The sequence below is a fragment of the Telopea speciosissima genome, chromosome 9 (assembly GCF_018873765.1).
Source record: "Telopea speciosissima isolate NSW1024214 ecotype Mountain lineage chromosome 9, Tspe_v1, whole genome shotgun sequence".
Lineage (NCBI taxonomy): Eukaryota > Viridiplantae > Streptophyta > Magnoliopsida > Proteales > Proteaceae > Telopea > Telopea speciosissima.
Genome location: NC_057924.1, coordinates 40,356,380 through 40,417,327, shown reverse-complemented (window position 1 = coordinate 40,417,327; position 60,948 = coordinate 40,356,380). Strand labels below are relative to the sequence as shown.

Here is a 60,948-nt window from a genome sequence, read left to right as displayed (position 1 = left end):
ACTCTCGTAACCTGACTATTTACCCTGAATCTCTGATCAGACCATATGGAATCACGTAACCCTTTCCGCTTATCCCAGATGGGGCTACACCCATTGGGTCCTAGGCCTTAATCCTAGGTGGCGACTCTATTTCTTTATGAAGTATGATCCCAATCTCTATGATGATATGTCGGAACGATATGTCGTTATTCATCAAAGCCAATCCTTGTCAACATAAGGTTGAGGAACCCTCGTCCTGAGGACCACGGTACTTACAACCCCCATTCATGCATATGCACCATACAACGAGTATCCAATGTGTAGTCAGTCATGTCGGTAGACATCAACTATTGGATCACAATGATTGCATGAAATATAAAAGCAATAGTAAGTGCCTCTTAGATATAGGAAAAAGTAATTACTGAAATCACCTTGCGAATACAGTGGCAGTAAACCAAATCGGGAATCCAATGGATCATTGTTCAACACAATTAAGTGCCCACATTTATATTTTCATACTAATCTCTATTATGGAAATACACAATGCGAAAACCCTAGAATAGAGTGCTCAAAACTGTCCATAGTTGTTAACATGTAATGGTAAAAGTAGGAAATTGCACATTATCGAAATAATTACAACAAGCACATGAATATGAAAATGTATTAATTAATTTAATAAAATTAAATTGGGTTGTATGAACATACATCAAATGCAAATAATCCAACAACAAAATCAAGAATAAATCCTAAGAAGTTTGTGCACATGTGAAAATACCAAAATACCTTAGGTATAAGAATGACCTATGGAAGGAAAAACATGAAATGAAAGGGGAAAAGCCCCACACTAGAAAAACAACAATGAAAATTTATGAAACATGATAGAACATGGCAAAAATCGTCCATGAAACATCATGAAGGTTTTTAGAGAATCAAACCGAAGATAAAAGTCGAAGCTTGAAAGTGAAGTACACATATGCTAAAATTTGTCGACTGAACAAAAAATTAAAAAGGTTGCAAAAAGGGTCAGAAAAATCCCAAGAAATCACTATAGAAAGGTAAGACGTAGATCTAAGATTGACTTCAAGAGATCTGAAGAAAACTACAAGGAATATACTGAATCATGCTTTCAACCATGGCACAACGCCACTGTCTTATTGGGCAACAATGAGGTACTCTCACTTATCAAAAGATATCTGATTGTGTAAATGAAATTAAATGAAATCGAAGGCAAAAGAAAAAAGACTCACCTCTCTTCAAATCGTGAAGGAGGTAAGAGGGTTGAAGCAGACTAAGTTCAGGTTAGAAACGTTCAACTCGGGACACTGCAACAGACTTGCAGAAAACTCTCTCTCTCTCTCTCTCTCTCTCTTTTGGGCTCTAATTAAGAACTTATGAGAACTCTGAAAAACTCAACAAAGATCCCCTTACAACATGTAAGGAGATTTTTATTTATAGCCTCGTGTATTACCTACAGCCAAGGCAAGTATTCATTATCCCAACTCTTAGAGAACTCCTTCGTTCTAAGGGGATTGGCGGGTTTTGAGCTTTAGATGGATAAAACTACATCAATCAACTTATCAAGGGTTTGGGATGAAACCGAACATTTATAGCAACCTCCATCATGTCCTCTATGGTTTCTAAAAGAGTCTAAGTGAGTTTTAAGGTCGGCAAAGACAAGATAAGGTACCTGCAAATCAAAACTCGAAGAGCCCATAATTTTGAAAATATCCAGAATGGATAAAAAATGTATTATGCCCGCTCAAAATGAGATTTTTCCGGCATCGGCTAGGGGCAAGATGGTGCCGGCCTCAACTACTCTGGTGTTGGCTTCAGTCAATTCACTCACTAGTTGAGACTGGGCCCCATTCAAGTATGAAACTGAACTAGAAGGGGTCTTAGTTCTTAAGGGTTTTGGGCTTGGTCTTTTCTGTGCATGGCAATTCAATTTCCATGATTTTTAAAACACATTGTTAGACAATTTTAAAGAAATCCTGAACGTGGGGATTTGGAATGCTACTTGGGGCCTGGGAACCTCCCGAGCTATAAATAATAAGTCCCACGCTCTTTCTGGACATATTTTTGAGGGGAGGAAATGAGGTCTCAATAGTAAGTAGGAAAGAGAACCATTTGGCACTTTTTTTTAATCCTGTGAACTCTCTAAAAGAATTTGGGCCGTGGGGAACCCTGGATTGAGGACTAAGCACCTTGTTGAGTTATGCCAATCCATTCTTAATAATAGTAAGCTTCATATCTTGACTTGCCATTTTTTTGTGTGGTATGCAGTATTCATGTCTTTTATCTGGTGGCAATTTATTAGGTTCTTTTCCTTAGGATTACACCAAATCCAATAGGCATTTTGAATAGGGATGTAAATGAATAGTCGAAAATCCAAATTTGATTTGCATCCGTACACATTTAGGGTTATCCATATCCAAATTAATATCACCTGGAAAAAAATTCTATTTGATTCGAATAGATAACTCTAAATATTAAAAAATAAATAACTAATGATCTTGAGGGTTCTTGAAGATTCGATAGGTCCTAGAGAATGAGGAAAAGAGCTCAGACAATTGAGAGACATGGATTGAGTGTGAATCATATTTGCCAGGGAGAGGAAGATCCGGGTTATACAAATTAGGGAGGTAAACGAATAGTCAAAAATCTGAATTAGGTTCGCATCCGTATCCGTTTAGGGATGGAAAATTATCACCTCCAGTCCCTGTTCAGCCCAGTTCCCCAGTGCCTCTAATAAGGGGGGTGGACCCCACCCGGGCAGGGGTAGGATGGTCATTGCCCCCTTATTAGAGGCACTAGGGGAATTGGAGGGGATAAAGATCCGTTTAGGGATATCTGTATCTAGTCAAGGAATATCCAGATCCGACCTGTTTACATTTCTAACTGAAAATAGAAATAGCAGTTTTCAAGACATCACCCTCCATAAACAATATGGAATCACTTTCTATAATACACTCTGATTGGCTTGGCTTCCAGACACATGTAAGTGATGTTGGATCCGATCAGCTTCCAATGGAATTTATCTGAATTAATTCGTCAATATTCAGTTGAGTATCATCCATTTCTATGACATACCTTTTCCATAGACAATATGTAGTCACTCTATATAATACACCTTGAATCTATTTTGAAATTTTTTTTTTTTTTAAGAAGCCACGTTGCAATTGAATATAGGATTTATTAAATCAATATTTTTAACCTTTAGATATTACTGCAATCTCAATAATTAAGCTTAGTCTCCTTCCAAGAGAAGATAAGCAAGTTTGGGGGGCTTTATGGAATGGTATTTTTACTATCAAGTTGGCTTACTATCTTTTTGGTGAGCATTAATGATGAAAAGACTCTCATGGGTCCATCCACTTCTCACTTACATCAATGGGACCAAATTCCTGCGATTGTTTGGAAGTGCATTTGGACACTACAAACTTGGCCAAAGATAAAATCATCCATGTGGAAAGCTTGTAACAATGGTTTAGCATCGGGTGAATGCCTTTCTTCTCGCCGTGTTCCAATAGATCCTTCTTTTCATGGATGTGGTGTGGCCAAAGAATCGATAGATCATCTCTTGTTCGAATGCCCTTTCGCCAAAGTAGTATGGTACGATAGTCCTCTATCCTATATTCCTCTATCAGATAGAACACCGAAATTGTCGGAATGACTGAATAGTTGGGATCTATTGATATGCCAAGACAAGAAGGTTGCTCGAGAATCTCTCTCCAATGCTTCTTTTATATGTTGGTATTTGTAGCGTGCTAGAAATGATGAAATATTCAAAACAAAGGAGTGGACACCAATTGAGGTGATATCTGCAGTTGAGAGAGCGTTCCATGAATTCCAATAAGTTATTATCTCTCCAAACCGTTCTTAAAGTAATTTGGGTGCCAATTCAAGCCATGATAATGACCGGTGGAAGGCCCCACCTTTGGGTGTTATAAAGGTGAACTGTGATGCTACAAATCCACAAGGAGATGCTGCTGGTGGCCTAAGCATTATCTTTAGGGATCACATTGGTCACCCTCTTAAGGCGCTCTCTATTTCCTAGTTCTTATCCTCTGCAATCCAAGGAGAAGCTCTAGCAATTAGAGCAGCACTTATGCAAGCTTGTGACCTAGGAATCACAAATCTCCTTGTTTTTGATGATGTTCGTAAGTTATGTTTTGATTTTGTATTTGTTTTTTTTTTTTTTTTTGTTCCACGGGCTATGAATGTAATTGTAGATGCCCTGGCAAGGAAGTCCCTATCTATCATGACAGATTGACCGATCTCCACTCCGTAGTTTGATTTTGTTTGTCTGAAGCCACTGGCTATACACATGGTTCTTATCATAAAGAACTTAGAAGTAGGATCACAACATATTTTTTTTTTTGGGGAAGGAGGGTTCTCTGCTCGGCAGCGTGACAAGCGTGAAAGCAGCATTTATGGGGGTAGGTTGTCATTTCGCCTTCCTTTGTCTCTGGGTGCAGGTACCACGGTGCCAGACAGGGTTCTTTTTCCTATTTGTTTTTTAAAGAAACCATGATGCAATTGAAAATTAAGTCTATGGATGTTATTTTCAGAAATATGGGATGTCGGGTGTTATTATGGGAAAAGTGAGGGACCTGTAACACAATTTGTTCTTTTTCAGTTCCCGCTAGAATTGCGTGTGTTATATATAGGATTGACTGTTCAAACACTCGACGTCAAAATACTCTCCTCAACCGAAACAGAGGCTCGCTGTCAATTATGGCGCTATCATCTGCTTTCCAAGAGAGGCTTCTGCAGATGGAGGAAACCAGAAACCAAAGGCTCTCTCTCCTTCAGGTTTGAAAAAAATTTGCCGAACCTCAATTTTCTTCTCCTTTCGAGAGAAAAAGAACCCTAAATTTTGTGATCAAATTCAGGCGGAGAAAGAACTTCAAAGCAAGAAATCTCTGCTGCTGGAATCGAAGTTTTCGAACATCAGATACATGGAACAGCGTTGCCTTATACTTGAGCAGAAGAACGCGGCATTGAACTTCAAGATACTAGGTCACAGGTCGGAGATCTCGCGTCTGGAGGCCAAAGTACCAGTCGACGTTTCAACAATTGAGGGATCTGAAGAGTGAGGTGGAGGAGCTCGAGGATTGTGAGAAGGAGAAGGACAGGTTTTATGTAATGAAGAGATGTGACATGGAGGATTTCAAGGGACAAGTGAAGAGATTCGTTTTGGAATCACGCCAACAAGTGCAAGATCGGAGGCGCAGACTTGATGAGGTGAGGTTACGATTGAATCTCCTAGTTCTGATACCGTTCATATGAGTTGTCTGATTGTTGTGGCAATGTAAAAAGTAAATATTTGCTGTGGTAATCTGTTCGTATTCTGTTTTTCTCTTATTCAAGAGGTATGTCTAATGGCCGATAATGACTGATCAGTTAGGTAGTCTGTTCGATACTCCTTCCAGATCCCAATGCTTCTCTAGGCATTGTGCCGGTTTACATTTAATCTAACAGAAGAATGACTGAAAATGATTGTGTCAATATTATTTAGAGAAATAAAAAGGACACTTGGATGAACTTTAATTGAGCAATGCTAATTCCACTTATGGTAGTAGAAAAAGAAACCTACCTCATGCATCTCTAAAATACAGAATTCAAAATTATGTCGCGGCAGATTTCATTTACTGAAGTAGGAACTGAGTGTTTGTATGTCTTTAGTTGCAACATCTCCACCTTCCAATTCTATCCATCTTAGTTATTTTTGCTGCCATTTTTGCTAATATCCACTTGGCCTATTTCTCAATGCTCCTAGTACCCAGTCAGATGGACAGAAATTCAGGCTTCTCCATTAATATTTAGGATATGATCTGTGAACTGTCATGTGTGAATGCGATATAATTGGTGCATCAGACGATGGGAGGAAAGTTGAAATGTACAAATGAGTTAATTCAAGGAAGAGAACAAGAAGCCAGAGCTGAGTGAGGAAGAAGAAGAAAAGAAGAGAAGAGAAGAGAGGAGAAATGAGAGAGTCGATTGTGTGTGTTGAGTGATTCTCAACACACATATTAGCTTCATTAATTAACTTCTATAAATTACACAGGCCTCCCTAGGGAAGTAAATGAAAATAAGAAAAAGAAAGAAGAAATACAACTTAGTCATGTCTTATAACAAGACAGCGACAGAACTACCTTTATACAATAAATATTCTAAGAACTCTAACAAGGAAGTGATATTCAAGGTGAAAGCGATGCTAGCAATTTTTGTTAATAGAGAGGGAGGATTAGATTCTTTGTGGAGAATGAGGAATAGCTGCTGCTTTTTTAAGACCTATGTAGAGGTATCTGAAAGAATTCTTTGTACTAGAAATACAAATTTGACATTTGTCGCAAAAGGTGTTAAGATTGCAAATTACAAGTTCTTTTGTTTTATAGGTTTGACATTTTTCCTGTGACTTTAGTCATTGGCTTGGATTCAGATACTGGGATCTTATATCCTGTCTTGAATATTGAATCATGTCTCTATTTCTAATTACCTGTCTATTGAAAGGAGACAATGAAGAAGTACTTGTTTCATTTCTTTGTCTCCTTATAGGCTAGAAAATTAGGCTCAGTAGCTTCCTCTAAAGTGTGAATGCTAACTGTTAGCTTGTCTGTAGACAAATGCCTGTCTCCTGATCAAGATCAGTGTTTAACATCTTCTTGGTTTGATCATATCTCCATGCTTCTTGCAAAGGTGATCTCCCAGACGGGGGGAGGGAGAGCTGTGCATGTGTATGTTCCATTTCTTGTGGTTCTATAAGGTGCTAAGAAGTTTATATGGGAATAGAAAAAAGGCTTCAGACAGAAAGACAACAAATGTTCTCTTATTAGGAAATAGTGGCATTTCTAGGGGGGCATTCACTGTAGTGGCATACCCTACAATGTAATCCCTTTTAGTTTCTAGATCACAAAGTTCAAGTCTGCTTTCTCCGTACTTCAACAATATAATGTTTTTGCTATTGCATTATAATTGTCAGCTCCTATTTAATGAAACAATGAGTATGGCTTCAGTTCATTCAACTGGTTACCCGAGTACAGAGGAAAAAGATGTTGGAGATGAGGTTTTCCTTTCCCTATTGATTGTCTTTATCATCCTATATACATCTACTTGACCAAAGCTTATCCCAAGTCCCAACTAGTTGAGGTTGGCTGCACATATTCCTCTCTATCAGGTCCATATCTTTTGTAAATTGGAGGTTGTGAAGGTTGTTGTTGTCATTCTTGTAGTTTTCGTCATTTTCTCTTTTCCATATTTAAATTTTAAGAAAACGAAAAGAAAGAGAAGAACACGCACATAAGACAAGATTTACATGGTTCACCCCCAAGAAGGAAGGCTACATCCATGGCCGAGTGATAGAACGATTCCACGTGAAAGCAAATACAAACCCTCACTCTCACATCTCTCAAAAAGATAACAATATATAGGAAAACCTTTACCCAGAAAATACAAAACTACCCCTAGAGATCCACCCAGTCTGGTTCGGACCGTAATAACATAGGGTGAAATACATATCAAATTAATTTCAATCCAACCATTAGATTGTTCTGGCATTTTGGAGATTGGATTAGATTGCTGAAACAGAGTTTCGATCCAATTTTTAGATTGTTTTGTTGGTTTGATTTGAATTAATTTGAGTTTCCCTATTTTCTGGATCTCAGATTCAGAAATCACAGTTTTTCAAATTACCTTAAATCTAGCCGTTGGATCAATCCCATCTTTTAAAAAGTTCTTATTCTCTATATTTGTGATTGTTTCATAGAGTTTGGCTCTCATCTGAGAGGGTTGAATTTTCTCTGTTATTGGGTTGAATATCTCAGTTGGGTTAGTTTGGGATCTTGTCCGAGTTGTTAAATCTTTCAACCTCCATCAAATTAGTATCAGAGCTATGGCTACTCTGAATACTAACCTTGTAGGTGACCAGGGATCTATACAACAATTAATTGATATGGTCAAGAGTCTGATTGACAAAGTGAATTCGATGGAGCAACAGTTGAATAGTGTGACACATGGTGGAGGGTTGAAAGAAAACTTCCCAGAAGAGATTCCAAGATAAACTCCACTTGGGAAACCCCAATTCTGACTGAAAATCAAAACCTCTTAGAATATCAACAAACTTTAGGAAACAATAGCCAATAGAAAGAATAGGAGCTTTTCAAAAGATGGGAACAATCTGATTAGTGTTTTGGGAGTAATTTAGAAAACAATGATCTCACGGGCGGAGATCTCAGAAACAATGAAACTTAAATTAAATCTAATCGACCAGTAGATTGATCTGAAATTTAGATCAGACCTCATTCTTGGTAGTTTAACTCAAATGTCAAAGTCTTATAGCAATCTATAGCAATCTAACAACTGAATTGAAGTTAATTTAGAAAACTCTAAATCTGAAATACGAGAAACAACAGAATATGGTGAATTTTAAGTAACCTCAGAACCAGGGCTTAGAACAGCCCAATACCCAGGTCGAGTTCAAGTTCTGGGACCTCCTTTAAATCCCCAAAAGTAGGGCCAGGTCTGATTAACAGATTAACCAGAAGTTACAAATCTTTATAAGCTGAAATAAGAACAGAAACAAGGGATCCACAGAGGTTAAAATCAGAGAATATAGAGGAGATTAACAGTTAGGATTTCAAGTTCTGGGACCCCCTTTAAATCCCCAAAAGTAGGGCCAGGTCTGATAACAGATTAACCAGAAGTTACAAATCTTTATAAGCTGAAATAAGAACAGAAACAAGGGATCCACAGAGGTTAAAATCAGAGAATAGAGAGGAGAATAACAGTTGGGATTTAACACTGATACTATCTAAGAAATCAGAGATTCCCACTCAGTTAAAATCAAACCTGAAACAACCAGTAACAACACTCGATTAATGAGGAAACAATACCTATTTTGTGTAGAAAACAGAGAATGAAGAATAGTGTAAATTACATATGGTTTCCCACTGTCCATGGCTTCTCACCAAGGCTTCCCACCTGAGATGGAATCGCGCAGCTCCATTGCTTAAGCAACTTTATTAATTCCAACGTATCTAGCCAAAGGGCTATTACAATCAATTTAAAGAGAAACCTAAATCATAATCCTAACTTGAATAGGAAAGTAATTCCTAGCACTAAGTAACCGTAAATAGTCGTAATAAAGATAGGTATCTAACCCTAAAAGAATGCTCACACGCAAGTGAGTATTTTTTTTAAATAAAAAAAATACTTAAATAAATAAAAGCCTATTAACTAACTGAGCCCCTAACTAGGCCTAAACTAAGTCCAAAAATTGGGCCTGCTTAAACACCATCGGGCTGGGCCTAGTTCCCCTTGAACTAGGCCTAGTTCTCTTCTTTGTTCCTGCATCAACTCTCCCCTACTTAAAAGGAACTCGTCCATGAGTTTTGTTAAGTCGGGAGCTAATCTTCATATGATGCACATCCGTCTTCAACCTGTAGCAAAACTCTGGCAATTCATTGAAGATACAAATGTAGTCATTTAAGCAAGGGGTCCGTCCTTCGAGGTACTTCGGGGGAATAACAAACTCAACGTGCTCAATCTTAACATCTTCAGACTTGTCCATGGGGTCATCCATGAATGAATCTTCATCCGTTTCAGCTTCAGATTCAAGCTCTTGGTGTTTTTCCGTATCAGTCTCAAGCTCCTCACTGGTTTGGGCCAAATATAGGACATGAATGCCCAAAACACCTTTGTCATCTTCATCTTGTTAGAAACCAGAATCTGAATAAACAAGTCAAGAGGAGAAGAAGAAGAGATTTGTTTCATGTTTTATCTTTGAAGGAAATACATCTATTTATAGATGGTCCATAATAACCATCTACAAGCAAAGTCACCCAACACCCACCTACATTTGACAATGGAGGAGGCTAAATATTACCCCTAACATCCTAAATATCCTGGAATTACAAGTAAGGACGGCAAAAGAAGAAAGTTGCATAAAAACCCAAAAAACCCAAAATGTAAGACAAAAATACCCCTAGGCTTTCAACACATCTGATGGCTGATATTCAGGATCATAATCGAGGAAAATTCAATCATTGTACTCAATATCTTCCTCAACATCTTTGGCAGCAACGAAAACATTTGCAGTCCGTGTCTTTTGTGGACAGAATTTGGCAAAGTGCCCACATCTTGTTGCAATGATAGCACTTTGTTTCATTGTTCGCGTTCATTGGAGCTTTCCCTTTGTCATCATATGAAAAAGTATCTCCCGGTTGACATCTGAATGGTGGTGGTCTCCTATACTTCTCGGTTTGATTGCCATAAGGTATGTCGAGAATAGTCAATATATCTTTTACTTCTAGTGCTTGGTCATAACAATCATGAAGATCATAAACAACAGTCATTCCCATTGCCTTCCTGATCTCTGGACGTAGCCCAAGTTTATACCAAGAAATCAGCTGCATGTCATCTTCTTCAATTCCCAGATGTGACAACATACCATCGAACTTGTATGTGTAGTTAGATACAGACATTGCACCCTGGTGTAGTGTATTCAACTGATTAAGTAGATGAAGCACAAAAGATTGTGGAAGATACTTGCTCTTGAGATCAGTCTTCATGTCATCCCAAGTAGTAACAAGTGTGCCTCGTTCTCGGTTCCGATTCTCTTGTATTGTCACCACTCTCTGGCTAGTCCTACAAGCCTTGTCTTGATCAACTTGATTTCCATTGATCAAACCAGTCAAAGTAATCATCTGCTGCATTCACCCAATCAAGAAATAACTATGGATCAAGATTTCGGTTGTATTCCTTTACCAACTTCACCTTCACATTCTGGTTGTCAAGTGGATGCGTCTGGTTCATACCACTATCATATGGTCCTGTATTATAATCCTCTTGGTAGGTGGGATTATTGAAAGTTTCTGTGTCGTAGCCTTCCCTGGTTTTGATTTGTATTATGATATGTAGCCGGTGTAGGATAATGCTTGCCCCTGTGATCTTCTGGAGTAGGTAGTTGGGGTGGTGTTGCATTATGTTGTAATATGGGTTTTAATCCCACATTGCTTAGATGTATTCTCTTCATATGATTTCAGTATTATAAATAAATCTGGGCTGTGATCACTTAGATCAAGCCAGTATTCACGGAATTGCACATGGCATCAGAGCCAACAGTATTCCGGGGATATGGGAATTAAATTTTTTTTTTTCTTTTTTTCTTTTTTCTCTCTCTCCTCTCCTTCGTGTTTCTGCCCTAAGGCCAGCCACCACCGCTAGCCTCCTCCACCTCTGCCAGCCCTCCGCTACTACCGGCAGCCTTCCGCCAGCCCTCGCCACCTCCGCCGGCCCTTCCTTTTTCCCACCAGGCCTTCCCACCCCTTCCGCCACCACCGCCAGCCTTCCCTAGGCCACCCCCTTCTTCCGCCTCCACCGCCAGCCCCCCCTCTCGCCTTCCTTTCTTTTTCGCGAGAGGGTCTCCCTCACCTTGCCGTTATTTTTTTTTCCACCCTTGGTGGTGAGTTGACTCCCGCTAAGGGTCCTTTTTTTTCCTCCGTATGATTTAATTATTTTTGGAGGCCTTGTTTCTTGAGTTCTGCGATTTTTCCCTGCCACCATGCCTGACGCTTCGGAGATCACCTCTGCTTCTTCTGGATCTGATGGTTCGTCGCAACGTGATTTTATTCCGTTTCCTGTGAACACCATCAAGTTAAATGGAAGCAATTATCTTATGTGGTCTCGCTTCTGTTTATTTGCGATTGGTTCCCGTGGCTTGTCTGGCTACATCACGGGCACCACGGTCAGGCCTACAACGGCTGGTTCTGCACAGGATCGCTGGATGAATTTTAATTTCTTGGTCATGTCATATTTGGTTAATTCCATGGACCAAGACATTGCTAGACGGTACCTTCTTCTTGACTCGACTGCGAAAATATGGAAGCCAGCCCAAGATACTTATTCTCAAGTTGGGAATGTTGCCCAATGCTATGAACTCCGTAAAAAAATTCATTCTACCAAACAGATGGAGTTGGCACTTTCTCAGTATTACAATACTATGTGTACGATGAGGCAAACAGTTGGATTTTCTAGGCACCTTCACTGCTACCATTGATGTTGATGCCACGGCCTATCGTAAGTGGGAAGATGGTTTACGAGTCTTTGATTTCTTGGTAGGGCTGAATATTGAGTTTGATCATATCCGGTCAAATATTTTGAATCGGGAACCTCTCCCCACTCTTGAACAGGCCTATGCGATCCTTTCGGCTGAAGACAGTCGACGAACAGCCATGGTTCACCTAGTTACTCAGGTGAGATCAGCTCTTATTTTTGGGTCACAGTCTGCCCGTGGGGGCTCTTCCCGTTCTGCTAGCATTGATCGGTCATCTGGTGATCGACCTCCCATTAAATGCGATTAATGTGGGAAGGAATGGTATACGAAGGACCGCTGTTGGAAACTTCATGGTCGCCCTGCAGATACTCGCGGCCGTGGTAGGGGTGGTTCCAGTCAGTCCAATAATTCCCATGCTCATCAGGCAACTACTGAGGATCAGCCTGATCATTCTCTGTCACAGGTTATAGAGGATTTGCAAAATTTGCGTGATATGGTGACTCGTTTGGATTCATCTTCGACATCTGTATCTCCTTCCATGGCTGCCTCGACTCTATCTCTGCCTACTAATCCCACTACACCTTCTTCCATAGGTATTTCATTTGGTGGGAATTGTACCTCGGTTATGCCCGATTCTTGGGTAATTGACTCAGGGGCAACCGACCATATGACCGGTTCTTCCTCCTGTTATTCCACTTATTTTCCTTTATCTGGTCATAGTAAGGTTCGAGTTGCTGATGGGTCTCTTTCTCCTATCTCGGGAAAGGGATCCTTACAGTGTTCTTCATCTCTTACCCTTTCCTCTGTGTTACATGTTCCGAATTTTACTACTAATTTGCTTTCCATTAGTAGCATAACTAAGGATTTAAACTACAAAGTAACTTTTTTTCCAACCCATTGTTTATGTCAGGACTTGGAAACGGACAGTACGATTGCACGTGGTAAGGTGGTTGGTGGTCTGTACGTGCTTGACGGTTCCCGGGCAGCTTTGACATCTCAGCCTGCATCTTCTGATTTTGATTCTGCACTCTTTGAATTGAATAACTGGCATCGTCGTTTGGGCCATCCACCGTTTAGTGTTTTGTCCACTTTATTTCCTAGTTTGGTGAAGAGATATAATAAACATAATTTTTCTTGTGATGCTTGCACTTTGGCAAAGCAAACTCGCAACATTTTTCCCATTTCTGACAATAGAAGCTTGCATCCTTTTGGATTGATACATTTTGATGTATGGGGCCCTGCCCGTTGTGTGTCTAGCTCTGGATTTCGGTGGTTTGTAACTTTTATTGATTGTTTCAGTCGGACAACTTGGGTATATTTGATGCATAGTAAGAGTGACGTCTTTACCTGTTTCACTTTATTTCATAAGATGGTCGAGACACAGTTCGATGCCAAGGTCAAGATTCTCAGGTCCGATAATGGAAAGGAGTACATGGACGGTGCCTTTCGGTCTTATTTGGACAGCCATGGGATCATTCACCAAACCTCTTGTGTTGAGTCTCCCGCTCAAAATGGGGTGGCTGAACGCAAGAATCGCCATCTTTTGGAGGTTGCTCGTTCTCTTATGTTTACTATGGCTGTTCCTCCTCGTTTTTGGGGTGATGCTGTTCTTACAGCCACATATCTTAACAATCGCCTTCCCTCCCGTGTTTTGGATGGTCGTTGCCCCTTGGATGTGCTCTATGGAAAATCAACCTTTGTTGTGTCTCCCAAAGTCTTTGGTTGTGTCGTGTTTGCTAGGAATCATTATGTACACGGCAAATTTGATCCCAATGGACTGCGATGCATATTTCTTGGTTATTCTGCTACCCAAAAAGGGTATAAATGCTATCATCCTCCTACCAGGAAAGTGTTTGTCACTATGGATGTAGTATTTCGGGAGTCTGAAGCTTACTTTAAACAGCCGGAACCTCTGCAGGGGGAGATTATAAGCGGTGAAGAGGTCCCGCTGATTGCTCTGCTAGACATTGAAATACCTACTATAGAGGATACCTCTGTTGAATTCGAAGAAGGGGTTACTAGTCAAGAACAGGAAGTGGGACAGCTACAACAAGAAAAAATTGTGTACACTCGGGGAATTGATTTTCCTCTGGACGGCCCTCTATACAAAGAGACCACCACCATTGATCATACTCAATCGGCATTTACTCCTGCTCCAAGTCTTGCTCCTAGTCAGATTTCTGGTAAGCCCCCTATTGATCCCAGTCTTGATTTACCCATTGCTGTTCAGAAATCAAAGAGAAGTTGTACATTGCACTCTATTTCCAACTTTGTGTCATATAACTCACTAACTCCTGCTTTCCATACCTTCATAGCTTCTTTATCCTCTGTTTCCGTCCCTAACAACTGGCAGGAGGCTATAGCCGAACAGAAATGGAAGGATGCGATGAATGAAGAGATGCATGCCCTTGAAAAAAATCAGACCTGGGATTTGGTGAGTCCTCCACCTGGAAAAAGACCTGTTGGTTGCAAATGGGTCTTTGTAGTGAAGCACAAGGCTGATGGCTCAGTGGAGAGATACAAGACAAGGCTTGTTGCCAAAGGGTTTACTCAAACCCAAGGTATTGACTACCAAGCGACCTTTGTTCCTGTAGCAAAGATGAATACTGTACGGGTTATTATCTCTTGTGCTGCGAATCGAGGATGGGAACTTCAGCAACTTGATGTGAAGAATGCCTTCTTGCATGGAGATTTAGAAGAAGATGTCTACATGGAGATACCTCCTGGTTTTACTTCTTCAAAAACTCAGGGAAAGGTATGTAAACTGAAGAAGGCCCTGTATGGTCTGAAACAGTCACCTAGGGCTTGGTTTGGCCGGTTCCATAAGGCTATGATTGCTTATGGGTTCAAGCAGAGCAATGCTGATCATACGTTGTTTGTGAAGAAGGTAGGACAGCAAGTGACAATGCTGATTGTCTATGTTGATGATATAGTGATCATAGGCAGTGATGCACAAGAAATACAGAAGTTGAAGGCTTATTTGAGCACCGAGTTTGAAGTCAAGGAATTGGGTAGATTAAGGTATTTCTTAGGGATTGAGGTTGCCTATTCAGCTAAAGGCATATCTCTCTCTCAAAGGAAATATACCTTAGATTTGTTACAAGAGACAGGGATGCTTGGGTGTAAACCAGCAGATACCCCCCTTGAGCCCAACACACATTTGAAGAGTAAGGACGATGACCTGGTGGACAAGGGCAGTTATCAGAGGTTAGTTGGCCGATTGATCTACCTCTCACATACTCGGCCGGATATCACATTTGCTGTAAGCCTTGTCAGTCAATACATGCATGATCCTCACTCTTCTCACTTGGAAGCAGCCTATAAAATTCAGTTACCTCAAGTCATCTCCTGGAAAAGGAATCTTGTTTTCTCCTCATAGCCACCTCCGGATAGAAGCATACATTGATGCAGATTGGGCTGGTAGTCCTGATGATAGGAAATCCACATCCGGGTATTGCACATTTGTTGGAGGAAACCTAACTACTTGGAGAAGCAAAAAACAAGCTATTGTAGCTCGATCTAGTGCTGAAGCTAAGTTCCGAGCTATGGCCCAGGGTATTTGTGAACTTCTTTGGCTCAAGGGGCTGCTTCAAGATTTGGGGATGGTTACTGATCTTCCAATGCGACTCTACTGTGATAGCAAGTGCGCAATCAGCATTGCACACAATCCGGTTCAACATGATCGTACCAAACATGTTGAGATTGACCGGCATTTTATCAAAGAAAAGTTGGAACAAGGGATAATCTGTATCCCATTTATTCAGTCTAGTGATTAGTTGGCTGATATCCTCACCAAAGGAATCAGTCCTAAGTTATTTTTTCCTATAATTAGCAAGTTGGGCATGTTTGATATGTATGCACCAACTTGAGGGGGAGTGTTGTAATATGGGTTTTAGTCCCACATTGCTTAGATGTATTCTCTTCATATGATTTCAGTATTATAAATAAAGCTGGGCTGTGATCACTTAGATCAAGCCAGTATTCACGGAATTGCACATTAACTTGTTGTGATACCGTGTTCAGCTGTTGCTCCATCGAATTCACCTTATCAGACACTCTTGATCATCTCAATCATTTCTTGCATTGATCCTTGATCTCATGTAGGGTTATTGCTTGGAGTAGCCATAGCTCTGATACCAATTTGGTGGAGGGTAGAAAGAAAACCTCCCAAGACTAACCCCACTTAGATAAAAAACCCTAAATCTGACTGAAAATCAAAACCTCTCAGAATATAACCAAACTTTAGGAAACAATACCCTATAGGAAGAATAGGAATTCCTCAAAAGATGAGAACAATCTAATTAGCAGTTCGGGAGTAATTTAGAAAACAGTGATCTCAAGGGCGGAGATCTCAGAAACAGTGAAACTGAAATTAAATCTAATTCGACTCATATATTGGTCTGAAACTTGGATCAGACCTCACTCTTGATAGTTTAGCTAAAATCCCAAAGTCTTGTAGCTATGTACGGGCTGGACCTCACTCTCAATAGTCGAACTCAAATCCCAAAGTCTTTTAGCAATCTACCGACTGGATTGAAGTTCATTTGAAAACTCTAAATTGGAAATATGAAAAACAGCCGAATATGGTGAATTTTAAGTAACATCAGAACCAGGGCTCAGAACAGCCCAATACCCAGGTCAAGTTCAAGTTCTGGGACCTCCTTTAAAATCCCCAAAAGTAGGGTCAGGTCTGATTAACAGATTAACCAGAAGTTACAAATCTTTATAAGCTGAAATAAGAACAGAAACAGGGGACCCACAGAGGTTAAAATCAGAGAATATAGAGGAGATTAACAGTTGGGATTTAACACCAATGCTATCTAGGAAATCAGAGATTCCTACTAGTTAAAATCAGACCTCAAACAACCAGTAACAACACTCAATTAATGAGGAAACAGTACATATTTTGTGCAGAAAACAGAGTAATGCAAAAGTCGACCTTGAACCAGGGAAACCAGCGGGAGATCGTTGCAGCCAGGATCAACACAACAAGGGTGAACAAATTGAATAACTGAAACTTTCTTGCTTTTTGTTTTCTGTTTACATATGAATAAGAAGAAAAAGAAGGGGATATATAAGGGGGATAAGGAGATTCGGCTCTCTCAGCCCTGGGCCTCTCACCCTCAACTTTCTCAGTTGATGAACTACACCTGTCTCAGGCTGAATGGTTGCAAACAAGCAAAACTTTTCATTAATGAATGTCTCCCATTACAATCGATTGTGGCTGTATATATAGCCTTACAATTGATGACAACAAAGGAAATATCTAAAATAGGAAACTAACTAATTGAAATAAAACTCCTAAACTTGCTGGCTAAGAAACTAACAAATAACTTCTTTGTCCAATAAAAGTAACAAAAAAGAAAACTAAGATCTACTAACAATAAACCTAACGAAGTAAACAACTTGCTGCCTAAGAAAACAAGTAAATAGAAACTAACTAAACTAAACTAAATAAGAAACTAAAATAGGAGAATATGCACCCAAATTACTGTTCTCGTGAACAGTGTCACGTGAACAGTAATTCGTGAATAGTATTTTCTTACTTTTATTTTTGTCCTCTTCTTCAAGCTCTAATTTGCATCAACTCGCCCCCTCTTAGGAAAAATTCGTCCTCGAATTTTGTAGATTGTTAGGGTGATTTTAATATGGTGCACATCCATCTTCAATCCATAGAAAAATTTGGGTGATTCCTCGGATGTACGAATGTAGTCATTGAGGCAAGGACGTTGCTCTTCAAGGTATTTCAAGGGGATGACAAACTCCATGTGTGCCACTTCAACGTGTTTGGATGTGTCCACGGGGTCGTCTTCTACCATTGTGTTCTTGACCTCCACATCAATTTGATGGCTGAGCTTCTCAACTACGATCTCAACCACTGGTGCAGCTTGGTCTACTTGAATTTTGTTAGCTATATGTTCTTGAATTTCTTCAACATTGACCGTCTTAATAGAATCTTCTGTTGGTGCATCAGCCGTTGGCGAAACTTCAATCACAGTCGCTGCCACTTGCTTTTGAGTTGATATGTTCGGCGTTCCCTGTGGTTGTACCATCGATGTTGTCACCTTTGGTTGTAACCCTTTTAGAATAAAACAATGGTGTAGATGGTGTCGATCAGGTAGAACACGTGTTGTTTTTAGGTTCAATCCAACCTTGTTGCTCGTCCAACCAATCACAACCTACTGCAATAAAGCTCTTTGGAGATGGTACCGGCTGACACCAAGCACTGTCATAATATGAGGAACACTCAAATTCAACAAAGACTTGACCTGTAGGCATGATGGAAATCTCTCCTGTTTGAGACAACATATCCACCACGGATTGTAAAATAATATTGTCACGTTGCCTCTCATCAACACATAATATGGCTGTGCTCCCATTGGGTAGACGAACTCGGGTCTTGAAAACGAAGGGAGGTGGATCTATCGAGGCTTGGTTGGAGCTTCCCTCCGCCATAGCTCTGATACCAAATAATGTAAAAGTCGACCTCGAACCAGGGAAACTAGCGGGAGATCGATTGCAGCTAGGATCAACACAACAAGGATGAACAAATTGAATAATTGAAACTTTATTGCTTTTGTTTTTTGTTTACATATGAAAGAACATAGAAAAGGATAAGAATAAGAAGAAAAAGAAGGTTATATAGAAGGGGGATAAGGAGATTTGGATCTCTCAGACTTGGGTCTCTCACCCTCAACTTTCTCAGTTGATGAACTACACCTGTCTCTGGCTGAATGGTTGCAAACAAGCAAAACTTTTCATTAATCAATGTCTCCCGTTACAATCGATTGTTGCTGTATATATAGCCTTACAACTGATTACAACAGAGGAAATATCTAAAATAGGAAACTAACTAATTGAAATAAAACTCCTAAACTTGCTGGCTAAGAAACTGACAAATAATTTCTTTGACCAATAAAAGTAACCAAAAAGAAAACTAAGATCTATTGACAATAAACCTAATGAAGTAAACAACTTGTTGCCTAAGAAAACAAGTAAATAGAAACTATCTAAACTAAACTAAACTAAGATCTACTAACAATAAACCTAATGAAGTAAACAACTTGTTGCCTAAAGTAAATAGAAACTATCTAAACTAAACTAAATAAGAAACTAAAATAGGAGAATATGCACCCAAATTACTGTTCTCGTGGACAATGTCACATAAACAGTAATTTGTGAATAGTATTTTCTGACTTTTATTTTTGTCCTCTTCTTCAAGCTCTTATCTGCATCACAGAGTATGAGGAATAGAGTAAATTACATATGGTTGCCTTCCAACTTGGATCAGCTTCCCATTGTCCCTGGCTTCTGACCAAGACTTCCCACCTGAGACTGAATCTCACAACTCCATTCCTCAAGCAGCTTTATTAATTCCAACTTATCTAGCCAAAGGGCTGTTACAATCAATTTAAAGAGAAACTGAAGGCATAATCCTAACTTGAATAAGAAAGTAATTCCTAGTACTAAGTAACCGTAAAGAGTCATAATAAAGATAGGTATCTAACTTTAAAGAATGCACACACTTAAGTGAGTGTTTATTTTAAATAAAAAAATACTTAAATAAATAAAATTCTATTAACTAACTAAGCCCCTAACTAGGCCCGAACTAAGCCCACGAATTAGGCCTACTTAAACACCATTGGACTGGGCCTGGTTCTCTTCTTTGTTCCTGCATCAACACAACAAGCTAATACAACATCAACACAATAGCCCATTCTAGGGGATCACAAAGGCGAGCATCATCCTACATTGGCTACATCTCAGAACCATGGAACAAGCCAACGAGGTCTTGTCGAGATCTCGGAGATATCTTGGTTTTTTGAAGGTCCGAGATGAGACAGAGGACGAGTTAAGGAAACAACATCGACTTGAGATCTCGGTATTTTACATTAATTGTATGCTTTCTACTACTAGATTATGTGTAGTATAGGGCATATTAGTACGTCGTAGCCTACCAACCTAGCGTCCGAAGTTAAACGCCTATTTAGACTTTGATATTTCAAAATCTGATAGTGCCATTGTGTTTAAATGGCCCAAAATAGGTTGTATACCAAGTTTCATGACCTAACTAGGTCAAAAACCCACCGAAACTTGGGTTCAAGTTAAAAAATAATATGTACCAACTCGCTGAGATCTCGGCCCAACTTGGTTTTCTGCCTGGCCGAAACCAGGTCTGAAACTGAGACCTTGGACCATGCTCAGAACACCAACAGATACCAGGGAAGACTGCAACATTGGACTTTTACACCACAGGCTCCACCGGATCCATATGAGGCTCATACCAGACCATAAGGTGGTCACAACAACGGCTATCCACCTAGGCCTCCTGATGATAACCAGAAGGTGAACCTAGAGTTGAAGGAATACAATGGGAAGCTTGATCCACAACTGTTCCTTGACTGAGTGAATGCAACAAATGACTACTTCGACTGGTTTGACATGTCAGAAGATAGAAAGATCAAGTTAATCAAGACCAAGCTTATTGGACCAGCCAGAGAGTGGTGGAGAAAACAGAAGAACTGAAACCGAGAAAGAGGCACAACTACTACTACTTGGGAGGACATGAAAACTGATCTCAAGAGCAAGTATCTTCCAGTCTTTTGTGCTTCGTTCCCATAATCAGCTGAAGACACTACACCAGGGTGCATTGTCTGTGTCTGAATACACAAATAAATTTTATGGTATGTTGTCACGATTGGGAATTGAAGATGATGATGTGAAGCTGATATCTTGGTACAAGCTTGGTCTGCGTCCAGAGGTCAGGAAGGCAATGGGAACAACTGTTGTGTATGATCTTCATGATTGTTATGAAAGGGTACTAGAGGCAGAAGATATAAATGAAAAATCTCGACAAACCTTATGACAGTCAAACTGAGGAGTACAGGAGACCACCAACAGCTGCACGACCACCTCCATTCACAGGAAGACTAAGTAACACTTCTTCATATGATGACAAAGGAAAAGCTCGAATGAACGCGAACAGTGAAATGAAGTGCTATCATTGCTACAAGTATGGGCACTTTGCCAAATTCTGTCCACAAAGGCACGGACTACAAATGTTGTTATTGTTCCAAGATGCTAAGGAAGATGTGAATGATGGAATTCGCGTCGAGTATGATCCTGAATATCAGCCATCGGATGAAGATGACAGGGGCGTTTTGGGCATCCATGTCCTATTTGTTGCCTCAGCCATTGAGGAGACTGAGGATAACAAGGAAAACTTCAAGAGCTCGAGTCTGAAGTTGAAGTGGTTGAAGATACATTTGTGGAAGACCCCATGGACACAACTAAAGATGTTGAGGCTGAGCACATGGAATTTGTTATTCCCCCATAGTACCTTGAAGGACAGACCCCTTGCTTAGACGACTACATTCATACTTTCAAGGAACTGCCATAATTTTGCTACGGGTTGAAGAGGGACGTGCACCATATGAAGATTAGTTCCCGACTTAACAAAACTCATGGATGAGTTACTTTTAAGTGGGGGAGAGTTGATGCAGGAATAAGGAAGAGAACCAGGCTCAACTCAATGGTGGTTAAGTATACCCAATTTGTGGGCTTAGTCCAGGTCTAGTTATGGCTTAGTTATCTAATAGTCTTTATTAATTTAAGTATTTTACTACTGGTTTAGGTAACTATTTCATGCGTTCTCCAGGTCATTTTTTGATTTGAGGAGAAAGAATGTGCTTTTCAAAAATGGTCGGAAGAAATGCACCGGGTTTAAATTTAATTTCTGTCTGGCTGGTTTTGATGCAAAAAAGACAAAATGGGATTGGATTTCATCTCATAAGGAAGGAAGGTTAGATACCTTTGACAGGGTTGTAACTTTGGTTGAAATGGGATGGTGTTCAAACTACCGAGATGCAGTCTAGACCTTTTAAGTGAACTCTCATCTGTGTGTGAGCTTCCTCTTAGGATTAGGATTCCTTCTTTTATTATGACTCTTTACGTTACTTAGCGGCAAGAATAACTTTCTTAGTCAGATTAAGATTAGTTTTAGGTTTATCTTTAAATAGAATGTAATAGCCATTGGCTACACATGATGGAAGATTAATACAGTTGACTTATTCAATGGAGCTGTGTGATTCAGTCTCAGGTGAGAAGCTGATCCTAGTTGGTGGAAAACCATATGTATCTTATGTCTATTCTTTTACTCTTTTTCAAATCGATTCAGGTATTGACCCTCCCCTTCATCGATTAGACTTCTGGTCTCAAATTTAGTTCTATGATTTGTCGGGTATTAAATTTCAGATGTGTTTACCATTATTATTGATCAATCCCTGATTTAAATAACTTGCGGTTCCCTTGCTTTGGAAACCAAAATTTCAACCTTAACATTGATTACTGTAGGCTTGTTTAGAAATCAGTTCAACCCATCTTTTGGGGTTTGTAAGGTCTGTCTAAGGGGAGAACTTGACCCAAGTATTGGGCCATTTTGAGCTCTGGTTTTGATGCTACTTAAAAATCTCCTATTTCCTGAGTGTTCTCTATTTCAGATTTCGAGTGCTCAAAAGTAATTTCAATCCAGTCATTAGATTGTTTTGGTATTCTGGGGATTGAATTAAATTGCTGAAACAGGGATTCAATCCAAGTTTCAGATTATTTTGTTGGTTTTATTTGAATTAATTTGAGTTTCCCTATTTTCTGGTTCTCAGATTCAGAAATCACCGTTTTTCAAATTACCTTAAATCTAGCCGTTGGATCAATCTCATCTTTTGAAGAGTTCTTATTCTCTATATTTGTGATTGTTTCCTAGAGTTTGGCTCTCATCTGAGAGGGTTGAATTTTCTATCAGTTATTGGGTTGAAAATTTGAGTTAGGTTAGCTTGGGATCTTGTCCTGGTGGTTAATCTTTCAACCCCCACCACTTTGCTCACAAGTCTTATTTTTGGAGATATAGGAGAAGCACCTGGTTTCCTGGGTTTTTTAACCGACTTGTAGGAACATTTGAGCCAATGCTACTGGATATTTTGGGTAATTGAGTTTTTTTTATTAAATTCTCACATGAGGATTCTTTGCAAAGTATAAGTCATTTGTTATGGTTTCTCTTATATGTTTACCATTTGTAGATAGACATGAGTAGTTTGGATGGTTACATCTCTTTGATAAGTCATAGTTATCAAGGCAACCCAAGGCGGAGGCTCGGTGCCCTAGTGTGCATGCCATGTATTATTTATGCCATAATGAGATCTATAATGTTTTAATGTAATATAGTCAATTTAATGTATATGTATCATTGTTGATTTAATATGAGCAAAACAATATATAATAAACAAAATAGAGGATATAATATTAGCATATTCATAAAAAAACAAAGCAATAAACTAAGAGCCTAATATCATATAATAAAGAAACACAAAGAATCATTTTTACTATAACACAAGCCAATAAACACCGTAAAAAACGAATCACTTTAATACAACACGAAAAAAAAGTTTGCCCAGGTCACAAGGCAGGTCAAGGCAAGGCAATGGCTAGGTGACCAAGGTGTGTGTTTTTTGTGTTTCCACAAGGCGAAAACATGCCTAGGGCACTGAAAAGAGTATAGTCGCCTAGGCAACGCTTTGAAAACTATGTACAGTATACTCTATATTTGAAAAACTCAATCACCCGAGGTTGGTTCTACTTTCTTTCAGCTCAAATCGAGCCTTCAAGAACTTCAGGGCAACAATGGGGTTCTGGTTAATTCAGAGATTGCTGCAGCAGAGAAAAAGAAGGCGGAACTTTTAGCTTTTAAAGAGAACTGGCAGAGAAGATTGGCATCAAATTATCAACTGAAAGCACAATTGCAGAAGCAGCTTCAAAACATTTTACTTTCTCAACAGCAAGAGAGGAGAAAACTGAAACAGAGCAGCGAGAATGAGAAGTCCAAGACAGAAGGCATACAAAAAGAACGATAAATCAGGGAGAACGGTGTGGAGCAGACTTTGTGTAAGTTCATCTTGTACATACCTCTACAAAATCTGTTAGACCCAACCTGGAATGTTTCTTCATTCAGTCTTTCATGGTAGCTCACCTTTGTCTGATGAATATGGCATTTCTCACTACCACCTTTTCTTTTTCCATTTCGATCCTAACTATGAAGATCTATGTCTCTCTCTCTTTCCCTTTTTTTTTTTGTGTTGGGGGGGAGGGGGGAGATCTATGCTCTGAAAGCAAGCCATGAAGTTTCAAACTGCAAATATGTAACTCATGTACATTTGGCTATTGTTAGTGTAATCAAGATACAGTTCAGATCTTACCTGAATGGATATGGGAAGGCAGTGGAAGAGATCAAGAACCAAGTTTTGATTACTAGCACCACTGACACGAACGATCTTTGCAAGGCTTCTCTGTGTAGAACTTCACACCATAAATCCTTGGGAAAAGATGGAATCCCACAGAGAACACAAAGACTTGGAGAGCAAGAGTGAGATGAGAGAATTAGAGTAGTGTATGGCCTTAGGGTTTAGGAGGGTTTATATAACCTCACCTAAGGTCCCCCCTTTGGAGAGTCATACTCAGAGTGGGAAGGAGAGGAGGGAGAGTCGGTCACTTAAAGTGACCAGCCCTCTCTCTCCTTTTTGTGGGTAGGATGCCGCCCTTGGTGGTTGCCACGAACCGGGTCCACGACCTTGTTCCTATTAACAGTCAGAACAAGCTATTGATATTTCAATATTCTGAATTAGACTGATGGCTTGGATATGCTAAAACTAGGCCTCATCAAAACCCAATTACCAGATGGATTAGTCATTGTTTAGTTGTCTCAATAATGGGGTTGCTTCCAGAATCTTCTTTTAGGATCTATTTGAGGCTTGGGTTCAATTCCAGTAACCAGCAGGGTAATGGGTTCCTGTTGCAAATAGAATCTTTATTGCACTAATGTTAATGTATCCATGCTGTATCTATTACCTAAATAAGTTTTTAATCCTCATTCCTCCCCTTCTAACTAATTCCATTGCGACTTAGTCTAATAGTTCCTCAGTTCCACTTCTCTTTACTTAGTCATTCATGTCATAAAGTTCCTGGACACATTTTGTTAAAATAAGCTTTAGATCCTTCAGGGGCTATGAGTAACTGTGGTTTCTGATTCAAATTTGTTAAATTACACATGTAGAAATTATAAAAGATAAACTTCTGATGTGGAGGTTCTCTGGATACTAAAAACAAGGGTCTGTTCTTATTGTTCTTTCAGCTCGTTTGGTTGCAAGGGAAATTGAAGGGAAGAGAATTGAAAATTTCAAACTTAATAAAGAAACTCCAGTAATCATTATCCCACATGGTTATCTCATTAACTCTAAATCATTCTACATTTGGTTATTAAATTTTATTTCCGGTCATCATTATCCCACATGGTTATCTCATTAACTCTAAATCATTCCACAGTTGGTTATTAAATTTTATTTTACTTTGCTTCTAAATCCCTTGGATTTGAGAAGTAAAATAAAAATTACATCTAAAAGATATCATTCCTCAATACGGTAAGAAATTTAAGTAGTTTATACAATTAGGACAAAGTTTTCCTGAATCGTTATCCCCTCCAATTCGCTGCCCCCTCCAATTCCTCCAATTCCTCACATGGGGCGAAAATGATCACCCTACCCCCTGCCCGAAAACACTGCCCAAGGTGGGGTCCACTCCCCCTATTAGAGGAATTGGAGGTGCCCACGAATTGGAGGTGATAATTATTCAGTTTTTCTCCACCCATAGAGGACGGTTCACCCACCATCTTAGGGTTCACAAACCCCTCCTAGGGTTTTTGTATGTTCCAAAATACCCTCCCGATATCCATTCCCACCTTCTCCTGCCCCTCGGTGATTGGGATCTCATTTACCATGGGTGGAGAGAAACTCGGTCCATACAATTATGTTGGGTAATGATTACAAAAGTTTCTTTTTTAAGTTTGAAAATTTTCACTTTCCTTCCCTTGCAATCAAAGAGAGTCTTCAAAAAACGATGGTAAGACCCAAAGGAATGGACTTGGGACAATTTAAAATTAGAAATTCATGTTGTAGAGAGTAGTATCTTGCCTTTTCCTTCTATCCCTGTCCTTTTGTAGGCCTACATATTGTAACAGTAAGGTTGTGTGCCAAGAGTAGGGAACTAAGGGTGTAAAAATTTGATCCGACTGGTCAGCTGGGCTTGGGCCTGTACTTCAACCCCCACTCACCCCTTTTGTTTTTGTTTTTTTTTTTTTTGGGGAGGGGAGGGGGGGGGGGGGTTGTTTCTATTCATGGTTCAGAAAATTCCCAAGATTATTGATATTTTTTCTAAGCCTTATTCTTTTCTCTTCCCCACTTTCTTTCAAATAAATAAAATGTTTTTGATTTTTTAAAATTTTTTTCTTTCTTTTCAGCTGTATGTTTTTTGATTAGCATATTATTCAAATGTTAGGTTCTATTAAATATTTATAATTTGTCACATTCATGTAATAGTCTTTACGGATTATATTCATATAATATCCATAAAAATGTCTGGTAAAGAATAGTTTCTTAATAACATTTCATAATAGATGGAATATTTTTTCTCTTTTGTGTTCGACTAAGGTTGGCCTTTTCAATCTGGCAGTAAAAGAGTTGGGAAGCCATAGAAAATTTTTTTGATCAGGAACAAAAAAAAGAAAAGAGCAAACATATCCTGTCTGAACCCTGAACCTATAGTGCTTGAAATTTCAGTAAGATGCCTAACTGAGTGGTGGCCTTCTTCTGGTTGCCTCACTAAAGTTGATGAGACTGTTCTTGAAGAAGCTGATGTTTTAGAGGGCTATAGTATTTTTACAGTGATACAGAGTCATCGCATGTTAAGGAAGCAATAACAGAGAATAATGAAAAGAAGAAGAGATGAACACAGCAAGATTTTAATGTGGTTCGGTGCTTAAGACCTACGTCCACAGTAAGGTTTTTCACTATATCTTCTTTTGAGTACAGTCCCTATTTAACGATGACTCTTGAGATATCGTTTGAGTTAATTGTGGAACTGATTGAGGAACAAATCCAATATACAAGGAAAGATGAGGTGGAGCCTTATCATGATCCTTATTATGATTTTCATTAGCTAACTTCTTTCTATACGTGGAAACATCTACATTAGGCATCCCATGTATATGTGTAATGGAATGAGCTGTAGGTGAGATAAGATCTGGTGGAGAAATATCCTCTTTAATACACCCCCTCAAACTCAAGGGGGAAGGAACCACCTTGAGGTTGCCCATTAACGTAGCGAAGCGCTGATGTGAAAGTGGTTTTGTAAATATGTTGGCCACTTGATCCTTTGTTGAGATGAAATGAACATCCAAATTACCCTTAGCAACTTTGTCCCTGACAAAGTGAAAATCAATTTCTACATGCTTTGTGCGGGCATGGAAAACAGGATTGGCAGTTAGGTACGTGGCCCCCACATTGTCACACCAAAGTACTGGAGCTGAAGGTAGAAAGATGTGGAGTTCTTTGAGGAGTGACTGTATCCAAGTCAATTCTGCCGTTGTATTGGCAATAGCCCGATATTTAGCTTCTGTACTAGAGCGTGCAACTGTAGCCTACTTACGTGCACTCCAAGAGATTAGATTATTGCCATGAAAGATTGCAAAACCCCCAGTAGACTTTCTATCATCCAGACAACCGGCCCAATCATCATCGAAAAATGCATAAATATTTATTGATGACTGTTTTTCAAAAAGTAGACCATGATCAACAGTTGATTGAAGATATCGAAGTATGCGCTTGACAGCAGCCCAGTGATCGACTGTTGGACGATGCATAAACTGGCAGACCTTATTAGCAACAAACTGTATATCTGGACGGGTCAAGGTAGCATACTGAAGAGCACCAACCATGCTCCTATATAGAATAGGGTCATCCATAGGGGAACCAGAAAATTTAGTAAACTGAGTCGAAACAGCCATTAGTGAGAAACCGGTTTGCATTTTGCCATGTTTGCCCGAGTAAGTAGATCAAGAATGTATTGGCGTTGAGAGAGAAGGAATCCCCGTGGTGTCGAAATGACACTGACACCCAAGAAGTAATGAAGTGGCCCAAGGTCCTTGATTGCAAATGTAGATGCCATTTTCGCAGTAAATGTAGCAAGAGTGGCCTCATTGTTGCTGGTGATGATAATGTCATCCACATAAATTAGAATGTACATTATATCAGTATGGGTATGGTAGATGAATAAAGAAGTATCTGTTTTGGAACTGGTAAACCCTTGTTCAAGTAAGAAGTTGCTTAGTCGCTCAAACCATGCGCGAGGCACTTGTTTCAAATCATAGATAGACTGGCGAAGCTTACAAATATGATTTGGGTAAATTGAATCATGATAACCTGGTGGTTGCGTCATGAAGACTTCTTCATTTAGCATTCCATGGAAAAATGCATTTTGTACGTCAAGTTGACGAATAGGCCGTGAGCGAGAATAAGCAATAGATATAACCAACCTAATAGTGGTAGGCTTGACAACTGGACTGAATGTCTCTGTGTAATCTACACCCTCTTGTTAATTAAACCCTTTCGCGACAAGGCGCGCCTTATACCGATCTAGAGTACCATTAGCCTTGCGCTTAATTCTGAAAACCCACTTACATCCCACAATATTCATAATTGAGTTGCGAGGAACAAGAGTCCAAGTTCTATTTTGTACTAGAGCATTAAACTCAAGGTCCATGGCCTTGCGCCATTCAGGATAGCGATTAGCTATACTAAAAGATGTCGGTTTGGGTAGGTTAACAGGGCAAGGGGCAGAAGTAGCAAGAAGAACCTTTGGGCGCCGGGTACCATCTTGATTTCGGGTAACCATTGGATGACGAGATACTGGAGGTGAATGAACCGGGAGATCAACAACGAGTTCAATGGGTGGTAAAAGCGAGGGTGGTGGTCAAACCAATTGAGTGTTGTCCAAGTTGAGGGCAGGCCTAGTGGAGTCCACGGTTACTGCAGGCGGAGGGGAGTCCAAAGTGGGTGTAGGCCTAGTGAAGGGAGCTGGTGAGGTTTTACTTGTACTATTTGCGATCAACAGGAAATCTTGATATTTTGAGTTCCCATAGAATTGTTCTTGGCCTATATTATTAGCTTTGATCCTTTTGATGGTTGTTTTGTTTGTTTTGGTTGGGGTCTGTCTCCTGTTGTGTTGCATTTTTTTATTTATAACATATATGTTTTTTCATGCATCAAACAAATAAAAAATAAAAAGCCCAAACCCATTAGAAGCATGGTTGGAAAACTGGGTTTTGATTGGGGCGAGTCGCCCAAGTCGAGTCAAAATTTTGAAAACCTGGTCAAGAGTCGTGTAGACTAGGCTAGGGTATAAAATGACGAGACTGGGTCATAAATGGTCCGAGTCAAATAAGGCTCAGTATTTTTACCCGAGTCATGACAAAATCGGCGAGTTTAGTCATTTTTAAAAAAATCATAAAACCAGTTCACTTAGAAACGGAGTTAACTAAATAGTAAATCCATAATCTAAAACAATAAGAAAGCCTCAGCTCCTCGACTCCTTCTCTTGTTCAATGGTATAAACTCAAAATGCATTGATACGTGATTACTTGATTTTTTTACTAATTTATACATATTTATTGCATTATAAAATAAAAAAAAGTGACTTGTCTTAAACGGGTTTGACCAGGCTGAGTCACCAGGTTTTTCTAGAAGACGAGTTGAGTTAGAAAACCTGGTTTTCCAACAATTTTAGAAGAAGAAATAAACCAAATAATAAACTCATTAAATGGGAGGAAAAAAAAAAAAAGGAAGCCAAGTCTACTTCAAGAAGGGCAATCTTGACATCACGGGGATGATTCAATATGTGTGTGTGTGTGTGTGTTTGACCTAGGTATCTTTTCTATGGAGGAGGGAGGGAAGATGAGAACTAGGAGGTTTGAACCCAAGACGTCCTCTGGTAGGGTAGACTTTTACGCTACACAGTATTACCAACTACGCTAGTTTTGAATCACAAAAATATAGATTAAACTAAAGTTCTTAAGCCCAACAAAGATTTAGGTTTAAACAAGGCTAGGAGAGGTTTATCTAGTTTAATCTATATTTTCATAATTTGATCTCCCTCCAAGAAGAATAATACTCTTAACTCTATAGTTTGATAAAGTATAGACAAAGAGAATATGACAGTCTTATAGAGAAAGGAATCTAATTTAGAAGCCTTTGCAAGTAAGGTGGAACAAACATTCGTTTACATGTATTGGTTGAATTAAGAAGCATCATCAAAAGTTTTCTTTCTCTTAGTGCTAAAGATCAAAAAGCATCAAAGAAAGAATGCAAAGTTTCTTTTACAGTTTTATTCCTATGTGACTAGGCAGAGAGCTTGGTTCCTTTCTTTGAAGATTCAAAAGAGTTAAAACCAACTTGACTATGTAGACAATAAAACACACTTGGTTATAACCTTATTAGGCCACCCTTCATTTTTTAATCCTTCCTTATGTGGCCTTACCTTTTGTATACATTTAAAAAAGTTATCTCATTCCAGTGATGCTGGATTTAGTTATTAACTGATGGATTACACTTCTCTTATACTAATATAATCATGTTTATGTTTAAGGGTTTACTTACACAGCATGAAGAAGTATATCCTTAAGACTCCTTTATTGCATGTGGATATGCCAAAGACTTAAAAGACTAGGGAGAGTGGATTTATATTTTAATTAGTGTCTCTCACAGTTTAGTTTAGTAGATAAATTTGTTTATAGTGTGAGTTTAAAGCTTTACCGTTGTTTGGGCAGTTGGGTCTACAATGAACAGCACTTAACCTCCTCATCACCTTAAAATGAAACCACCAAAAAGCTCTGGTCCTTATCTTCGTCATTGCTTGCAATATGAGAGAAGAGGAAAGGAGAGGAGATAGTCAACATATCATGCGCCACCCTATAGGTCTATACTCACTGAGGGGACCGATTCTATCAGAGCAGTCCTAGCAGTAAGGTTTAAAAACTTGAAATCGGGTATAAGATTACTCTCTAATTATTATTAGGATAGGGTTCCCTGAAAAGCAGTGTGGTCCCTGCATCAGCGTTGGGGGCCAATGGAAGCATGCAGAGGCATCAACAAGGACCATGGTTTCCATCTTTCATGGGGAGCGGGATAATCATTTGTGCCCCTTGTATGGGCGTCAGGGCCACACTGACGTTCAGGGTTCTTTTCCCCTTATTCTAATTCAAATCGTTTCAAACTTGATTGGGGTTAAGTGATACGCTATTGAAATGTGAGAATCAATCGGACTTGGTTGGGATTGTCAAATCTGATGGTCCGAATCTTGTTGGATCATATTACGGTCCATGAGCTAAGACCAAGGACTAAACTCGATCTAAAGTATAGTATTAAAGGGCGTATCAGTATCCCATTAAAAAAAGGATCCTTCTAGGTGTCAATGCCTAGTGAAGTATAATGCTTCACTATTTGCCACTTGACAGTAGATGCGTTAATCCATGTGATTGAAGATCCCACATACATCTCAATGGCCAAATTTTATTATAAAGTAAGCAAGGAAACTTGCTTAAACTCTGATTATTCGAAGTTTTAGTAAAGTTAGAAAAATATCATCAAATGGAGATGAATATAAAATACAAAGTGACATCTTTTATAATTTTATCCATTTCCTCTACTCATTTTAAGTTGAAATTGTACCAATGAGATGTTTGTCTGTCCTCTATTACATAGAATAACCCACATATTGCTATCTGGCAAATAGTGAAGTGTTATACCGGCATAGTGACCAGAAAAAACCCCCTTAAAAAAGAATGTATTAGTAAACCAATTTTAAGATGCATGCCCTACATACCCATGGAAATGGCTCACAACTAGGAAAATTTTTAGATCCCATATTCATACAGTTAAGGATGGATACAATTAAATCTTATAAATCAATATTATATAATTATATTAGAAAACTCAAGAAAATCCATTATATTGGCTTCTTAGGTTACATTTTTTAGAGTAGAAAATATGTGGAATATTTTATAATTCCTTTTAAAAAATTAAAAGTCTTACCATTGTGAAAATCCCTTTCAGTGAAAAAAAGAAGAGAATGAATTAGTTGAAACCATCCATAAAGTAAGAAGACTAGAAGTGGCCGGAAACCATAACTAATGCAAAAACAGAGAATTGGGTATTTACTCTCTCTCTCTCTCTCTCTTTCTCTCACACACACATACACACACAAAAAGGCCAAGCCACGCAAACACTTACACACGCATGTGGTATAGGTGGGTTTGGGTGGGACAGAACTGATGTGTCCCATGTTGGATTCTTCTTTTTCTACTCCTTTTTTTTTTTTTTTTCTACTTTTGTTTTGGACGGTTGGAGATTAGGCATATTACATGTAGATTCTGAGTCCTCAACCTACATGCATGGGACCCAATCAAATTGTGGTCACCATGTGCACCATGGTTCTTTAATTGATGTTGAAATGGCTGGACCAGCCTTATAGACTCATCTGTTGTGTTGCTCTTCATGAACATGACATGAACATGAAGAGAGGAACCAAAAAAAAAAAAAGAGAATTTTTTTTTTCTTTTTTTTTTTCTCCTTTGGGGTTTTAAGGGTATGAGAAAAGAGATAGTTGAGGCAAGCAAGCTCTGGATTTCTTGCATCTTTATAGAAAGAAAAGGTTCCTTAGAAAAGGATCAAACTGGCCAATACTAACAGTTATGGTGATGAGGGAATAAAGCTATGACCCTCTCTCCTCCTTCTCCTTATCTGATTTATCATCAATTTTTGATGAATAATAAAATAAGAATCAATCAATCCCCATTGCTCTTAGATTCTATTTTTATTTCTTATAGAATCCTTTAAAATATAGAAAAGGCACAAACAGAGATTTACTGAAAACATGGAAACACATACACCTTGTATAAGAATTGAGAACTGTTATGGATTCCTTTTTTTTGGTAAATGAACTGTTATGGATTCCACGTCCAAAAGTTGCTTGCTTTCCTCCCAACCAATCAGGAATTCTCTATCCACATCACTAATTTCAAAAAAGTTTATTCTCATTAGCTAAGCCTCTAACATGAACAGCATACATACATATATATATATATATATATATATATATAATACCCTAAGAAAATTACAATTAAAATGACCAAAATGCCCTTTCCCCTTCTCCTCTAATAAGTCTGGCTTCAATTCTGTTTAGTTGTGAAAAGAGGGTCATGACATTTTTCTTGAGAGTACCTTGAATTCAACTCAAAGGGCAAAAAAGTCCTACAAGAAGAATGTCTATTTACACCCCACTCCATTTTCTTAGAGTGGTCTTCTCATTAAGAATTGGAATGTCAACAAGAACACAAAAATCCAATATCCCAAGCTTTTGCATCCACTTGTTCTTCCCTGTTCCATAAGACAGAAAAAAAAAAAAAAGAAAAAGAAAAAGAAAAAGAAAATCAGTAGGTCTTAATGGTTAATGTCCATATTCTATACAATTACATTTTTGCCTTTAAAGCTCTTTTTTTCTCTAATTTTTTTGTCCCATAAACTAAGTAACAACTTTAATAAAAAAAGAAGACCAATGGTTTTACCTGAGTAGCAGAGGAAGTAAGAGAGATGGAAGCAGGAGTTGAGGAAGGAGTTGACAAGGCAGAAAGCCCTAGATTATAAGCTATGGTTCCATCAGGTTGATAGAGTCCATAATTCCTCTCAGAAGTAGGCCCTGGCTTCATATCTTCATTAAACAAAGCAAATACATAAACTTCAAGACTTGGATGAGGTCTCAAAGGTGTCCCTTCATTCTCCATTTGTCTTCTCAATAAATTCCTATTATAAATTGCTGCATTTTCTATAGTTGCAGCTAACTCAGCTGGGTCTCCTTTAGAAGGCCAACCAGTTTCTGAAACTCTAACTTCCATTCCTCCAAAACCCATTTTTGAAATAGCAAAAATCACTGCATCAACTTGTGCATATAACATGTTATCATAGTGTAACTTAGTGTAAGGATCAATCATTCCTTGGTTAGGGTTGAAGAGAACATAATCTAAAGGAATCCTAGATGGGTCATCCTTATAAGCAAAATAAGGGTATGCATTGATCCAAAAGGGTGCTTTAGTGTTCCATAAAAACTGCAAGAACTGTGTCATGATGCCGGAAAGATCACTCCGGAAGCTTCCGGCAGACGGCGGGAAGGAATTGGCAAGAACTGCTAGAGAATTAGCTGTAGAGACATGCATGTATGAGTCTAGACCTAGTTGAACTAATGCTCCATGGATGCTAACCATGGCAGGGACTACACTAGACATTAAGGAAGAGTCATCAGTTGTGAAGATTTCATTGCCAACAGCTATGCCAGTAATCTTTGTTGCAGGGAAGTAGGGTTTAATGTGGGTAGTAACCCATTGAAGGGCTTGTTGTGGATCCATCACCACCTGAAGCATCTGGTTTTCGACGGTGACGATGAGTTCGACGCCGGAATTGGCAAATGCAGTGAGGACTAGTGGATTTGTGTCATAGATTCTTGCTTTTGTGATCTTAAGGGAGCTTAAGAGGGAAAGGACTTTCTCTGGTGGGAGAAGATTGTTGCCAACTTGACCATAGTTGATACCTACTGCTTCAACTCTACCTATTATTCCAAAACCTGTAAAACAAAACAAAACAAAACCCATGAATTGAATCTCCATTGCATACTAGAAACCCAGAGAGAGAGAGAGAGAGAGAGAGAGAGAGAGAGAGTACCTGAGAAGCAGAGTGCATAGAGAAGGAAAGTGTGAATTATGGTAGTTCTTGAGAAGGTACCCATTAGACTGGGAGGAGAGAGAGAGAGAGAGAGAGAGAGAGCCTAAATGGGTTTAAAGAAAGAGCTGAGGGGGAGTAAAACCTGAATTGGTCTGAAGGATGGCTATAAATAGAGGGAAGAAGGGTGTGGGGGTGGAAGTGGGGAGGGGTAGAGAAGGCCTTTATTTTCTTTATTTTTTTTTTTTTGGATGAAACAATTATAAAGTTAAAAGGAAAGGAAAGTTTGTACATCATATAAAAAGGGGGGTTATGGTGGTTCTATGTGTAATATAAAAACGGGTTAAAGTTTGGACTGGCTTAGACCATTGAGTTGGTTTATACACAAAAGTTACCCTTGAGAAGTTTACAGTTTCTTCCGCTAGCTTCAAGGAAAAAAAAAGTAAGTTCCGGGGAGTCAAAAAGTTCTTTAGTTTATAATTTGTAAACCAAACTTCCTTCCTTTTACTTGTTTGCTATTTTATTAGAAGGGTTTGGCTTGCCTTTCCTTAAAATTCTTACCGTACTAAACTAGTTATTAAATGATTTGATTTTCTCATCTTCTCATTGTTGTCCTTTTCTGGTCTTGTTTGGGTCTTTCTCTTTCCAATGAAGCACCACCAGCCCACTACGCGGATAAAATTTGCTTAAATGACGAAAAAGCCCCCTCCACCAAGCTTTCTTCGAACGAAAGAAAGACAAAGTTCTCGGAAATGGGGTTTTCAGTATTGATGTCATAATTGGGCCATATTTGATTTTTATAGACTTCTTCAATCAAAACCTTAAAGCCAAAAATTTTCTTATTAACTAATATTTTAAAAGGAGAAGAATATGGAGAATAGGTGATTGTTCATAATAGCACATGGCAGATAAGAAGGTTTGCTCAAAAGCTTCCACGTGTTTGCCATATCATTCTCTCTGCCACTTGTAATTTCTATATAGTCAAAGGAAGACTTTATTTGTTGATATTTTTTGACTTGAAATTAAGAACACTTCATTGGTGGGAGAGTCCATCTTGTAGTGAAGGTTTCAAATTTTAGTTTTGATAAGGCTTTGAACACATGGGTGAAAAGGAAGTTTGAGTTGATATTAGTTGTATTTGGCTAATTCACAGGAAGCAGTCAACAAGGGATCATTATGCAGAACTAAAAACCAAACTATAAGTCGGTTCAAAGTATCTGATCTTTGAGGGTCACTATTCAGGGATTTTAATTTTTTTCAATTCCCTAAATTGTGCAGTGCGGCAGTTTAGGGTGGAGATGTCGACACCTGGTACCTCAAACATCTAATAGTTCGAGTTCATTGACTTTCATTTTTTGCTCGAGCTCAGTACCATTGAATGTCTGAGATGTCAGGTGTCAACATCTCCAGCTCCAACTACCGTACTACACACTTTTAGAGAATTGAAGATGATTATTTTCCATATTGAGCAAGATCACTCATAAAACCATTTTAATATCTTAACGTACATCTTTGGCATTTAGTGGTATCTATTAGAATGTTTAGAAGGGGTGATAATACATTTACTATTTTCTTTCACTTACTACAATGGAAAATTTTATGTTTTACAATACCAATACAAGATGGCAAAATCTATGTTCTGTAGTATACAAGTTGCCCGATAGTAGTAGCTATTATATGATGTACATGCATGGTGTGTACATCTCTCTCTCTCTCCTCCCTGACCATGTGTGCTTCATATATACAAATCGTGACACTTTCACCCGTGCGTCCATTGGAATTGTGTTGGGGATATGGACCAGTTTTGTGTTGTCATTGTTGGTAACAGTATTATGTTTGAGGTGATTGAGCAGTGTTGGGGTGTGTTTGATATGTTCTGGGATGTGCCAGGATGTGTAAGACATGTGTTCTGATGATTGAAGATGTGTACAGATGGATGATGATGTGTTTGGCATGATACAACATGTTTTAGCATGTGTTGGTATGTTACAGGATGTCTGAGCCATGTTTTGAATGTGACTGGTATGGTGTTGCATGATTTGATATGTATATGGTATGTGTTCATGCATGCTTGCATGATATTATGCATGGCAGTGATGTTGAAGTTATGTAGACATACATGGATGATGATGGTATGGTGTCTTACATGTGGGGGCATGTGTATGTGTTGCATAAATGAATGGATGGTATGACTTATGCTATATGGTTACAGGCATGGATGCTTAGATTATGGATGTACATGCATGCGTCTGATACATAATGTGACATGTCTCATGCATGGGTGATGATGATGGATGTGCACGCAAGACATGATGGAGATGTTTATAGTCATGATGATGGCATGATAGAGCATGGATGATGGAGTACGGGCATGGAATCATGAGGTCATGGGAGATGCACGGATGATGTTTTCTTGCATGTGTGGGTCGTTGCTAACATGGCAACAAAGTATGAGGTGGCATTGCCACAATGACTATTGGCATAAGGTCATGGCCATATGGCAAGCAACTATTGGACAAAAGGCCATTGAAGCTTACACATGGCCAATGCCCAGTTGAACCATATCCCACATGCATGCAAGTGGCATGGCCACTGCACGTTGAGCGGCATGCCCGCAAAGTTGTGAGGAACAAAGCCAAATTGGTTTGCAGAGGTTATGCCCTACAGGATAGACTTTGATGAGACATTTACATTTTTTTTTCTTTCGGTAACAAGAAGCTTTACTGATAATCATGTGAGGGGCCTTGGGCTCGAAACAAAACTTGGAGCCAAGGAGTGGAAATGGGCCAATCAGTCATACACACGATAGACAGGGCCCTCCTGGCCAAGGTATCTGCAATAACATTCAGATCCCGTGGAATAAAAGAAAACGAAATAACTGTAAAGGAATTACAAAAGCGTTTAACATCATCTAAGACAACAACTGCTTCTAAAGGAGGGTGCTTGAGAGTTCCTTGGAGGTATTGAACTACTTCTTTGCAATCAGACTCCACAATAAGATGAGAGATTCCCAAGGTCACTGCTTTAGAAATGACCGTTCTAATGGCAAGAGCTTTACCTTGGAGGGCAGTAGTGAAATGAAGTGGAGTAGATAATGCATGTAAGGTTCTCCCCGTGTCGGTCCGGAACACCAAGCCAATGCCTCCCTCCTAGCTACCCTGCTTCAACGCCGCATCGCAATTTACCTTTACAAAATCCATTGATGGTGGGAACCATTGAGCATCCTGTGAAGGCTATGGAGGGACTGAAGTTGTTCCCGTTGAGTGCTTCAACTCTTTCCCTGAAGCTTTCTGGAATTCCAGGAATGCTCTCTCCGCAACCAAAATAACTTCTTGAGGGCTCCATTCCTTTGTGCCAAAAACATAGTTGTTACGTGCTCGCCAGATATACCAACATATAAAGGCTGCTCTAGATAATGATTCTTTGGCTAACTTCTTGTCCCTCCGAAACAAATCCTCCCAGTTTTGTAGCCATAGTGAAACAGATGGGTCTTAGCCCGTTGGTGGAATATAGGACATAGAACTCCCAAACCAAAAAGCCCTTGCAAAATGGCAGTCAAGAAGAATGTGAACCGACGACTCCTTCATGCCGCCACATCTTCGACAGTTTGGATCTACTAGGATTCTTCTATAGTGGAATCTTTACCTATTGGTAGTCCATCCGCACAGGCTCCTCCACAACAAAGCTTTAATTTTAGGTAAATCATCAATACTCCAGATACGATTCCATACCTTTTCCTAAACCAAATCCCATTTATGAGGACGTGAAAAAGATGCTTGGTTTGTAGCAGATGCTTGAGCCATACTAGACAACATATGGTATGCTAATTTCACACTAAACAAACCATATTTTACAGCACCCCAAACCAGTCTATCATCTCTTAGGAACAAGCTAAGGCTAATCAATTGAATAGCCTTCTTCTCTTCTGGGCGAAAAAGAAGCTGAAGCAAATCCACACGCTAAGTGCGAGTTATAGGGTCAATTAAATCCAAAACCCCTTGAACTTGACAACCGATTGGCATCTCAGTTTGGATTTTGTACCTAGGTAAGGTAGGTACCCAATTATCGCTCCATATACTAATCAAATCACCCAAACCCACTTGCCATATCAAACCTGATTGGAAAACGACCCTTCCTTCCAAGAGACTTTGCCATCCCCGCGATAGCCTATTACCTAATCTGGCATGAAGAAAATCTGTGGATGGAAAATAAATGGATTTAATAAAACGAGCCCAGTGAGATTTTGGAGAAGACCATAACCGCCAGGCAGCCTTTGCTAACAACGCTAAATTCTGCAACTTTGTATCCTTGAATCCAAGCTCACCTTTTGATTTTGACTTGCACATTCTTGACCAGGAAATCCAGTGCATTTTGGGACCTTTCTCTCACATACCCCAGTAGAAGTTCGTAGCTGCCTTATTAAAAGAATCATGATGAGAGACTGGAATTTTAAAATGGAAACCTGTGAAATTTGACATAGGAGAGATACCTACCTTAAGGAGAACCTCCCTACCAGCATAAGATAAAAAGTGATGTTTCCAACCTTGCAATTTATTAAGGGAGCACTCCTTCACCTCATTAAACACGTTCTTAGTCACGCCGAACTCCGTAGGTAGCCCCAAATACTTTGAGGGCCCCTCCTTGAGACATTTACATTTGTTGCAAGGTTAGAGTCTATCATGATGTTTTTGGCATTGATATTATTCAAGGGGATGCCATTTGGGTAGCTGGAACCCATTCGACGTTCTTGTACGAGAATGGGAATAACCTGCTTTTTTAAAGTGTCCAAGATGGATGTCAAGTCCATAAAATGAATTTGATGGACACATTTCTAACACCAACAAACCAACAAACTTTGCATAATAATAATTCTTAAAATACTCATTTTTCTTTATTCCTAAATGATTTCCTTTAGATATTAACTTAGCAGTGATCTCTTTCCCTTTTCTCTTGGGGAAAAGAACGCTACCTGGTCACATGGCTTGTGTGGCTCTTGTGCCTAGGAACATAAGCGAGCAAAAGTATTAGGCTACCCCCATAAATGAGCAAATTACTCGGACCCCCTAACCTTTCTGACAATTCATGGATCCCCCCCTGTGTTTCTGACAAATACTTAGACCTCCTCTGCTTTTCAATCTTAGTTTCACTTAGCCCATGTCTGTTAACGGTGTTAGTAAAATACCTATTTTGACCAAAATACCCTTACTTTTAAATGACCAAAACTTGGTATTTCTTTCAATCAACACCATTTCAAACGAGTAGAGGAGAGGGGAGAGGGGTTGAAGAACAGGAGGAGACTGCAACTTCACCTCAGGAGCAGTCCAACTAGTCCCCAAATCCACCTCTGATAAGGGGGTGTGATTCCCTTGCTAATAGCTTGTGGCTAGAACAGGGTATGGTCTCTAGTTTTGTATGAAACAGAGTTAGGTTTTTTTTTGGAACATGGAAGGCAGCAGAGAAGAAGAGGAGGAAGAAGAAGAAGAAGAAGAAAGGGAAAGGGTGTAGAGGCAATAGGGTAATTTTCTCTAGGGAAAATAGGTATAATTTTCAGGTTTCTTAAAATTTTCAAATTTATCCGTTACCTGATATTAAAATACTAACGGACATGGGCTAAGTGAAACCTCAAGATTGAAAAGTAGGGGAGGTCTGAGTATTTGTCAGAAACACAAGGGAGGAGGTCAGGGGTGGTTCGAGTAATTTGCTCAAAAAATCAGGTCGAAAATCCCATCCAGGATGATGCTTATGCGCACTCCCATATATTGGCTAGCATGCACTTGCAAGCTCTAGAGGCCCAGGCAACGATCTCTTTTCCTTTTCACTTATACATTTTTTTTTCTTTGTTGTTTGTGAGTTTATAGCCCCATAGTCCCTACATTTCCTTGCATTGAATATAACCTTCTTTTCTAATTTTTCGCAACCTCCTTATTCTGTCAACATCGTCTTAACAGAACACTTTAACAGTGTACAGTGGACTACAACAAAACTTCATCTGTTTAAAAACCTCAAAAATGACCAGATGAACAATTAATACCTTGTGTTCCGATCCATTTTGAGCTTGTAATTAAGATCAAAACTAGGTCGAACCAGTGGAAAGACTATTTGGCGGTTCAGCACCTGGTCTGGTTATAGGAAAATCACATTAGCATAACTGAGAGTCCTACTGCAAGCCCAACCTGGAATGATCTTAGTTGGGTCAATCAAGTTCCTGTTGAGCCCAGCCCAAGTTACTTCCCTGCAATATAGTTCTTATCCTTTCACAGGTTCAATGTAGGACAAAGCTGGAGTAGAACCTCCATCTTTATGCCCTATATGATCCGTCTTTGCAAAAAAAAAAAAAAAAAAAAAAAATCCAACCAATCTGAGAAGAGGAATTAGGATACTTTACCCATCACATAAATAAAATGACAGGTACCTTGTTAACCTAACAAGGAAATAAAGTTGGTGGGAATACGTAGTGGAATGAAAGGAAATGACTGGACTTTTGATCCCAAAATTGCATTACATTGCTTTATCAACATCTACTACATTGGAGATATTTAATTTAGATTATTTGCAGTGTTATAGGAAATTTTTTTTTTTTTTTTTGAGGGTTGATGTACTATATTCTATGGTTTGGGTTGTGGGTCACCTCCGAAGGGCTGTTCAAAGCCCGTAGGCTAGTGATATTGATGGGGGGTCATTAGAGTTTAGAGGGAATTCTTTGTAAACAAAGAGACCCGAGGAAGAAAGCTTCCAACCCTATTCTCCATTGCTAGTGAAGTCGCTGTCATCTCTTTATAGACGTAAGTACCTTATCCAACCTTTAATTGTTTTTTCTTTTGTTACGTTGTGTTTTCTTCATAGTTTCTGTGTCTATATTTTTAACCCTTAGAGCATCAACTCGCCAATGGAGTGTTTCTTCTCTTTTGCTTATAAAGTTGAGGGAAAAAGATTGCTATAATGCCCTTGTACAGATTCTTTTATACCCTCACATTTTAACAGTGGGATCCACATTGATATTTCTCTCTCTTATTCTAACCATGTGGGTCCCATATGGATGATACCATTTTCCAACCCCTCATTGGTTGTCGTGTACATACCATGGTTCGTAATCCTGGGATTGGTCATGGCCGATACCGATCCAGATCAATCAAAACCATTCTAGATCGGTCAAATATGCCCAAAACATCGGTTTTGCTGGATCGGTCCTAGAATCGACAAGTATCACTAAAAAAATATTAAAATAATTAAAATAATAGGAATAACCCAAAAATCGGCCAAAAAGCCAAAAAAGGTCAACATCTTAGAAATTTCCCAAGTATCAGGTCAGATTCGGATCCAATTGAGTTGACCGATCTAGGGAGCGATACACTTATATACTGGACAGGATAGATCATAACTCGGGATTGGTCTAGGTCAATACTAATCTGATCCGAGTGATTTTGACCTATTTGATCCAAGATTATGAACCATGGTACAAATTCCTTCTTACACTGCCTTTAGAGGAAACTCTCTCCCGTAAGTTGATTTATTGATTAAAAAAAAAAAAAATTGCCAATGGAGAGTCTCTATGATTATTTGATTTTGGAGTAATTGATTCCCATATGCCTGATTTGGAATTTTAATAGTGCAAGACAAGATATGTAAACCAATTGAATATGAATCTGTGTGATTGGACGTGAACCGAATTCGATTTTCGACTATCCGTTTACAATCTTAACATGTGTAATCCAGACCTTTCTACCCCCGACAGATATGATTCACTCTTTACTCTCAATCTGTGTCTCTCGGTTGTAGTCTCATCATTCTCATTTCCTCATTCCTTAGAACTTGTTTAATCTTCAAAAACCCTCAAGATCATTATTTATTTAATTTTTTATTATTAGTTGGATATCTATTTGAATCGGATAAATTTTTCTCGGACTATTCGAATATTTTTCCGAATATCCTCAAATGGATACAAATATCCCTAAACGAATAGGGATACAAATCAAATTCAATTCGAATATCCCCTTTTTTTTTTTTTTTCCCCTATCCTAATCTAAGCTATACAAGTAAGACTAAGACAAGCCAACAGAAACCGACAACTACCAATAACTTAAGACATCTTATGTAACTAATGAAATAATAATAATTTAGAGCTTTGCATAATCTTTTTTAGTTTCTTTCCAGTGGATGAACTAGCGAGTAAGTGGGCTTTGTTCAAGAATAGGCTAGTGGGCTCAGCCTATTAGCTGGCATATAACCATATCAACACTGAGAAAAGCCAACCCTGATAGAAACTTCTGATAGAGCATCTTAGGCCTTTTGTCAGGAAAAAGAAGAAGAGGGGGGGGGGGGGGTGAGTGGAGTGGAACCCTAACTTGCCGCGTGTCTCATCTGTAAAGGATTGGGAACCAATATAATGGGACACAGATTCACAAACAAACCTTTAAGTCCGAGTAAGCCAAAAGTCAACATGGAATCCTAAAACTAAAGGGTACCTTATAATAGGTTTCCAAGGATTAAGGATTCTTATTCATATGTGAATAATTAAAGTGAAAAATAGTGAGCGATCATAGCTAAAAAAAGGACTTACTCAGTGCACAAGCTCCCGCCATCACTTTGGGGTTTGAGGAGGGTCATAATGTACGTAATCTTACTCCTATTTTTACAAAATGATTATTTTTAGATTTAATAGAAGAAACAATCATAATAATTTCTAAGGATTTTCAATCTTAATAGGTTTTAAGTTACTAATTACCCGTACCAAGTTTCTTATGAAATTAATAAAAAATGGCCATAGGTGTTAGAGGAAATATCACATAACTTTGTTAGTGCTCTTCGTGCTTGTAGTTGCAGCAGTGTAGTGTTGTCATTGGGTTTGCGTTTTTGCTTCTTTCTTATTGGGCCGAAGGATATCTCTTGGAATAGTATATATATATATATATATATATATATATATATATATATATTATTCTCATGGGAGGACCAAAAAGTATCTGTGGAGCCCTAGAGAAGAAGGAAATCAAGAAGAAGTCGTCTTCTACCATTCCGGCGTGATTCGAGAGCATAGGCGCGAAGGAAATCAACATAAAACATTGGTTTGGTTGTTGGCGATGGATTCAACTGCTTGATTCGTTCTACTGAAGATCTCATAGCATTCATTTGGAGTTGGGAGTTTGCCTTTGAGAAGGAAAACGTGTTCACAAACAATTGCTTCTCTTTTCTAGGTTTATTTCTTTATTTTTGAATGTATTGGGTAGAACCTAGAGTGTAATCTATTATAGGTTCTGTTTGTGATTGAATTTGTTAATTGGGTTGAGTGACTGTAAGGTTGAGGCCATTTTGTATTGGCATTGAGCTCCTTGCCCTCACTGAGGTGAGAGGTTGAAGCAGGGTTAGGGGTATCCTGGTCGTAGGGATGGCTAATTGTATTGGAGTTGAGTATTGGGCATATACGAAACCTCGAGGGGTATTGTTCCGTAGACGTAGCCTTCACATACTGTGAGGTGAATCACGTTTATCGTGTCTCTTTGTCTACTGTTATTTGTTGGAGACTAATCCCTGTTTTACAGAGTGGGTTTACAGTCTTGGTAGACTTGGCCACGTTCTGGTGGTGTAAGATGAGATTGTAAGCGACTGTGTGATTTGTAGAAAACGTCAAAATTAAGGGAACTGATTCACACCCTTCTCAGTTCGATCCAATATTCACAAACTTCTCACATATTCCATCTTGTCTTTTTTTTTTCCCCCCCAGTAATACATATCCTTCTTGTCAATCCTACTGTTCAGAACTATAGGAATTTTTTTTTTAAAGTTATTTCAATAAATCACTTGGTGAAGGCGTTTCTCTACCTTTTTGACAAAAAAAAAAAAAAACCCTAAGAGTTGATGACATTTGATTTGATTAATTACTCATAGCTTTGCTTATTCATAACAGACTAGGGTTTTTTTTATTTTTGTAAGGATTTAGGGTGACAATGGGGAAGTTTGGGCATATTATGGATAAAGTTGCGGGCACTGCAAGAATGCTTTAATTTTTGAGGAAGGAGACAAAGAAAACGTAAGACTATGGTTAGCCATGGTGGAATTTCGTAAGGTAAACAAGAAAGTGTTTAATATAAGTGGATAAGGCATAGGCAGTTACGTGGTGAAGTGACCGGACAAGTCTCCAAAGTCTCACATCCCTTATCTCCTCATAAACCCAATTTATAAAGTTGCTTTTCTTCAACCCTTTTCCCACCCTTTTCTTCTGCTGTTTGCTCAAAAGAAAGCTTCCACAGAAACCCAAATTTTTGTATCTTTAAAAGTAACCAATTCTTGTATGATCTCCTTCAGCCCACTCTTTATGACCATATAAATCGTCTACTAATGTAAATACTACTACGCGGTTCTGGGATCTCCAAGTGCTTCATTGGTACTTTCTATGTGCCTGGTCAGCCTGTTTGGGTTCAAACTTGGACCGGTTTGGGTGTATTAATCATATTTCGGAAATGGGTTCCTTTCAAGCTTAGCTCTCTAAGCCTTGTCAAGTTTGGAATAAAGCAGGTTGCTGCCTTCAGCTAGTACTTATAGGAAAGACTAGGGTTTTTAGGTTAGATGGGTTCTATCCAGTGGGGTCCACCACACCCTGATTCCTTATTCAAGTAGACTTTTATTAAGACATATTTTAAGGTTATATAATATATCCAACATTATAGTTGTGGGTGTGTCTTGTACTCTGTAGGTTCACATAATTATTATTAGGTTATATTTGTAATAGAGCCGGGTTTTGAGTGCATTACATGTATGGAGTAAAATTGCCTCAACAGTAGTACCTCAATTAATTTTTTATGATTAATCACATTACATTCTAGTTATGTAGGAATTTTCAAAGTAATTGTAATATGAAGGCCTAAGCATATCTTTTTTGAAAAAGTTTTTGGTTAAGCATTTTAATGATTATGTTAGGGATTTGGGTAAAACTCATCCTCAAAAGTTAGCCATTAAAGAGAGGGTGCCCAAGAACCTATACGTCTCCACATCGGGCTATTCACTTTCGATGTGGGACTATTCCTCTCGCGTAGAACCCCAACAATCTCTCCCTCCAAGCTGAGGCATACATGGTAACTAAGATCTTCCTTAGGGTATTTTCTCCATCCTCAGAGGTACACTGGAGTTGTCACGCACACTCTAGCTCTGTTGCCACTTATTAGGACTTGGATAGAACTCATCTATAAAAGCTAACCGCTAATACCAACACAACTCAAATAGATGACATTTTCACAACCGAAAAACAAACCTTTTGCCACCTGTATGCAGATTAATGGACAAACACAACTGACAAATATATGCAAAACCAATAATGTAAATAATCAAATCAATCTAGCCACAAAATGAACACATCAGATTTTTAACGTGGAAAACCCTTCCAAGGCAAAGGGAAAACCCCACGAGACCTAATCTAGATATATAAATTTTCCACTATAACAATAATAATGAGATCATATATATCGCTTTGCCATGGTTTCACTATTACAGATATATATATCCACATATGCATGTTCTAAAGGTACTCCAAAATTCAAACTCTCTTATGTTTTTGGTCATACGGAACTGGGTTCTTGAATCAAACCCCAACAGGCCAACAACATTGTTGTCGGTAGACCCAAAGTTAAGGAACATTTAAGAGACTACGATGTCCAAGATCTTGCTTTGATCGATTAGATATGTAAGCTAACACAAAGTTTCACCCCAAAGAGATAAAGAAACTCTTTAAAAAGAGTAAACTTTTGAAAAAGCACATGTCTCATGATACGTGATATTGTGTTTTACTTATCGGTTCACAACAAATAAAGTTCTTATGACATCTCTCTCTCTCAAGAAAAAAAAAAAAAAAAAAGTCATTCCTGGACAGGACTGAGAGCTAAAAATTGATAGTTGGTCAAGGCACTAATTTTCTTAACTTTAGTTGATTAATGATGTAAGGGAAAAGGTTTGATGGATAAGATAATTAACAAGTGAAAAAAGAAAAGAAAGGCTTTTGGATGTGGGTTGTGTACGTGTCTATGCTTTGGAAAGGAAGTCCTTTTTGTTAAAGAAAGACATTTCAGACAGATGGAAGTAAGAAGGTGGTGGAAAAATTTGAAGTACACGCATGGATGGTTTGGTTACTACTAATAAAGTGTAATTACCTGCTAAAAGACATGAATGATTCTTTTTCCTATATTAGATGCATGCATGCATGATTTATTTTGAAGAAGGAACATATATGATTAATTTACAGACTTGACTGGTTATATATATATGATGACTTTGTGATGAAAGCAATCTTGGAAAGTATATGTTGTAATTCACAAGTTATCTATTGATGATAATCACTTTTTTGAACTTTTTTGAGTTTTGATAGGAATTGCTTCCAGTTGGATTTATTATTGGTTCAACAATTTCTAGTTTCAATTTCTATTAAATAAGATTGGAGAGAGGGAGATAATGATAGATGACATCTTGGTAAGTCCTTTTTGGCTTTTTAAAAAAGGATAAGAGATAGTACTATGAATGACTTCATTTGCCATAAGAAAAGATTTTTGTTTTTGTTTAGTTGGAGTCATACTATGAAATTGTGGGAGAATGTTATTGAAGTCCGTTTGAGAAAAGAGACTCATATCTCGATGAATCAATTTGGCTTTATGCCACGTAGATCTATGATATAAGTTATTTATTTATTGAGGAGGCTCACGAAAAGATTATAGAGATAGAAAGAAGGATCTTCATATGGTCGTCTTTGTCGACCTGGGAAAAAAGCCTATGACCGAGTCCCTAGAGATCTAATTCAACATGTTCTAGTGAAGAGAGGGGTGTCAAGTAAATATGTGGATGTCATTAAAGATATGTATGAAGGTGTGGTGTCTAGTGTGAGATCTGTGAGAGGTCAAGGCAAGGAATTCCCAATTACTATTGGTTTACATCATGACTTAACCTTAAGTCCTTACCTGTTTTACGCTTATCATGGATGATATAACCAAGAGCATTCGAGACGAGGTCCCATGGTGTATGCTTTTCACCGATGATATTGTTTTGGTGGAAGAGACAAAAGAAGAGATTAACTCTAAGTTAGAGCTTGGAAAGTCAACCTTGGAAACAAGAGGCTTTAAGATTAGTAGAACGAAGATGAGAGTATATGATGTGTAATTTCAGTCACAATATGATGGATACTGATATGGTGCGAATTGAGGAAAGAGAAAAACTGCAAAGTGACTATTTTAGATATCTGAGGCAATCATAAATAATGATAGTGACATAGAGGATGATGTTCATAGAGAAATGGATGAAGTGGAGAGGTGTATCCGGAGTGTTGTGTGACCGACGTATTCCTTTAAAGCTTAAAGGAAAGTTTTATAGGGTTGTTGTTCGACCGACCATGATGTATGGGGCAGAATGCTGGGCAATTAAGAAGTGTCATATTGATAAGCTTTGTGTAGTAGAGATGAGAATGTTAAGATGAATGTGTGGAAAAACAAGGAAGGATAAAGTACGGAATGAACATATAAGAACGGCCTTGGGAGTTGCCCTAATCAGTGACAAGCTCTGAGAGAGTCGATTAAGGTGGTATGGTCATATTCAACGAAAGCCTAGGGACGCCAAGTAAGGAGGGGTGATATGATTCCAATTGAAGAAGCTACAAGAGCTAGGGGCAAACCTAAAATGACCATAGGAGAAGTGGTGGGGAAGGACATGCATAATCTAGGTCTTATACAAAGTATGACCTTGGACAGAGCCTATTGTAAGGCAATGATCCATGTCGCAGACCCCATTTAGCTGTTAATCTCTTGACGTGCTGGCCAGTGCCTCTTTCCTCTTACTATCTTTCATTTTTCTATTTATTTCCCATATTTCATTTGTTTTTTTTATTTTTTCATTTCCCATCTCATTCCCCTTCCCTCTTTTCCCATCTTTGTTTCCCTTTTTGGTTAGAACTCTGTTTTGTTTGGATCCATGTAGCCGACCCCATTAAGTAGGGATATGGCTGAGTTTGTTGTTGTTGTTATTAAATTTGAAGACCAGGAATCCATACCATTGATTTGAAAACTATAGGCTGGTTGAACCAAAAATTTACCTCTTATTGCTTTAGTTGAAATGTTCGCATCTGGGAAAAGCTAAAAAAATAGGCTCCTTTTTGACGGCCCTTTTGGGCTCAATGTCGGTCTGATTTTTAAAACTAATATCCATACAAGATAGATAATAGATGAGCAATAGTATTATGATCAAAAGAACAAGTAAAGCAAGTCATAGATGAAAATTTAACCGAGAAATTTTCATTTTTACAATCCAACAAAATATTAGAGATGCTAGAAGGAATGTTCATTGCCGATCCTCTCAAAGAGGTCAATGATTAGCTTTACATTGCCTTCCAAGATGCAATTAACTATTTATCAGCTTCTCTTGCTAAACAAGTCTATTGCTTGTCTCAGGCTCAAAGCACAAGTATCTCAAGGTATGCCATTACATGGATCTATATTTGAAGTTTGACATGTAACCAATGTAGACTATTCCTAGACATAATAGGATATGAATTGTTATTGGTGAAGACTAATCCCAACTTAATCCAAAAAACGCTGGGGAATTTTTCCCCAATATCAGTGGTCCCACTCGCTGTTGAGTGGGCCGGGGGGTTGGGGACGGGAGCTCCTTGTGCCCCCTGAGTTACCCTAAGCGGGGGTTTAGGGTGGGAGTCCACAACCCAAATTTTTGGGAGTAGCTTATACTGAGGGCAATTTTGTACTTTTGGGATTAGGGTCTCTCTATATTGCACTGCGCAAGATGCTATATATAGGGGTTGAGGGTTTGTAATTTTGATTGGAATAGTGGAAGCTCATCCTATCGCTTGGCCTGGATGTAGCCCATCTTAGGTAAACCACGTAAATCTTTTTTTTGTGTGTGTGATCTCCAATTTCATTTTTCTTCTGCAAATTGCTATTCTGCTATGTTGTTAATTCTTAGCAAGAATTGCCTTATCCCCCTTTCATGTGGAATTTTTTTTGGATTAATCTAGATAGAATTTATATTTAGATTTGCTTGATTAGAAAATAAGTAAGTTTCACGGAGTTAAACATGGAAAAAAATTCTCTGTAGTTCCATAATCTTGTGGTGCCTTGCAGTTTGGGTCGAAGAGCTTGACACGTGGAAGATGCTTCATCCAATGGTGCGAGCTCGATTGACTTAGATTTTTTTTTTCCTTTCTTTTCGAGCTCGGCACCGTTGGATGCTGCATCTTCCACGTGTTGATCTCTTAAGCCTGAATTGCAAGGCACTATAAGATGAAGGAATTGCAGAGGATTTAATCTATTAAAAATTTGGATAATATATCCAAATCTATTTCTCTTTGACTGAAAGTGATTCCTAGGAATCCGATGAACAAAATAAATATGACCCATATAAGCAGAGGCAGTAGCTTTCGATTCACGGGGATAGGAAAAAACCTCTTTACTACCAAAATGGATATTAGTAACAAAGGGTTGCACCATGATTCTTACATTTCCTCTTTAATAATTGCTTTCCGCAGTACTTAGTGATTTGTGTGTGTGTTATTTCACTAACAACCTGGCTGAAAGAAATGAGGCTCTACCCATCATCGGTCATTAATTGCTTTCCGGGATTTTAGCTTTTCGGTCCCTACGCCGTTACATTTTCCAAAAAGAAAACTTATCAATCCCTGTATCGTTATGATACCCATTTTCTTAAAATACGTTCACCATTTTGTCAGGACCGTAACGTAATTGTATGCATGCATTAATGGTTTCAATCATATTTTAATCAATGGTGATAATTAAATATGATTTTATACACATAAAATATCAACTTTGCCTTCCAGGGGCAATTGGATAAATATGGCCATTTCATGCTAAATTTCATTTTAGGCATTAGGAATGTCTCACATGTATTATATTAATGCATTTAATCATATTTTGATTGTAATGTTTAAATATGCTTTTTAATGTATTTTATATATTTATGCCCATCAGGGGGCGTCTGTGTAATTATTTCCATCTTATGCTTCTTTGCATTTTTGGTATTTGGACGCTATTTCTCATTACCTGGTTGCAGGAGGAACTGCTGCCAAGATTAGGAATTTTTTCTCAAGCATTTTTTATGTTGTTGTGATTCCTTCACAGGATACCAGGGGTCGTATATTATTTTGGCAGGATCTAGCCAGCTTCAAGAGTCACAGTGCTTATATAATTGGGTTGTTGCCTTCCTTCGTTGTTTGGGAGCTCTGGAAGGAGAGAAATAATAGGAGGCATGGAGGAAGCATGAGGTCTACAGGCACTATTATTGAGAGTGCAAAGGATTGGGTAAAGGGCATCCCATACCCATCTACGGTAAGACACTCGAGTTCACCTAGAGAAATTTTAATTTTGCAGTGCCTAGGGTTGCAGGCGTCCCCAATCAGGTTGAAAACACCCTCTCCCTATTTATTGGTGTCTGCCTTTTGCCTCTGTTAAGCTTAATGTGGAGCCTATTGAGGTAATCCGGGTTGTGGAGGGGGTAGAGGGGTCATTAGAAACATGGAGGGAGTTGTTATAGTTGCTTTCTCAAGCTCTATTATGGTGAGTGTACCAACTCGGTTGCGGAGTTGAGAGCCTTGAGGGATGGGTTGAGGTTGTGCTCCGACCTGGGTTTCACGGATTTTGTGGTTAACTCTGACACTACCAGAATAGTAAGAATGATTAATTCCAAAAAGTGTAACTTATGGAGGGGTTGGTACTGGTTTCAGGATATCATGACTCTTCTTTGTTCTACTTGGCCGCTTATCTCCTTTGCTTGCAGGGAAAGTAACAGAGCAACAGACTGGCTTGCCAACTTAGCTTGTGACACTGCTTCCTCATCCATCTTCCATGCTGGGAGTCTTCCCTCGGGGGATCTTCAACGGATTCTTCGGGAAGACAGAGCTGGTTTGCCTATTTTCAGAATGTAGGTTTGTGTTTAGTTTGTTTAGTTTCCCAAGGTTTGAATGGCATCGGTCGAGGTCTTAGTTGAGAGTTCTGTCCTCCTTTGGGTTGGGGTAAGGCAGAATGTCCCTCCATTGTATTTTCTTTGATTTTTTCATTAATTAAATCTTAGGGGCTGGCCCGGGTCCCAGATAAGTTTGGGTAAAAAAAAAAAATTCTGACACCCGAGCGCAAAACTATGCCCAAAACTGCATTGGCCCTCTGGATAGGTCAGTTTCAGGATCATGGAAAATGCGCATTTCACGGAAGGTATCCTACCTAGATCGGTTTCTCTTGGATAGGTGGAAGTTTCACGGATCCATGGAACCTTCCACAGATCTGTGGATCTTCCACGGATCCGTGGAAGGGTGAGTCATTCCCCACATGGGAAATGACTCACCCCCCTTTCACTTCCATCTTTGCCTATAAAAGAGAGGGGGGGGGTTTCTCTCTCCAAGTATAGAAAATTTTGGGAGAAAAAGTTACTTTTTTGTGAGATTTTCACCTCAAAATCCCTCCTTTTCAGCCTTGTCCGATTTTCATTTTGGAGAATTCTTCCCTCCAGATTCTCTCTCTCTCTCTCTCTCTCTTAGCTTTGCTTAGCCTTGTTACCCTGTCCAATTAACCTCGACTCGATTTGATCCCCCTCTTTATGCTGAAAGTCCCTCGATAAGTCCCGCATTTTTCCTGAATCTGCAAGAGTGGGATCACTCGATCTTGGTTCTATAACTCTTGCCCTACCTAGGAGTTATAGTTCTTCCAGTGAGAGAGAAGCAGTCTTTTTCCCTCCACTTGAGCCGGAGTACTGTCCGATTCCCGATGAAGTTCTTCTGATACACTAAAGCTCTGCCGAAGTTTCAACAAAATCCTCCTGATATGTCGAGGCACCGTCCAACATCCATCGAAAAAACTTCACTTGATAAGCCAAGGTTGCGCCCGCATTTCATCGGCGAATCCTATAATAGAGAGGAAGCGTCGTCGAAATTCCTGTACGAAGGTCGAATCCAGGTATTTTCACCGACTATACATTTGACATAATGTAATCCATTAAAGTAACATGCTTTAGTGTACATATCAGCATTAGTTAGAATGGTTTATATGGTTTCATACATAACACATGTCCATTATTGTAACTGTACATAAAATAACGATCTGACTGACAGATGTATGGATAAGCCTACCCTCTGCCAGTATTATTTTCTGAAGTCTTTTTAGTGATGTGTGCATGCGTTATTTTTACTAACAATCTGACTGACGGATGTATGGTTAAGCCTATCCTCAGTCATTTATTGTTTTTCGATGTTTCTAGTGATGTGTGCATGTGTTATTTTCACTAAAGATCTAAGTGACAAACGTATCGCTAAGCCTACCCTTAGTTTTTAATTGCTTTCCACAGTTTTTAGTGATTTGTATGTGCGTTCACTAACAACCTGACCGAAAGAAATGAGGCTCTACCCATCATCGGTTATTAATTGCTTTCCGGGATTTTAGCTTTTCGGCCCCTACACCGTTACATTTTCCCAAAAGAAAACCTGTCGATCCCTGTATCGTCACGATACCCATTTTCTTAAAAATACGTTCACCCTTTTGTCAGGACCATAGCGTAATTGTATGCATCCATTAATGGTTTCAATTATATTTTAATTAATGGTGATAATTAAATTTGATTTTATACGCATAAAATATCAACTTTGCCTTCCAGGGTTCTACCAAAAAAAAACTTTGCCTTCTAGGGGCAATTGGATAAATATGACCATTTCATGCTAAATTTCATTTTAGACATTAGGAATGTCTCACATGTATTATATTAATGCATTTACTCATATTTTGATTAATGGTGATGTTTAAATTTGCTTTATAATGTATTTTATATATTTATGCCCACCAGGGGGCGTCTATGTAATTATTTCCATCTTATGCTTGTTTTCATTTTTGGTATTTAGAATACCTTACATACATGTTATTAATATGTTTAGTCATGTTTAATATCAATGGTGATGATTAAATATGATTTTCTTCACATGAAATGTCAATTATACCCACAAGGGGTGTTTGTGTAATTATTGTCATTTCACGACATTTTGCATTTTAGGTATTTGGAATGCCTTACATTCATGATATTAATGTATTTAGTCATATTCTTATCAATGGTGATATTTAAATATGACTTTTATATATTTTTTGTATTTATACCCTCTAGGGGGTGTTTGCGCAATTTTATCATTTTTGCTAGTTTGCATATTTGATTCTCATGATGCAATGATATTTTAATCATAGGTTAACCTTGCATGTTGTCATATGAGATATTATCTTTTGAGAGAACCCAAGGCAGGTATGCCCCCATCGTCTAGCAGTTTAGGACTCTCTCTTTCAAGGATGCAGCGGGGATTCGACTTCCGGTACTACGAAAGGAAGTTGATCATAGATTAAATAGAGTCAATCAATGCCGTAGGGTGCAAAATAAAGATTCAAAAAATTTGTGTTCATATGAAAAAGACAAATTAATTTATTCTAAAAAAGAAAACGATTCTACGGTGGAGTCATTACCGAATAAAAAAAAAAATTTTAAAAACACTACAAATATGATCATTTATCACATAAAGATATTAATTATAATTATGAAAGTAAGAAGGACTTATATTTTTATGGATCATCCTTATAAGTAAACGAGAGTCGAAAGATTCCCTCTAATTACAACACATATAAACTTGAATCGTTTTATGGGGTAGAAGATATCTCTATTAATGATAATCTAGGTTCCCATCTCCGTAACTTGATCCCTTACCTATTCTCTGGCCAGATCATATGGAATCAATCGTAGCCCTATCTTTTAACCGAGATTTGGACTACATCTTCAAGGTTCAAGGCCCTTCACAACCTACCTAGGTGGCGATTCCCTTCTGTTATTTTAAATTATTCATTCTCCTATCATTGGTTAGTAGGATCACATTCAAATCAATTGAGTCGCTAGAAAAGGGATACCAACCTCTGGTAAGTCTTGTAGCAGCCCCCCGTCAAAAGGATGCCCTGACTTTAGTGTGCAACGTTTGTACCTACAGGCTAGGCTTAGTCTGAGGCCTCTTGGCCCAGTCCGACCCTGACCCATTGCTTGAAAATTTCAATCCTAACCCGCCCTTAGGGTTGAAAAATCCAGCCCAAACCCTTTACGGACTCAAGGCGGGCTTGGGCCGACAGGCCCAAAATTGCACCCCTACCCCTGTCTGATATGGTTAGAAGAAAATTAGAAGGGTGGAAGTCCAAATTTCTCTCCTTAATTTGCAGGTTGTTTCCAGTTTATCTCTTCTATCCAGTAGGGTGGTTACATCTATTGGCCAGAGCTCTTCGGGCTGCCTAAATTTTTTATAGTTGGAATCCATGCTCTCTCGCTTTCTTTGGTCGAGGCCTGGAATGCAGAGAAGGATCCACTATATTGCCTGACACTCGATTAGTGAGCCTTAGGTTGAAGGAGGTTTAGGGATAATGAAAATCAAGAATATGAATATGGTTGGCATCTTGAAGCAAATTTGGTGGGTGGGCGTCCAATAAGGATTCATTGTGGGTTAAATGGGTTAACCATAGGTATTTGAAAGCTGACTCTTTGTGGACATTTCACCTTCCTGCTAATTGTTATTAGATATGGCAAAAGATTCTCAAATTTTGATCCCCTGCAAAGCTTTTTACCCTCCATGTGATTGGAAATGGAAATTCTACTCGGTTATGCCTTAACTCCTGGCATCCAGCAAAAATCCAGATTAATAGATTTGGGGACTGGATTCAGGGTTTTGGGACCCTGATCCTTCTTCTTTTGTGGACCTCATGCATCCATGGCTGAGATCAGTTGAGCTCTATAACCAGGCTGAGAGCCTTGAATTCGGATAAGATCATTTGGAAACCTAATTCCTTTGGCCTTTTCAACTCCAAGTTGGCTTGGAAGATTATCTGTGCCCCAACTCTCTTGTTGCTTGGTCTTCTAGTGTGTGGTCAGAATTGCATTCCAAGATAGTCCAACTACAACTTGGCAGTGTATGGTTTATGGCATCACAACTAGAGACTAGCTTTGAAAGAGAAATGTTCAAGTGACTCCTTTTTGTCGTTTTTGTTGGGTAGGCCTTGAGAGTAAAGGTCACTTATTTTTCAAGTGTGCTTCACTACTCTAATATGGGGTGACATTCTCAAACTCTACCTTCAAGATGTTCAGAATCTAGTGGCAATCTTAAGGCCATCTGGGTTACAAACTGTCTTTAAAGGGGATGCTATTGGTGGCATAGGAAAGCTTGCTTTATGTAGCACCATTTCTCAAATTTTTGTATCTTTCGCAACAAGACTAGAACCCTTCTATCTATCATCAAGGCCATTCGTGTTGACGTGGATGATCATTGAAAAGCAGATAGCCCTAGGGGGCATAGGGTCACTCAAATCAGTTTCTTGTTCGAAATTGGGGGATCATCCCTATTTGGTCTACCAATTGATTTCTGGATTGTGGTTTTGTACTAGCCATGCTTCCTTCTTGTGATGCTACTTGTTTTTTCTTCTTGTAGTTCTTGGTGCCTCCTCGCTCGTTTAGGGTCTACGTCTATCTCTTAGTAGCAGGTAGGGTTGCCTTTGGTTTGTACAATGTGTGTTTTTTTCTCCTCTTTTTCAAATAAATTTGATTTACCGATTAAAAAAAAAAAAAAAAAAGCTTAATTTCCATGGTACATATAATATAGATAACTACAAATTCCCTTATCCTTTTGCTCACTCTTCTCTATATAAGCAAAAAATTCATTCTCATGACCGGCTTTATAAACTTATTAAAGTGGCTCATCATCATTGTGCCACAGAGAATGAAGATGTGCCTATTCTCACTATTGGATAGATGGTAAATGGTTTGGATTAGCCACGTGTCAAATGATAGAAATTAATTCAATTAAGGGAGAAAGTTCTCTGTCCGGGAGTGTGGCCTATGTTAGCACTCCCATGAGTCTATCTCTCTCCTCTCCATTTGAAAAGACACCTCTGCCCCCTTATTTTGTGAAGAGAGATAAACACATGGGAGTGCTGGCGTAGGCCACACTCCCAGACAGCTACGCCAGCACTCCCAGATAGAAAACTACTTCCCTTCAATTAAATACCCTTTTTTATTGGCACACATCCCCATGAATGTCCATGCACGTTTTGGTACACCGCTCACTACTATGCATTCTCCTAGAGTAATGAATTTTCAAAGTTTAATCTTTTTAACATAAAATAAATCGATGATCATGAAAGAATTGATTAATGTTTATGCAACATTAATTCTACATATCAAAATGATTAGCCAGGAAAACTTTATTTGGACAAGAATTTACATGTGTGCCTGATTTGGTACTGCTCTCGCGGTCCGCACCGAAACAATGCTTTACCCCTAGATGTCCAGTCAACTGCTGCATCTCAATGCATTTCGGGGAGAACCAGCTAGCTCTGGGGTTGAGTGGCATTTCACCCCTAACCACAACTCATCCACTGATTCTTCAACATCAATCGGTTTGAACCTCCACTTTGTTTCACCCAAGCTTCATCCTGGTCATGGATAGATCACCCAGGTTCGGGTCCATAAGAGGGGACTTTTGGGGAGGGGGAGGTGGGGGGAGATGCACCTGCCCATAATATTTGTGCCCCCCATCCGACTTGCTACATAACAGATATTTGGGCAACTTTGAATAAGCTTCTCAAGGCAGCCGTTTCATATCGAAATGTGTAAGATTATCAACAAATTCGCTTTGCATGTGTTCAAATTTGAGCTTTACACTTGGAATTCAGGAGGAAAACACTAATTACGTGATTTGCCATCTCTCTTTGTAAGGTTGTGTGTGGAGACTTTATTTTGGGTGAATTAAATCCATAACATTTAATCTTTATCCAACAAATAGGAATTGGAAGCAATTTGGATCCTCTACGGTCGGGCAGCCGACCGGTCATTGTGCGGCCTCACACAGGCAGGCCGTGGACTCCACCCGGGCAGGGTGCTCGGACAATGGGTGGGGCAATCATTTGCTCCCTTGCCTGTGTGGACCGCACAATGGCCGCTCCACTGCCCGGCTGTAGAGGATCAAAATCCGAATTGGAGCACAATGGCCGCTGAAGCATTTTCATATGTCTCCCCTGGATCATCTTCATAGGTCTCAACACCCAAACAGCCGAGAGAGAGAGAGAGAGAGAGAGAGAGAGAGAGAGAGAGAGAGAGAGAGAGAGAGAGAGAGAGAGAGAGAGAATTGAAGTAATATATGCAAAGAAAGTGAACTATATACACAGAGGATCGAAATCCCTCAAAAAAAAAACGGAAAAATATGTAGTCTACAGATCAAATAGAAGACAAAATCCCAGAACAAGAAGTTTTTGGGGGAAAAAATTGATCTTCTTACTGTCCTAAACAATAATTAAATAAAAAGCTATTAACAAAAATGATTTTTTTTTGGGGGGTAAAACACAATGAAGATGGAAGAAAGAGATGGGGGGGGGGGGGGGAGAGAGATATTCAATTCAATGAGGAATCACCCCATAATCGGTACAGTTCATCCACTGAAGGCATCTCCTTAAGCATTCTATCAAAATCCTCTTGAGAAAGAAACTCCCTTGATGACGCCACTGCAACACCACCACCACCACGAGTCTTTTCAAATTCGCCACCGGCATAGACCGGCGGCGCCGCAGTATTGAGATGACGACAAGCCGGTGAACCCTTTCCTTTGGTCACTTCTGCATCTTTACCTGTGAGTTTCTGAACAACAGATTTGAAGCTGTTAGGATCAGTATAAACGTATTCAGTATCAATGATTTTCACTTTCACTACATCTCTGCAACCATTGCCCGCCATGGATAAACTCTAAAATTAAAGCAAAATTTCCGGCTGTTTTGGCTGGTTTTGTATACTTGGAATTGGATCGGATCTGTAAATGTTTATTTTACTAAGCTGATGAAGTGGTGTTTTTATATGAGGAAAACTAAATGGAAGGGAAACAAAGAGGAAGATAAGACTCTGGAAGGAAGAGATAGATGTTACGAGGAAAGGGGAGAGGAGACAAACTGACTAAATGGACCGTTAATGTCTTTAAAGGAAAAATACATATAAAAGTTTGACCGTCAGGAAGGAATACAGATCGGGTCAAAGCACGCAATAGAGGAATCCATGCAGTAATGCACGCGAGACTGAAGTCATACACGTGAGATGAAAAAGTTCAAATTTAATTTTAATGATTTCCCAATGACAAGCTTCTCACTACAATTGTGTACGATTGTACGATTCTCCCAGGTTTTGGTATTTCCAGTAAGGGAGATCATCTCAAATTTAATTTTAATGATTTCCCAATGACAAGCTTCTCACTACAATTGTGTACGATTGTACGATTCTCCCAGGTTTTGGTATTTCCAGTAAGGGAGGGAGGGAGGAGGGAGGAGGGAGATCTTTATCACCTCCAGTTTGCTGACCGGCCCAGTTCCCCAGTTCCTCTAACAAAGGGGGACTGAAATGACCTCTCTACCCATGCCCAAACACCCTGCCCTGGTGGGGTCCACCATCCCCCTATTAGAGGAACTGGGGAACTGGGCCGGTCAGCAAACTGGAGGTGATAATTTTCCGGGAGGAGGGGGGGGGGGGTGGGGGGGGACAATAGAACGCTGACCAGTCTTATGGTTCCGTGTGCTAAGAAATGGAAGTGCGTGAAAAGACCGCTCAACACGGTGTGAAATTGAAATTTTCATCCAAATCAATGCCTTGGTGCACATTTTCATTGGCTCCCACAGTGGTGCAAGGGCTACTGCACAACCGGTTAGCATTCTCTAATTCTCTTATCTGTGAAGCAAAGCTTTGGTTTCCATCAAGGGTCAAGTAGGATCGTGTGTACTATAGTCTATAGGAAAAAAAATCCTCTGCAGTGCCCTAATCTAGTGGTGTACTACTGTACGGGCCTGAGAGCTCGACACGTGGAAGATGCGACATCTAACGGTGCCGAGCTCGATAAGAAAGAAAAAAAAAACAATCTTGCATTGATTTCGCACCGTTGGATGAAGGTTCTACTACTTGTCGAGTTCTTAGGGCCACACTGCTGTGCACCGCTAGAGGCCCACAGTGCAGAGGGTTTTAATCCTTGATAAGGTAGTTGTACATAAAATTTTTCTCAAAAATAAATCTCACTACAAAATTTAAATTTTTTTTTTGAGGGGTGAGAGAGTACCCTAGCTTAGATGAAGGTTTTTTGTTTAGTGAGGGATGCTAGTGGGACCAATCACAATGACAAGCTGGCATTTTAGAGATAAAATCAGGAGTTTGAGGAAATTTTTGCATACTTTGAACTATATGGGGTGCAAATTTTATTCCATTTATTATTGTTCCAGATCACCAATTCGGCTTTCCTCCAACCCTGACGGGAGTTGAAGGATCCAGTCCAGCCAAAACAGGGATGTTTTGGTCATTTCACAGGCAGACGCCACCCTACTTTATTCCGTCTAATATTGCTCCAGATCACAGATACTCTTAATTGCACAATCAACCAACAAATCTTCGGCTTTATTTCTTCAGATAAATCTTAACAAACTAAGATGGAACTTATTTGAGGGAATTTTTGCATATGTAGTGAGTCAACTCTTTTTCTTTCTTTCTTTATAAATATCAGAATTTATTATTATTTTTTTTTTTGTCAAAGACAACTAGATGGTAACGGAAAATTATCTTCTCCAATTTCCTATAGCTCGGAAGTGCGGCAGTGCTAGTGTGGATGTCTGACACGTGGCAGCTTGGACATCCAACGGTCTAAACTCAACATAGTCAATGAGCTAGAACCGTTGGATGTCCGAGCTGCCACATGTCGGACATCCACACTAGCACTGCCGCACTGCCGAACTATAGGGAATTGGAGAAGATAATAATCCGATGGTAACTTACCTATAGATAGACTCGATCTTTTTCTTCATCAAGAAGGATGTGATCAATCTAGAAACCAACATAATACCATTCAAATGCAACCATTAGTTTCTAATTTATATAAGACAAACAAGGTGACAATGACTAAATCAATCCTCCATGCAGCGAAATAAGGTTGCTTGTCAAAGAAATAGTTCCTTTATTGCTACCCAAGAAATATCCTTCTCCTTCTCTGTCAATGGTTTTTTTAATTTACGTTTTTCAGTTGTTTCCTTTCTTATTTTATAAGGCAATTTTCCTTCATCCACGATGAAGAATAGTTCCTTTGGTTACCTATCACTGTCCTGGGATAGGCCGATAGGTGTCAGAACGTAGAAGAAGGGTATTTCAGACCTTCAACTAATAATACTTCTTTCATTGATATTGATGTAGAGAAAGTTTGCGAATAATTCTTGGATTGGTTGGACC

At 39.0% G+C, this 60,948-nt stretch overlaps 3 protein-coding genes across 3 annotated transcripts; 1 reads left to right on the top strand and 2 right to left on the bottom strand.

Annotated features, from left to right (window-relative positions):
- The first annotated feature begins 4,663 nt into the window (after positions 1–4,663).
- Positions 4,664–24,047, top strand: LOC122639481 (inner centromere protein). The gene is given in 4 exon segments (XM_043832351.1): positions 4,664–4,794; positions 4,875–5,033; positions 5,035–5,226; positions 23,674–24,047. Coding segments are annotated over 4 exon segments (693 nt in total). The 5' UTR covers positions 4,664–4,716; the 3' UTR covers positions 23,938–24,047.
- A 3,504-nt stretch (positions 24,048–27,551) lies between these two features.
- On the bottom strand, positions 27,552–27,917 carry LOC122638884 (uncharacterized mitochondrial protein AtMg00810-like). The gene has a single exon (XM_043831736.1). The coding sequence runs from the start codon at positions 27,915–27,917 to the stop codon at positions 27,552–27,554; it is 366 nt and encodes a 121-aa protein (XP_043687671.1).
- A 5,234-nt stretch (positions 27,918–33,151) lies between these two features.
- Positions 33,152–34,786, bottom strand: LOC122639592 (glucan endo-1,3-beta-glucosidase 11-like). The gene is made up of 3 exons (XM_043832460.1): positions 34,678–34,786; positions 33,531–34,579; positions 33,152–33,342 (listed from the first exon to the last, which is right to left on the bottom strand). The coding sequence occupies exons 1-3, from the start codon at positions 34,739–34,741 to the stop codon at positions 33,256–33,258; spliced, it is 1,200 nt and encodes a 399-aa protein (XP_043688395.1). The 5' UTR covers positions 34,742–34,786; the 3' UTR covers positions 33,152–33,255.
- Between the last annotated feature and the right edge of the window lie 26,162 nt (positions 34,787–60,948).

What these genes read in the sequence shown, in the direction of transcription:
- LOC122639592 (XM_043832460.1), bottom strand. Translation starts at nt 34,741, where the DNA reads ATGGGTACCTTCTCAAGAACTACCATAATTCACACTTTCCTTCTCTAT. An exon ending in CTATGCACTCTGCTTCTCAG is followed by an intron (nt 34,580 to 34,677) that starts GTACTCTCTCTC and finishes TTTGTTTTACAG; the next exon opens with GTTTTGGAATAATAGGTAGA. An exon ending in TTACTTCCTCTGCTACTCAG is followed by an intron (nt 33,343 to 33,530) that starts GTAAAACCATTG and finishes CTTATGGAACAG; the next exon opens with GGAAGAACAAGTGGATGCAA.
- LOC122638884 (XM_043831736.1), bottom strand. Translation starts at nt 27,917, where the DNA reads ATGGCTGTTTCGACTCAGTTTACTAAATTTTCTGGTTCCCCTATGGAT.